General features: G+C 38.6%; 4 protein-coding genes across 4 annotated transcripts in view; 1 reads left to right on the top strand and 3 right to left on the bottom strand.

The window, feature by feature from the left end:
• Positions 1 to 28,138: 28,138 nt before the first annotated feature.
• On the bottom strand, positions 28,139 to 29,460 carry LOC122033702 (WRKY transcription factor WRKY51-like). The gene is made up of 3 exons (XM_042592829.1): positions 28,722 to 29,460; positions 28,495 to 28,620; positions 28,139 to 28,408 (listed from the first exon to the last, which is right to left on the bottom strand). Exons 1-3 carry the CDS (start codon positions 29,384 to 29,386, stop codon positions 28,252 to 28,254), a joined length of 948 nt encoding a protein of 315 aa, XP_042448763.1. The 5' UTR covers positions 29,387 to 29,460; the 3' UTR covers positions 28,139 to 28,251.
• A 1,110-nt stretch (positions 29,461 to 30,570) lies between these two features.
• Positions 30,571 to 36,862, bottom strand: LOC122033701 (DEAD-box ATP-dependent RNA helicase 16-like). The gene is made up of 15 exons (XM_042592828.1): positions 36,498 to 36,862; positions 36,233 to 36,388; positions 36,068 to 36,157; positions 35,844 to 35,972; positions 35,493 to 35,593; positions 34,851 to 34,965; positions 34,434 to 34,565; positions 33,922 to 33,987; positions 33,574 to 33,753; positions 32,538 to 32,633; positions 32,160 to 32,297; positions 31,815 to 31,897; positions 31,555 to 31,592; positions 31,251 to 31,465; positions 30,571 to 30,855 (listed from the first exon to the last, which is right to left on the bottom strand). Exons 1-15 carry the CDS (start codon positions 36,651 to 36,653, stop codon positions 30,763 to 30,765), a joined length of 1,788 nt encoding a protein of 595 aa, XP_042448762.1. The 5' UTR covers positions 36,654 to 36,862; the 3' UTR covers positions 30,571 to 30,762.
• A 23,577-nt stretch (positions 36,863 to 60,439) lies between these two features.
• LOC122034547 (protein ENHANCED DISEASE RESISTANCE 2-like) lies at positions 60,440 to 61,691 on the top strand. The gene has a single exon (XM_042593843.1). The coding sequence runs from the start codon at positions 60,496 to 60,498 to the stop codon at positions 61,468 to 61,470; it is 975 nt and encodes a 324-aa protein (XP_042449777.1). The 5' UTR covers positions 60,440 to 60,495; the 3' UTR covers positions 61,471 to 61,691.
• A 4,877-nt stretch (positions 61,692 to 66,568) lies between these two features.
• Positions 66,569 to 66,885, bottom strand: part of LOC122035246 — a 767-nt gene continuing 450 nt past the window's right edge. The window contains exon 1 of the mRNA XM_042594663.1: positions 66,569 to 66,885. This exon is cut by the window's right edge and continues 450 nt beyond it. Within this exon, the coding sequence (XP_042450597.1) occupies positions 66,763 to 66,885 (123 nt within the window). The 3' untranslated portion in view covers positions 66,569 to 66,762.

Genomic DNA, 66,885 nt, shown 5'->3' with positions numbered 1-66,885 from the left:
TTTGTATTATGTCAAACATCAGAATACAACTTTTCTACTCTCGTCAAACATCAAAATAGAACTTTTCTATTCTCGTCAAACATCAAAATAGAACTTTTCTATTCTCGTCAAACATCAAAATACAACTCGAGTCAGGTCAACCTTGACCAAAGGTTGCACCAACAGACACATCTTCTAAGATTAGAAATGAAACCATCTGGAAATTTCATTGATTTCAACCATTCACAAACAATACGTCTCTGATCCTTATTCAATGTATAAACTGCCTTTGGCTTTGGTCCCCTATTATTTTCATTGATATCAAGAGTGGGTCTTTTACAAAGGAGTTGCATATCTTTTCTTGCATTAAGATTGTCTTGATTTTCCCATTGATATCCATCACTGTACATTTATCAAATTATCAAAAATATTTTTCTCAATATGTATTACATCGAGATTATGATGTATTAAATGACTAACCCAATATGGCAAATCCCAAAAAATACTCCGTTTTATCCATATATGTGTACTTTCATAATCATATGTTGTACCATATGGGTCTTCAATAACAGATGAAGAGTGTAGCACTCTGTATCAAATATCTTGACCTGTCAATCTTAATGGAGGAGGTGTTCTTTCAATTTTATTCCTAGTGAATTCATCTTTATTCCTTTTGAAATTATGATTTAGTGGTAAAAATTATCTATGACAATGAAAATAACTCGGCTTCTTCCCATGTTTCAATCTGATTGATTTTGATCTCTCCATACATATTGGGCATCCTAAGATCCCAGCAATACTCTAACCTGATAGCATACCAGAAGCTGGAAAGTCATTTATGGTCCAAAAAAGAGCAGCTTTCATTACAAACATCCGATTAGTATGGACATCGTATGCAGGAAAATCTTCATCCCATAATTGTTTCAATTCTGCAATCAAAGGTTGCAAATAAACATCTATTAACTTCTTTGAATTTTGCGGCTCAAGTACAACCAATGTTAAAAACATATTGTTGGTGCGGTTAGCACTAACGATTTAACCCAGGTTTTGATGAATGACAAATCAGGTTAAGTTAGTCTGTTGTTGTCTGACACTTTGATAAAGTGTGCAGGAGAAGTCCAGACAGGTCGACGGGCCGACCAGATGTCTGGCACGAAGTCCAGCTAGGTCGACGAGCTGACCGGATAGCTGGCGAGAAGTCCAAGCGGGTCGACGGGCTGACCGGACGCTTGGCGAGAAGTCCAGCTAGGTCGACGGGCTGACCGGATAGCTGGCGAGAAGCCCAGGCGGGTCGACGGGCTGACTCCAGACGGGTCGACGGGCTGACCGGACGTCTGGCAGGTAAGTGAGGTAAGTCACTGGAGGGGAGTGACTGCGAGGACGCGTTCCCGGGAAGGGAACATTAGGCGTCGATCCGGCTTAGATCCATTTCGGATATCTAAGTCGAGATCGTGACTAGATTCCGGTCTCGGAAAGACGGAATCTAAGTCATACTCTTGTTGTTAATTTTTATTACTTAGCGTATCTATAAAAATGTGCTTACAATCTGTGCTGCAGGGTTTTTATTTGCCTCGGACTAACACTGTTTTGCAGGTAGGAAACAGTGAGGGTCCGGCGCCCGGATGGTTCGGGCGCCCGGAAGGTTTTATCCGTCACGACGTTGACACTTGGAGCATGCTGGTTGGGAGTGTTACGTCACATTCCAGCGCCGGAAGGGATCCAGCGCCGAGCAAAGATATAAAAAGCCCTGCGGGAGCTTCAACATATCATTTTCGAGAACTCGAGTTCAATCACTCGCTACTCTGGGCCCAACGACGCTCACAAAGCTCCAACGACTCACTCCGTTTTTCTTTTAATTCATTATTTGTCGGTATAGCTTTGTTTTTCTTTCATTAGCAATATTTGTACGTAAATTGTAATTATCCGAATTGCTAGTGAATTGCCCAACGAAAGTACTCAAGGAGTACGGGCCTTCGAGTAGGAGTCGTCACAGGCTCCGAACGAAGTAAAAATCAACCGTGTTCATCTCTTTACTTCCTTACTTTTCCGCTGCGTTTTAACTCGAGATTTTCGAATCGATATTCACCCCCCCTCTATCGAATCTAACGGTCTTACAAGTGGTATCAGAGCGAGGTTCCGCTCTGATTTGGTGCAACCACCAAACAGATAGGGGGTGAAATTTTTTTTAAAAACTGATATTATTATCTTTTTGGAAGATTTTTTTTGCATTTAAAATCTAAATTGGTGCAACACCAACTTAGAGTTTCTGTTTCTCCCGCACTGCTAATCCAAGACGAAGTCTTGGGATATTTTTACAGTTAATTTCGTGTGTGTAGGTTATGATGTCTCAACAAGAAGGCTTCAGCACAGTACGTCCTCCTCTATTCAACGGGGATGACTTTTCGTACTGGAAGAGGAAAATGGAGGTCTACATGAAGACAGACTACAACCAATGGATGAGCGTCACAAGGGCTTACAAAATTCCAGTAGACAACTCCGGGAACATACTAGACCCTGAAGACTGGACAAATGATGTGAAGAAAAAGGCATCAATTGAAAACAAAGCCATCAATACTCTACACTGCGAACTAACACGAGAAGAACTGAACCGGGTCGGACCGCATCAAAACGCTAAGGAGCTTTGGGATAAACTGATCGAGCTGCACGAAGGAACAAGCGACGCGAAGGTAACAAAGAGAGATTTGCTGTTAAATAGAATTTTTAATATAAAAATGCAGGAAGGAGAAACGGCAAGTCAGCTCCACGCGAGGGTCAAAGATATCCTCAACGGTCTCCACGTGATAGGCCACCAAATGGAGAACCGAGACTTAATCAGGTACGCGTTAAATGCTTTTCCGCGAAACAATTTGTGGGCATCAATCGTGGATGCCTACAAAATTTTAAAAAATTTATCTAAATTAAAATTGGACGAACTCTTTTGTGAATTAGAACTTCATGAGCAAACTAACGCCGGGGTCGAGAAAGGTGTAGCTTTATTTGCAGGTTCCTCTAAAGAAAAGAAGAACAAGCCCGAATCTGAAGAAGATTCCAATCAAGACTCTGAAGACGAAGAACACCTGGTGAACCTGGTAAGGAAAATGTTCACCAGGAAAAAGAGAAGCTTCAGCAAACAGGATCTTCAGAAGATCAGTTCGCCAGCCGACTCAAGAAATGTCACATGTTTCGGATGTAACAAAAAGGGGCACTACAAGAACGAATGCCCAAGATTGAAACTTGACAAACCAAAGTCAACAAAGAAGAAAGCCCTCAAAGCAACATGGGACGATTCCTCCTCAGACGAATCGGAGGGAGAAAGGCAAAAGCACCAAAGTCACCTCGCGCTGATGGCTCGCGAAGCTGAAACGGAAGACGAATCAGAGGAATCGGAAGATGGGTCCGAACCCGAATCGAGCCACGAGTCTGCACTCGTTTCCGAAGGTTCCAAAGAGGTATACCTAAACTTAAATCGTAAATTCTTTAGAATTATCTCGTGTTTGAATAAAAAATTAGTTAAATTGGAAAATAAAAATAAATCGCTTCTTGAGGAAAATCAAAACCTCAAGGAACAATTAAAAAATTCGAATCCAACTCAAGATCGAACACTTGAGGAGGAGAATTTATCATTAAAAAATGAACTTAATAAGTTAAAGGAAATGTTGGAAAAATTCACAACAAGATCTAAAAATTTAGATTTAATTCTAAATAACCAAAAGGCATGCTATAATAAAACCGGACTTGGATATAAGTCAAACTCAAACAAAACCTTTAAATCATTATTAACCCAACACAAAGCAACTAAACAAGCTTGGGTCCCGAAAGCGTGCTTAACCACGCAAGTAGGACTTAATCAATTCTATATACCTAAAGATAAAATACATTATATAAACTTGAATAAATCAGATCAAAAACTAAAATATAAATCTAGATTAAAATCAAAATTCAAAACTCAACAAAATTTAGATTATCACCAAGTTGAATATAACTATAAAAAGAATCGATACAAGCCTAAAATCAAAACTTAAATTAATGGCCAATAATTCAAGGGGAGGCTCCAGAATAGCTGGCACCTCCAAAACTAACTTACCCGACAGGGTAACCCAAAACTAACAAACCCGGCAGGGCAATTAGAATTAGAGACCAAGTTTAACTTGAATCATGGTATTGGTGAAATTTTTGGATGATAGTACGTTAGGGAAACTTGGGCATCGCATGTCTAGAAAGATATGGTTTCGATCTGGTGCATTTGGCCAAGTGGAACTGACCGAAGCTACCATTAAACGAATCCTAACCAGTTAGACCAAGATTTAGTACTAAGTTCCGTGGATAGGACTATTCGGAAAACCTCGAAAGGTTGGTTACTTCTAATGATGTCCTTGTGACTCACCAAGCTTAGAAGTTTATCCGAAGAATGCATATTTGTGGAAACCAAAGCTAAGTCTGAATCTAACACAAGTTAAACCAAAAGTCTGTAATCAAACCAATTTCATCTCACAAAATCATAGGATTCCCTGATTGATAATATAGTTCGGGTGAGATGAATAAGGCTTTAAAAATTAATTTCAAAATTTAAATTTTTAACTTAAAAATTAATTTCAAAATTTTAATTTTAACTTAAAAATTAATTTCAAAATTTTAACTTAAAAATTAATTTCAAAATTTTAACTTAAAAATTAATTTCAAAATTTTAACTTAAAAATTAATTTCAAAATTTTAATTTTAACTTAAAAATTAATTTCAAAATTTTAATTTTAACTTAAAAATTAATTTCAAATTTTTAATTTTAATTTAAAAATTAATTTCAAAATTTTAATTTTAACTTAAAAATTAATTTCAAAATTTTAATTTTAACTTAAAAATTAATTTCAAAATTTTAATTTTAACTTAAAAATTAATTTCAAAATTTTAATTTTAACTTAAAAATTAATTTCAAAATTTTAACTTAAAAATTAATTTCAAAATTTTAATTTTAACTTAAAAATTAATTTCAAAATTTTAATTTTAACTTAAAAATTAATTTCAAAATTTTAATTTTAATTTAAAAATTAATTTCAAAATTTTAATTTTAACTTAAAAATTAATTTCAAAATTTTAACTTAAAAATTAATTTCAAAATTTTACCTTTTGAAAAGTAAATGTTACTTAAAATCTAATTTGAAAAACCTGATTTGAAAAATTTTACACTTTTGAAATGTTAAACTTGATTAACTTTAAAGTTATATTTTTCAAAATTCAACTTGACTCCCCCAAGGCAACTTGCCTATCTTTTAATTTGGGCTTAAAGATTACACTTTTATCAGTATCTTTGAATTTTGAATCAAACGTAGATATTTTCCAAAATAAGCTGTTTCTTAAATTAATAACTTTCTACAGTAACTCCACACTATGCTTGTTTACTCTTGCTTATTTTTTTGATGTATGCCAAAGGGGGAGAGTTAGGTGGTTAAGTTAGCTAAACCAGAATTGAAAATACAAACTAACTTAAAAACCCTTTAAATGCTTGTTTTTTCTTGCATATGTTTTCACTGACTTAACCAGGTTGTCATTCCATCAAAAAGGGGAGATTGTTGGTGCGGTTAGCACTAACGATTTAACCCAGGTTTTGATGAATGACAAATCAGGTTAAGTTAGTCTGTTGTTGTCTGACACTTTGATAAAGTGTGCAGGAGAAGTCCAGGCAGGGCGACGGTGACCGGATGTCCGGCATGAAGTCCAACTAGGTCGACGGGCCGACATAGTTGGCGAGAAGTCCAAGCGGTCGACGGGTGGCCGGACGCTTGGCGAGAAGTCCACTAGGTCGACGGCTGACCGGATAGTGGCGAAAGCCCAGCGGGTCGGCAGGCTGACCGGACGCTTGGAGAAGTCCAGACGGGTCGACGGGCCGACCGGACGTCTGGCGGGTAAGTGAGGTAAGTCACCGGAGGGGAGGGACTGCGAGGACACGGGGAGGGAACATTAGGAGTCGATCAGGATTAGATCAATTTCGGATATCTAAGTCGAGATCGTGACTAGATTCCGGTCTCGGAAAGACGGAATCTAAGTCATACTCTTGTTGTTAATTTTTATTACTTAGCGTATCTATAAAAATGTGCTTACAATCTGTGCTGCAGGGTTTTTATTTGCCTCGGACTAACACTGTTTTGCAGGTAGGAAACAGTGAGGGTCCGGGCGCCCGGGATGGTTCTGGGCGCCCGGAAGTCCGGGCGCCTGGAAGGTATCCAGGCGCCCGGAGGCAAGTTTTATCCCCAGGACGACGTTGACACTTGGAGCATGCTGGTTGGGAGTGTTACGTCACATTCCAGGCGCCCGGAAGGGATCCAGGCGCCCGGAGCAGCATATAAAAGAAGCCCAGGCAGGAGCTTCAACATATCTGTTTTCTGAGAACTCTGAGTTCAATCACTCTGCTACTCTGCGCTCCAACGACGTTCACAAAGCTCCGACGACTCACTCCGGTTTTCTTTTAATTCATTAGTTGTCGGTATAGCTTTGTTTTTCTTTCATTAGCAATATTTGTACGTAAATTGTAATTATCCGAATTGCTAGTGAATTGCCCAACGAAAGTACTCAAGGAGTACGGGCCTTCGAGTAGGAGTCGTCACAGGCTCCGAACGAAGTAAAAATCAACCGTGTTCATCTCTTTACTTCCTTACTTTTCCGCTGCGTTTTAACTCGAGATTTTCGAATCGATATTCACCCCCCCCCCCTCTATCGAATCTAACGGTCTTACACATATAAAGTGTTTTCATGCACATCCTAGGTGGAAGATTATACGGAGTTAAAATAACTGGTCAACATGAATAATTTTTCCCTGATTTGTCAAACGGAGCAAATCCATCAGCACAAAGACCTAATCTAATATTTTGAGTCTCCTTTGCAAATTTCGGATATATTCTATCAAAATTTTTCCACGCCTCTGCATCTGATGGATGACACATTAGTCCATCTTCTGTTTGATTATTTGCATGCCACGTCATATGTTCAACAGTTGTCTTTGATGCATAAAGTCTTTATTGTTGGTCCCTCTGGAGGTCGACAAGAGGAGAGGAGTGAATTGCCCTACAAGATAAAACAACCCTTTCTCAAATTTTTCAACTAAATACAAGCACTTGTAATTAAAATAAAGAGACTAATAAAAAGTAAACCGACACAAAGAAGTTACTTGGTTTGTAATCAGGAGATTGCTAATCCAAAGAAAATATGGCACACTATCTGATGTCTCCTTCGGGCGGAGTAGCCTCTTACAGTGTTAATAGCACAGACAAAAAAGTAAAGCATAGAGAAATGGATTATAGATGAATTGAATAAACTGTGCAGATCAGTGCTATATTTATAGCACTGTTCGGGGCGCCCCGAAAGGTCCGGGTGCCTTGGGGGAATAAACTTTATCCCCTAACGTTCAAATCGAGTCAAAACTTGATCTGGCCAAAAAGTCCGGTCTGGGCGCCCAGAATGGTTTTGGGCGCCCGGACCAGGAAAGTCAATAGGGTTGACTTTTCTCGATCCGGGACCTCTGCTCCGGTTCAGCTCGTCTCGGTCTGGGTCTTTCGCTCCGGCTTCACTAGCTTGGGTGATCTCGGTCATCCGGAATAGGACTCACCCGAACCCAAGTTCCGACCTTCTCCTCGAGCAGCCTTCCTCCTCGGTTTCTCGTCCCTCGAACGTCGCGTAGTTTCTTCTCGCCCACCAGTGTACTCTTCCGCGGTCACCTCGTCCCTCGGACGCACCGAGCTCCGTCGACTATCTCCCGTGTCGTCTTTCTCGTTAGCTGCATCTTCTGCTCGACTTCCTGTACTCCTAAGCTCCTGCACACTTAGACACAAGGGTTAAAATAAATAAGACCTAACTTAACTTGTTTGATCACATCAACACACCTTGGGATTCCAACAATCTCCCTTTTTTTGATGTGAGCAACCCAAGTTAAGCTAGGGTAAAACAAACATAAAGTAAAAACAATTAAGTTAGCAAATAAGTGAAAATATGATTTTTCAATGAAATTATACCTCCCCCTAGACTTAACATTCTTCTTCCCCTTTGATCACATAAAAAATTGGGGTTCCTTAACAAGTCTAAGGTTTAACTTTTAAAAACAAGTCTAAGTTAAAAAAAAAATTAATTTTCAAAGTTAAAAATAAATTGTGTGCAATGGAATAAGTAACTTAAAAAAAATTCTAAGTTAAATTTCTAAATTAGAAACATATTTTCAACAGAAGAAATTTTCATAAGTGTTGAAGCAAAAGAAAATTTCTAAGTAAAAAAAAATTCTAAGGGAAGAGCATTTTCATAGAAACTCTTGAATTTTTAAAATTACATTGTTAAGCATTTGGAAGAGTTTCAATTAAAAAAATACCTTTAAATTAACAATAAAATTTGTTGTGCAACTTAACAATATTTTAAAATTAAATATTTTCCAAAACAGATTGAGTAACCCTTTTAAAATATTTTTTTATAAAAAAATTAATTTAATACTTTTTCAGTTAGTCGATTAAACTCTTATTTCGATACTTGGCTTCCAGACAGTGGCGAGGCACTAGACCTTCTTGGTTATTGGAGCAACAACCACTTTCTTAGACAAAGCCGAATAAAGAAATTAAATATTTAATTTTCTTGCTGAAAATGCTAAGTCTAATTTTAATTTTTAAATTAAACAAGTTTTTGGAACCCAATAGAGGTTCCTTCCTACAGGGTTAATTAAGTATTTTCTAGGCACATAGGCTTTTGATATTTTTCTTATTTGATTTTGGTGAAACCTATAGTACCAGTTTAATCCTCTATAATTTTTAAAAGTAGAAATATTTGAACAGGTAGCCTTTTTCAAATTTTCTATTTCTTCTTTTAATTTATCATTTTCAAATTTTACTTTATCAAAATCTTCTATTAGACAAGATTTTACCAAAATTCTTTTTATTTCTAAAATTTCATTTTTTTTTAAATTTGGTAATTTTATTTTATAATTTGTACATGGATTTTGTCATAGCCTTAATACCAAAATAAAGCTGATCAGGAGGTAAGAGACATACCTCACTTACTATATTAGACTTGAAGCCTGACTCTCCCCCTGTTTCGCTGCATTCGTCTGAAGTCGCTCCCGCTTCATTAATGCTGGGTTCCGATGTACTTTGCCCTTCATAGCTCGCCATCAGTGCTAGTCCGGCATATTCTTGTACTTCAGATTCATATGATGAAGTGTCGTCCCAAGTGACTTTTAGAGTCTTGTGCTTCCTAGATATCTTGATTTTGTCCTTCTTTAATTCTGGGTAATCTTCTTTAAAGTGTCATTTTTTTGACATTGGTAGCAACGAGCCCTTCTTCTATTTCTTGGATTTTCTTATTATGCATTTCTTTAAATTTATTAGATCGAAAGAATTTTTTAAAATTCCTTACCATATACGCTTCTTGATCTTCTTCTGAGTCTGACTCGGGTTCATCATTTTTTGTTGTGTTTAGCGCTATAATCTGACTTGATTCCTTTGTTGTCTCTGCACATCTGGTTTCATGTTATTCAAGAGTAAAAAATAACTCTTCTAAGGTACTTACCTCCAGGTCCTTTGAAATGTAGTAGGCGTCGATGATTGACGTCCATTCTGGAGTTCTAGGAAACGCGTTGAGTGCGTAGCGTATGGTGTCCCGGTTGGTTACCGTTTCACCGAGGTTCTCGAGATCGGTAATTAATTCCTTTACCTTCGCGTGTAGATCGGCTACCTTCTCACCTTTTTCAAGACAGATGTTCGTCAGTTTGTTCCGAAGGATGTCTCTTCTTGCTAGTTTGGCTTCGGACGTGAAGCTCCAGGAATTTTTCCTAGAGTTCTTTAGCCGACGAGTAGCTTCCGACGCGGTTGACTTCTTGAGGCAGTAGTATGCTCAACAGGTGATACTCCGCTCGTTTGTTCGCTACGGAATCATTTTGCTCCTTCTTCATCTAGAGACTCTCTTCTTTTTCTTCTCCATTTTGATTAGTAGGAGCTACAAAATCATATTTTATAATTAGACGAATTTCGAAATCGGTTTTCAGAAATACCTCCATACGACGCTTCCAGTGTACGAAGTCCCCCTCGAATTTTGGTGGAACGATGCTTGGTCTGGTCATCTCGTTGCTTCGATCGACGATTAGTCCTCCTGAAGCTTCCTTGCTCTGATACCACTTGTTGGTCCCTCTGGAGGTCGACAAGAGGGGAGGGGTAAATTGCCCTATAAGATAAAACAACCCTTTCTCGGATTTTCAACTAAATAAGAGCACTTGTAATTAAAATAAAGAGACTAATAAAAAGCAAACAGACACAAGGAAGTTACTTGGTTTGCAATAAGGGGATTGCTAATCCAAGGAAAATATGACGCACTATCTGATGTCTCCTTCGGGCGGAGTAGCCTCTTACAGCGTTAACAACATAGATAGAAAAGTAAAGCACAGAGAAATGGATTACAAATGAATTGAATAAACTGTACAGATCAGTGCTATATTTATATCACTGTTCGAGGTGCCCCGAAGGGTCCGGGCCCCCTAGGGGGGTAAACTTTAACCCTTAACGTTTAGATCGAGTCAAAACTCGATCTGGTCAAAAAGTTCGGTCTGAGCGCCCAGAATGGTTTCGGGCGCCCGGACCAGGAAAGTCAACAGGGTTGACTTTTCTCGATCCAGGACCTCTGCTCCGGTTCAGCTCGTCTCGGTCTGGGTATTTCGCTCCGGCTCCACTAGCTTGGGTGATCTTGGCCATCCAGAATAGGGCTCACCCAAACCCAAGTTCCGGCCTTCTCCTCGAGCAGCCTTCCTTCTCAGTTTCTCGTCCCTCGAACGTCACGTACGTTCTTCTCGTCCACCGATGTACTCTTCCGCAGTCACCTCGTCCCTCGGACGCACCGAGCCCGTCAGCTCTCTTCCGTGTCGTCCTTCTCGTTAGTCGCATTTTCCGCTCGACTTCCTGTGCTCCTAAGCTCCTGCACACTTAGACACAATGATTAAAACAAACAGGACCTAACTTAACTTGTCTGATCACATCAAAACATCTTGGGGTTCCAACATTTGTAACCTAGGAGTTAAAGGCAAACAAAACAACTGACTGTATGATTTACATCATTGTTGACTTCTTTTGGTGGTCTTGTACCTATCTTGATTACAGAATTTACAAACATCTGCATCTGCATCGTCTCCCCAATATAATATACAACCATCTCTGCATACATCAATTCTTTCCACTGGAACAACTAATTCTTTAATAATTTTTTCATATTGTAAAAATCATTGGGCAATATATTATCACGCGGCAATACCTCTTCAAAAGTTTGCACAAACTTATTAAAACAATCTTCCGACACATTAAACTCAGCCTTGACATTCAATAGTCTTGCTGTGAGAGAAATTTTGTGTGAGTGTTACAACCAACCCATAATGGTTCATCAGCAGCACTCAACACTTCTTGAAATTTAATATGTGTTTCATCAACACCTGGTACTTCTACCTCCTCTAAAGGTGATGTATAAGAGCATCCTCAATGGGGTGTTAAATGGGCATTATAATACTCATTTAACACCCCCTCTCCATTGTAAGTGGGCATTATAATGCCCACTCACAAGAAAGAGGAGAGAGGATGTTCAAAGGTTTGAATACCTTTGAATATCCTCTCTCTTAATTTTTTTAATATTTTCTTTTTCTTTTTTAAATTTATAAAACTTTTAATATTATTTTAAAAAAACTAATAAAAGGGATAAATAAGTGGATGATGGAGCCCATAAATAATGAGTGTTAATGTTAAAAGGGATGTGAGTGAAAGAGATATGTTGTTATAATGAGTATGTGAAAGTGAACCCCATACTTTTTGATGAGGTGGTGGATGTTATAACGAATTAGCGTTGCAGATGCTCTAAGTAGTAAACATTTGTTCAACTGGTGGAGGATAATTAGAACTTATACCATGCATATCGGAATTGAAATTCTGACCTGCTGCATCAATAATCACCCTCTAATATGGATTTAATTGATCATAATAACTTTGATCACCACTAACTGAGACTTGTATGTTTTGTGCATAATCATCATCAGATATGAATGGTTCATCATGAGATGTCCAATTATAGTACTTCGAGATAAATCCAAATCTACAAAGATGTTTTTCAACTTTATAGTAGAGTAAAAATTTGCCATTGTGACACTTTTTACAAGGACATTATCTTATTGTCATCCATATATTCAACTTGACTAGATGCAAAATTCAAAAATTACCTCAATCCAATGATAAACTCATCAGTTAAACCGCGACGATCAGGCAAGTTCTTGTTATACATCCAACTTCTTTCATTCTGTATTTTGTCTATTTCCAATAAACTATATTAATAAAAAATATAAGATAATATACTAATGATGAATATGTACTTAGTGCGCATACAAATAAAATAAAATATAACAAAGAAAACAATAACATCAGATAGCATAATAGACACATTTATTTCATTATTGCAATAAAGTTGGACAATAATAACAAAAATATATAACCTACATATCTAGATATAAATAAACTACACTTATGTTATCATTATAAATAAAAAATTAAATATCCTTACACTAATGCTATCATTATTAAAATAACATATCTAGATACATATACCTAACAACGGAGAATAAAGATGAGCGTCTCTCCAAGGCACGTCAAATACAAATTAACCTACATAAACAATAATACGAAGTTTACAATCATATATAAGAGTACACAAACAAATATACTATTGGACGCCCACAAGCATTACTACACTATGGGTCGGCAGTAGCCGTAGGGGCCAACAACGGCTGCTGGGGCTGGCAATAGCAATCGGCCCGCGGCTGCCAGCAACCAACTAGGGCCACGACCGCTAGCAGCCAGGTGAAGGTTCAAATCCAGCGGAGCGCGGCTGACAGCGACCAGTAAGGTCCAGATCCGGCGACGCGCGGCTGCCAGCGGCCAGTATGGTCTGGATCTGGCGGTCCGCGGCTGCCAGGAAGGGTCGGATCCAGCGGCCGGCGGCTACCAGCGGGCAGCAAGGGCCTGATTCGGCGGCTCCCAACAATTGCCAGTGGTGAGCAAGGCCCGGATCCGGCAGCTCGCGACTAGCGTGCAACGGTAGCCTCGACGAGGAGGCACCGCAGCTACCGTGCAAGGTTAGCCGCACGACAAGGCGACTCGACTGCCGTGCACGGGCAGTCGCACGACAAGGCGCGGCTGCTGTTGTGCAAGGGGAGGCGCGACGATACCCACCCAAGATGAGAGAGATGATAGAGGGAAAAAAATCTGAAGCTTACTTGCTGAAGATCATGGATTCGTGGCCGAAGATCGATACATCCACAACTGTCATGAAAAGAAGGAAGAAGAAAGAAATTAGGGATGTTGGGATGATATTAGGGTAAATTTAGGGACAATTAAAAATTCGTTTCCAAGTTCGTCCCAAATTTGGGACGAAATTTAGTTCATCCTAGATCCAGGACGAACATAAAAGTTCGTCCCAAATTTTTATTTTTTTTTTAATTGAGGAATATAGTGATAAAAATACGGATGCATAACCTAAACACCTCGGAATGACATGAAATAAGTTCCTATGCGTTCATATCGATCTCCTGATCATAATGATGACCTCAAACATTTTTTCACTCAAAATTTTGAAGTTCATAAATTTTTTTATCAACAATTAAAATTTTCATTTCCGAAAATTTTAAAACCTCAAAATATTAGGTGAAAAAATTATTTCATGCCATCATTGTGATCAAAAGATCGATACGAGTGCATAAAAATTTGTTCCATGTCATTTCAAGCTCTATAGGTCTAGTTTTAAGTTTTTGAAAGATTTTATTTATAATTTTTAAAGATTTAAATTTTGGGAAGAACTTTTTAGTTCGCCCCAGATCTGGGACGAACTTCAAAGTTCATCCCAAATCTCTATTTTTTTTTTAAATTAAGGAATAAAGTGATAAAAATATGGATGCATGATCTAAACATCCCGAAATAACACGAAACAAATTTTCATGTGCTCGTATTGATCTCATGACCACATTAGAGGCCTCAAACATTTTTCCCTCCTAACAAAATTAGATCCGTAATTTTCGAATATCAAAATGACTTTAACATTTTCAAATCAACTTTTATTTTTAATAAGTCATAGGTTCTATCAATTTGATATTTCCAATTTAATTATCGTAAACTATATTGTGTCTTTAAGTTCACTAATGTGGTTATGAGAACGATATGAGCGCATAGAAATTTGTTCCATGTCATTCCGAGCTCTATAGGTCTAGTTTTTATTTTTTGAAAGATTTTATTTAGATTTTTTAAAGATTTTAATTTTAGGATGAACTTTTTAGTTCGTCCCAGATCTGGGACGAACTTCAAAGTTCGTCCCAAATCTTTATTTTTTTTAACTGAGGAATAAAGCGATAAAAATACGGATGCATGACTTAAACACCTCGGAATGACACGAAACGAGTTTCTATGCGTTTGTATCGATCTCCTGATCGCAATGATGACCTCAAACATTTTTTTCACTCAATATTTTGAGGTTTGTAAATTTTTTATCAACAATTAAAAATTTTATTTTTGAAATTTTAAAAACCTCAAAATATCAAGTGAAAAAATTATTTCGTGTCATCATTATGATCAGAAGATCGATACGAACACATAGAAATTTTTTCCATATCATTCCGAGCTCTATAGGTCTAGTTTTTATTTTTGAAAGATTTTATTTAGAATTTTTAAAGATGTAAATTTTGGGACGAATATTTTACTTCGTCCCAGATCTGGGATGAACTTCAAAGTTCGTCCCAAATCTCTATTTTTTTTAATTGAGGAATAAAGCGATAAAAATACGGGTGCATGACCTAAACACCTCGGAATGACACGAAACGAGTTCCTATGCGTTCGTATCGATCTCCTGATCACAATGATGACCTCAAATATTTTTTTCACTCAATATTTTGAGGTTTATAAATGTTTTTATCAACAATTAAAATTTTTATTTTTGAAAATTGAAAAACCTCAAAATATTAGGTGAAAAAAATTATTTTGTGTAATCATTGTGATCAGAAGATCGATATGAACACATAGAAACTCGTTTCGTGTGATTCCGATGTCTTTAGCTCATGCATCCACATTTTTTTTCCTGATTTTAAAAAAAATAGAAATTTGGGACGAACTATGAAATTCGTCCCTAATCTGGGATGACATTTGAAGTTCGTCCTAGATCTGGTTTTCCTTAAACTAGGATAAAGAAAATTTATTCTATGTGATCCGGCGGTAAAAATCCGGAACCCCATAAGAAGGAGTCAACGCTGAGGGGAGGTCAAAGGGTCCAGTGGCTCGCCGGAAAAGGACGAGCCGACCGGACTCGGAAGAAAGGGAAATCTGATAGTAAAAGGCACCCTGGTAGGGACCAGGGTTCCGACGCTCAAATGAAGCAGTGCATAATGACCGAGCGGAAGGATGTGCCGCCCGGCCGGCGCAAAGAATTAAGGCCGTCCGGACGACGTTCTTCGCCCGCCCGGCAGGCCGGGCGTCCCGGTTAGGCGGTGGGTAAAAGACGGGGACATCTTCTGACAGCCGTCAAGTCGTATGGCTATGCCATACTTCTAGTCAGACAACGGGGAGTCCTGCTGTCCCATCGAAGAACATGCTCGGACTGTAGCAGTATGGTGTCAGGTAAGCTCTCTGACAAGTGCATACCGGGGTATGAGTTGCTGACACGTATGCACCTCGGTGAGCGTGCACTAGTTCCTTCTCCGTCCTATATAAAGAGGCTATTGCTTCGCCAAAGGTACGTAGGATACAAGCTTGACAGCTACTTTTTCCACCACTTACCTGACTTGAGCGTCGGAGGGTCGTCGCCGGGAACCCCTTCCCGGCTAGACTCTTGTGCAGGATCGCCGGAGCTTCGTTCGACCAGCCGGAGATTCACTCCATTGACTAGGAGCGTGCCACGTGCCCAGCGTCCTTTGGTTCAACGATTCGGACAGGATCAAATTGGCGCCGTCTGTGGGAACGCACCTGCATCCGAACAAGAACGATGGACGAGGCTGGACGACAACACACGGTGGCGCTTTCGACAGAAGAACTCGAAGCTCTAGTCGAGATAAGGGCCGCCAAACTTGTGGAACAAAAACAGAAAGCAGCGGCCGAACGGCCGGAGCAACAAGCAACATCTGCGTCGGGCGGCCGAGCGGAAGCACCTCCAGCCACCGTCGCATTTCACCGGGCCTTATTTCGCACCCCTGAAGCCGCACCAGCTCGGAGAGATAGAGGCTCTTCTTCAGACGAAATGCCAAGGCGGGATGACAGAAAAGGGAAAGCTCCCCGGGCGGACTCATCTCCCGAGCGGATCAATCGCCAATTCTCGGAGGCTATTCTACGAGACCCTCTACCCAAGCACTATGTGCCTCCGACGATCGGCGAGTACAACGGAACAACGGACCCGGATGATCATCTGGGTAAGTTTGATAACACAGCTACACTCCATCAATATACAGATGGAGTAAAGTGCCGCGTCTTCCTTACAACTCTCTCGGGATCGGCTCAACGGTGGTTTCGAAGGCTGCCGGACGGATCCATCACTAGCTTTAAGGACTTCCGAACGGCCTTCCTCCACCACTTCGCTAGCAGTCGGCGTTATCAGACGACAAGTGTCAGCTTATTTGCCATCAAGCAAGAGTCGAGAGAAGCGCTTCGAGCTTACATCCAGTGATTCAACCAAGTGGCGATGGATATCCCAACGGCCACATCAGAGATGATGATGAATGCCTTCACTCAGGGCCTTGTGGATGGGGACTTCTTCCGGCCGCTGATCCGAAAGCCGCCCCGAGATTATGATCATATGTTACATCGGGCCAACGAATACATAAACGTGGAAGAAGCGCAAGCTGCCCGGAAAAAGGAAATTCCTACCGAGCGGGCACTTATTCATGCCGAGCGGAAACAGCACGCCGCTCAGCAGCCGCCCAAAGGACCGAGGGCTGAAGCAATTCGATCCCTCCACGGCAGATCGCACGTACAAGAAGTGGCTGCCACTCGGCCCAAACCAAAGAAGAGGTGGACCCTTATGTTCTGCTCCTTCCACCAGACGGATACGCACAACACGAGGGATTGTCGAAGTCTTCCCTTCGTGGCTAATCTCGTTCCCAGGAAAGCCGAACGACGGTCTCCTCCCATCGACAGGAGACAAAGGACCCATGAAGCTGACCGGACCCGCACCGAGAGGCAACATCACCAGACGCCCGATCGGCACCGATCCCCAAGACAGGAGAATCGTCGGGCGTCTAGAGAACGGTCCCGACCGTCCACTCGGGAGGAGGAAAACAGGAGCAATACTTCCCGGGGCGAGATCAAAGAGGTCGAGCGGGCAAAGCGACCGAGCGGGTGAAGCGACTGAGCGGATGAAGCGATCCAGCGGGCGATGCGACCGAGCGGGCGAGTGGACCGGAAATCACTTTTGGACCCGGGGACTTAGAAGGCGTTGAAGTGCCCCACGACGACGCTCTGCTCGTTAAAGCGGTAATAGCAAATTACACTATTCACCGCATATTTGTTGACACAGGGAGCTCGGTCAACATTATATTCAAGAAGGCGTTCGATCAGCTGCAAATTGATCGAGAGCTGCCCATGACAACCCCGCTCTATGGGTTTACGGCAACGAGGTCCGGCCGGTTGGGCAAGATCCTAGGCTACTTGGGAGAGGAGCCGCTCGGGAGGACCAGACCATAAATTTCGTGGTGGTCGACTCCCCTTCATCCTAACGTCATTTTGGGACGGCCGGCGCTCAGGGCGGTCGTCTCAACCTTCCATCAGAAGATCAAGTTCCCGTGGAGGACAAAGTGGGAGAAGTACGAGGAGACCAGCTAGCATCTCGGCGATGTTACATCGAAATGGTCGGAGCAGAAGCTAATTCCGCTCGCCGAATCGAGGTACATGCCATAACCGAGAAACCTCCTGCTTTAATTTATGATGAAAAGGAGGAGGTTCAGATCCATCCGACCCGATCGGAGGCCACGACTTTTATCGCCTCGATCCGGAGAAGGAGCGAAGGAGGAACTGATCCAATGCCTCCAACGAAATCATGATGTCTTCATCTGGTCGACACATGAGTTGCCCGAAATTTCGCCGAACCTAGCGCAGCATGAGTTGCATGTCCTACGGATGCTCGGCAGTGAAGCAGAGAAAAAGGGATTTCAGTGCCGAGCGGAATGCCATCATCCGGGCGGAAGTAGAGAAACTTCTAGAGGCCGGCTGGCCAACGTGGTATTGGTCTCCAAGCCGGGCGGCAAGTGGAGAGTCTGCATCGACTTTCGGGACTTAAACAAAGCATGCCCCAAAGATTTTTATCCCCGCCTGGATAGATCGGTTGGTGGACTCTACGGTTGCGAATTAATTTGCATGCTTGACGCCTATCAAGGATATCATCAAGTGCCGCCCGCCCGGGAAGATCGTAACGGCCAACGGCACATATTGCTATAATGTGATGTCGTTCGGATTGAAGAATGCCGGGCCACCTATCAACGCTTGATGAACAAAGTGTTCAAGGAGCAGATTGGCACGTGAAGTCTATGTGACGACATTCTTATCAAATCCGTCCGAGCGGCGATCTTTTCAAGGACATGGAAGAAACCTTCCGAACGCCGCAAATATGGAGTCAAGCTAAATCCCCAGTGCCTGTTCGGAGCAAAAGGAGGCGTTTCTTGGGGTACATAGTGACCGAACGGGAAATCAAGCAAATCCTAGCAAAAGCTCTGCAAGACATGCCGCCCCAAGAAATACAAGAGAAGTGCAGAGGTTGACCGGTCGGATAACGCTGTCCAGATTCATCTCCAAAACTGCCGACCGGAGCCTTCCATTCTTCAAGATCCTGCCCAAGGCTACTAAGTTCTAGTGGGACGAAGAATGTGACCGAGCGTTCGGAGAATTGAAGACATATCTTAATTCTCTGCCAGTGCTAGCCAAGCCGATCGGGAGAGTCACTTTATATTTATTTGTCGTCAATCGAGCATGTTGAGGCTCGGCACTTGTGAGGGCAAGCGGTGAAGAGCAGGTGTATTTTCTAAGCCACATTTTAAAAGATGATGATACACCGGCTCGAGAAGTTGGCCTTTGCTTTGGTTCTAGCCTTTCGACCGTATTTCTTGGCTCACACCATCATTGTCCGGACGAACAGCCACTCGGAAGAGAATCCAGAAGCGTCCGGACGGCTTATCAAGTGGACGACAGAATTAAGTGAATTTGACATCCAATATCAGCCCCGCTCGGCGATCAAAGCTCAATCCTTGGCTGATTTTGTGACCGAAGTGCAAAGGCCAGAGCCGGAAGCTATGTGGAGAATATATGTGGATGGATCCTCCACTCGGCTCGGAAGTGGGATCGGAATATTACTATTCTCACCTCAGGAAGAAAAGATGCACATATCCGTCCGACTAGATTACAAAGCTACTAACAATGAAGCAGAGTATGAGGCCCTTATAGCCGGATTGCCGGCAGCACGGCATGTGGGAGCCGGTCGGGTGACACTTTATTCGGATTCACAGTTGGCCGCTCAGCAACTTTCCGGCACCTTTGAAATCAACTGCGTTCGGCTTAAACTCTACGCTGAGGCCTTTGAAAAACTCCAAGCTACTTTCCTAGAGGTGCTTATTCAGAAGATTCCCCGAACGGAGAACCAGGCTGCCGATGAGTTAGCCAAACTCGCAAGCTCAATAACGTCGGTCGCCATTCAGCAACCAATTGAAAAAATACTGCTGGTGGCGCATGTCGACCGGATGCAAGGCCTCACGTTTCAAAGTGACTGGAGGACGCCTATTATAGAATTCCTCCGTTCGGGCACCACACAATCCGATGAATATGCAGCCCGGCTCCTCAGAAGAAGAGCCGGTCGGTTTACACTCATCGGAGATCAGCTTTACAAGAAAGCTTTCTCGCGCCCTTTGCTGAAATGTGTAAGCTCGGAGGACTCAGCTTACATCCTCCAGGAAGTACATCAAGGATCATGCGGGGGTCATCCGGGCGGGCGCTCGTTGGCCAAGAAGATCCTCTTGGCCGGATACTTTTGGCTAACTTTACAAACAGATGCCGCTCGGACAGTAGCTACCTGCCTTTCGTGCCAGAAGTATCACAACTTCTCCCATCGACCGGCAGAGGAGATGAAGGCATCAATAGTCTCATGTCCGTTCGATCAATGGGGAATGGATATTGTGGGTCCATTTCCGATGGCGGCCGGACAGAGGAAATTCTTACTAGTGGCGGTAGACTATTTCTCCAAGTGGGTGGAGGCCGAGCCGCTGGCAAAGATCACTGAACAAATGGTTAAAAAATTCATCTGGCAACACATCATTTGTCGGTTCGGCATCCCTCGCCGACTAGTGTCCGACAACGGGCGGCAGTTCACAGGGAAGATGTTAGAGGATTGGTGCAAAAGCTACGGCATTGAGCAACATTTCACGTCCGTGGCCTATCCTCAGAGCAACGGTCAAGCTGAAGTCGCCAACCGGGAAATTCTTCGTATTCTGCGCGCTCGGCTCGACCATTTGGGAGGGAGTTGGCCGGATGAAGTGCCGAGCGTCTTGTGGGCCATCCGAACGACGCCAAAAGAAGGGACAGGAGTCACACCGTTCCATTTGGTATACGGAGGTGATGTCGTCATTCCGGTTGAAGTCGGCGTCGAGTCCGCTCGGATCCAGAGCTACGATGATGACAACGCCGAAAGGAGGAACATGGAGCTGGATTTGGTAGAAGAGGAGAGGGCAAAGGCGTCCGTTCGGCTGATGGCATACCGTCAGCGGATGAAGCAAAACTACAACCGGCGCGTCATTCCCAGATCATTCCAGGTCGGCGATCTTGTCTGGAAGAAAGTCAAGCCGGTCGGCGACGTCGGCAAGCTCGAAGCTCCGTGGGCAGGTCCCTTCAAAATCATCGAAAAGCTCCGCTCGGGCGCGTATTATTTGGAAGACGAGGACGGTCGGCAGCTAGATAAACCATGGAGCGCGAACCATCTCCAGCCTTACCGGGCGGGGTGAAAGGTGTATCACTGTAAATCACCCTGTGTACTTTTTTTTTTTCTTTTCGACTGAATACTGGAAATGCGGAAATGAAGAATCAAGAGAACAGATATAGGGCATTGTCAACAAGAATCGAAGGCCCCGTCCCGTTCGAACGGAGGTAAATTATCCGAGCCAAAATGCTCGACGAAGCAGACCCTGAGCCGTTCGGCCAGGAGTACGTTCTCCACGCTGGGTGAAAGAGGCATATGGATTATCCGAGCTGTGTGCCCGAATAGCGAAGGCCCCTTGAACCGATCGGCCAGGAGGGGCATGCATTTAGATGCGCAAGCAAAATGACCCGTGCTCAGGCATAAAACCTGTTCAAGCACGAGATAAGTTGTGAAGGCCAAGGTCGCCGACCGGTAAGGAGTTAGCCGAAGTCCGCTCAGCCAGACGTTAAACAGAGCCGCACCGGCTATAATATTCGCCGAGCTCCGACGCTAAATATCGAGGAGTCGCCTATAAATAATCCGAGGACGAATCGACGAGCCCGGTTAAAATCAAGAGCCGCTACCGACCGGCTATAATATCCGCGCCGAGCTCCGACGTTAAATATCGAGAGACGAGCCGGCGTCTATAAATAATCCGAGCGAAAGATCGACGAGCCCGTCGTTAAAAATCAAGAGCCGCGCCGACCGCTATAAATATCCGCTCGAGCTCCGACGTTAAATATCGAGACGAGCCGGCGCCTATAAATATCCAGCCGAAGATCGACGAGCCCCGTCGTTAAAATCGAGAGTCGCGCCGACCGCTATAAATATCCGCGCCGAGCTCGGCGTTAAATATCGAGAGGCGAGCGGGCGTCTATAAATCCGACGGACGAATCGACGAGCCCCGTCGTTAAAATCGAGAGCCGACCGGCTATAAATATCCGGCCGAGCTCCAACGTTAAATATCGAGACGAGCCGGCGTCTAAATAATCCGAGCGGACGAATCGACGAGCCCGTCGTTAAAAATCGAGAGCCGCCCCGACCGGAATATCCGCGCCGTCGAGCTCCGACGTTAAATATCGAGAGACGAGCGGCGTCTACCGAGCGAAGCCTTGCGAAAATCCAGCAAAAACCCCGAGGTGAGGCGCGAAGCAAAAGATGGTTAATCGAATTAAAAATGCGAGCAAGCGAACGAGTGACGTCGAACGACTACTCAGTTGCATTATGAAATACATTGAAGACAATTCGCTTGCCTGGTATAGCAAGGTACCGAGCGGGAGAGTTTTAAAGAACACTTAGTCGCGATGAAAAAAAAAAAAAAAATGCCTGGCCAACATAAAAGATGAGAGGAACAGAAAATTATCTATTATGCAAGCCAAAAAAGGTCACTACAGCGATAAGTAGGGCCGAACGGCGGGAATACAAAGAAGTTTATAAAAGCTCTCCTCACACGTCAAAATCAAAAAGAGCGTCGGGGATGGTGTCCATCACACCCGCTAGATCCTCGGGGGGGATGGACAGATCGGCAGGCAGATGACCTTTGGTCTTCAGATAGCCCACCGCCGCCTTGATTGCCTCCTCGAACGTGAGGGATATCTTGTCGGTAAACTTCTCTCCGAAGTCTTCCGAGCGGAGGAATGCCTTCCTCACTTCGTCCGAGCGGGCCGACTCCCCCTCTTGATATTCTTTGAGCGCGGCATGGGCAGAGTCGCTAGCAGCTTGGAGATCCTTCAAGTCTCCATCGAATCTTTGGAGATCAGCCGAGCGGCTCTCCTTCTCGGTGGCCAGCAAAGCATCCAGGTCCTTGATGCGTTGCTCCAACCCCCGGATCTCCACCTTCATGTGGTCCATATCGTTGATGGTCTGTTGCTTCCGAGTGGTCGTCGTCTTGATCTCCTTGTCTCGTTGTTTAATCATCGTTTCAAGCCGAACGACCTTGCTCGCCAAATCATTAGCTCGTTTCCAACGATTTTTTGGCTTTCTCTAGAGCGGCCGTTGACTGCCTGGTCTCCCCCGCTGCTTTTTGTTGCTCCAGTTCCTCCTCCAGTTCGGCCAACCGATCGCTAATGGCGATTTGCTCCACCCAGTTCTGCTAGCAAACGTAGACAGGTTAAAAAAACTTCAAATAGGAGAGAGAAGAAGAGGGGGGGAGGTATACCCCGGTGGCTGATTGAAGGTTGCTGTCGCCGAGCTGCCCGGGAGTCAACTTGGCTATCCGACTCCGAGCATCTATCCAAGCTTGTGCGAGAGGGCCCGTCAGGGTGATCATCTGCTCAAGAAACACTGGCCGATCAGCAGCAGCCATGTACGCCTCCGAAGGGAGGCGCAAAACGGTTTTAAGTAAATTCTGGCCGCTCGGCCCGCTCTGAGACGGCCCACCAGCAGAAGAGGAGGGTAGCTCGCCTAAACGTCTGATACGTCGTCGAGTCCTTGAAGGGCTGGACGGCGGCACCTCCAAGCTGGCCCTCGGAGAATCCTGAGGGGTCGGGGTACTCTCGAGGGAAACTGTTCCGGACAGCACCGGCGCATCTGCACCCCGCTCAGGTTGAGGCTCATCAATTGTAGAGGCAGGTGCGGATTCCGGTCGCCTCCGTTTCCTAGTGCGTAGCGGCACATCATCGGCCGAACGACCCTCCACTTCAGCTTCGGTCGTAGGTTCTATATTGCCCGCGGCCTCATCATGAGGTGCAGGGGCGTCCGAGGCTTCAGGGACCATTGGCGTCCCCTCACCTTCTTCGCCGGCCGGATCAGCCGAAGCAAGGCCCCGTTCGGCTGCCTCCTTGCTCGTCACCGCCTCAATCCGAGCGGCCTTCAATTTGACTTTCTCAGTAGCTCTGGCACGCCACATGACCTTAGCTGCAGAAGCATAAAATAAATCAGTTAGAACAAAATAAAGGGGAAGACACGGGAGCTTACTCATGCTACAGGGCAGATCGGCTCGGCTGCCTCCTTGCTCGTCACCGCCTCAATCCGAGCGGCCTTCAATTTGACTTTCTCAGTAGCTCTGGCACGCCACATGACCTTAGCTGCAGAAGCAGAAAATAAATCAGTTAGAACAAAATAAAGGGGAAGACACGGGAGCTTACTCATGCTACAGGGCAGATCGGCTGGAGTAGAAGACAAGCCGAATATATGCATTACTCCCGGGAGGAGCATCTTGTCAATATGATAGCGCTGACCGACTAGCTGTTCGGCTGCATGGAGATAGTCCGCGTCGCCTCTAAACTTGCCGAGCTCCGGTTGCGCGGGCATAGCCGTCTGCCACTTGGTGCGGAAAGTGGGCCGCTCGGGAAAGCGTATATAGAAAAAATGCTCCTTCCAATATTTGTTGGAGCTCGGCATATTATCGAAAAGGACGAAGCCTATCCTAGACTGGAAAACAAAGGTGCCCCACTCGGCTTGCTTGGGATAGTAGAAGTAGTGGAAGATTTTTGGGGTTAAGGGAATGCCGTTCAGTTTGAACAAAACTACCACTCCGCTCAGCAACCTAATAGAGTTGGGAACCACCTGGCCGAGCGGAATGCGGAAATAGTTGCAAACTTCTAAGAAAAACTTGTGAGGTGGAAAACTTAGTCCGGCCAGGAATTGGTCCCGGAAGAAAACAACAGTGTCGGGCGGAGGATCGTGAGGCCGATCGGAAGGTGTGGCTAACACTATTTGGTGGTCGATTGGTAGGTTATATGCTCGAGTAAGGCGCAAAGCGTCTTCCTCGTCGAACCGACTTTCCATATTCGAGTACCAAAGACCCGGAGTATCGCCGGTTGACTGCGAGGTACTGGTCATGATCGAAAGGCCAGAACGCGGGATAGAAGAGGGGGGTTCAAGCAATGGAGGAAACCCGACAGAAAAGGATGATTAACAGAAAGAAGAATGTGTCGGGAGCGAGAAAAAGGGTCTTACAAGCGAGGGAGATGATCGGAAGAAGCCGTGTGATCGTCGGAAAGCCTGAGCACAAGGTCGCCGGCGAAGGAGGAACGACAGGAGGCTGGAAACGAAGAAGACGAAATGCGGCGGAAACGGAGTCAAGGGTCTTATATCGCCGCCCGGGAGCGATCTCCACCGTCCGATCCAGGTCGTCGCTGTCGAGGTTGTCATCTGATCGTCCGTTTCAAACGGCGGCTGTCCCGTCGGAAGTGACGCAACCGCCATACTCTGACAAATACACGATCGCCACGTGTCAGCCGATTACTAGCCACATTTAATGAGCTCCCCTTACCGTGCGCAGAGCACGTGACGGGTAGTGTGGGAGAACAACGGACGTCGATTCCAAGAAAATACAAGGCATGGACAAAGTGTCGCCGAACGGACAGATATCGCCGCACGGATAAGCATCCTTATGCCTGGCTGAGCGGCCTAATGCAATGATCATTGTTCGGGCAGATCGGCGGTCCAGTCAGTCGGACTTTGCCTCCTTCGACTAGACTCGAGAGGAAGGCAAGTGATCCGGCGGTAAAAATCCGGAACCCCATAAGAAGGAGTCAACGCTGAGGGGAGGTCAAAGGGTCCAGTGGCTCGCCGGAAAAGGACGAGCCGACCGGACTCGGAAGAAAGGGAAATCTGATAGTAAAAGGCACCCTGGTAGGGACCAGGGTTCCGACGCTCAAATGAAGCAGTGCATAATGACCGAGCGGAAGGATGTGCCGCCCGGCCGGCGCAAAGAATTAAGGCCGTCCGGACGACGTTCTTCGCCCGCCCGGCAGGCCGGGCGTCCCGGTCAGGCGGTGGGTAAAAGACGGGGACATCTTCTGACTGTCGTCAAGTCGTATGGCTATGCCATACTTCTAGTCTGACAACGGGGAGTCCTGCTGTCCCATCGAAGAACATGCTCGGGACTGTAGCAGTATGGTGTCAGGTAAGCTCTCTGACAAGTGCATACCGGGGTATGGGTTGCTGACACGTATGCACCTCGGTGGGCGTGCACTAGTTCCTTCTCCGTCCTATATAAAGAGGCTATTGCTTCGCCAAAGGTACGTAGGATACAAGCTTGACAGCTACTTTTTCCACCACTTACCTGACTTGAGCGTCGGAGGGTCGTCGCCGGGAACCCCTTCCCGGCTAGACTCTTGTGCAGGATCGCTGGAGTTTCGTTCGACCAGCCGGAGATTCACTCCATCGACTAGGAGCGTGCCACGTGCCCAGCGTCCTTTGGTTCAACGATTCGGACAGGATCACTATGTTTGCGACAAAAATATTTTTTTGTTGTAAAATTTCCAACGAATTTCATATTTCGTCCCAAATTTGTAACAAAATTTACGACGAAAGAATGTGTTATGCTATTTTCCCACAATTATTTTTTTTTCATTGCTAATTAGCGACGATTTAGTTATTTGTTGCTAAATTCATGATAAATTTGCGACGAAAATTATTTGTTATAAATTTTCATCCCGACAAAAACTATTTTTTTTTGTAGTGTAATGAAGTAGGCCGACAAAACATTTTGGTGCTACAAGTAAAATATAGAATGGGAAGCGGAAGTGAGCAGGAGAAGAGATCAATAATAGAATGTTTTTCACCCAACTATGTAACTAAAACTCTAAAATATTCAAATCACATATCCTAAGTTTAAAATTATTAAATCATGTACCTAATTTTTTTTTCTCTATTATTACTCTGAGTAGACTGTTGCAATTATAATAGCCGAATCGATTACATCTTTGAAAAAAAATAATTGATTTATATTTTAAAAATTATTATTCTAAATATAGTGGGTCAAATTAATATTTAAAAATATTTATATAATAACTGGACAAATACATAAAATTTAATTTCATATCATTCCGATCTCTCTAGCTTCAACAATTGTTTTTTTTTTATCAGAATCAGCTGATGAACATAGATTATTCGGAATGATTCAAAATCGATTCGTCTATTTCTCTTGATTATATAAATGTCCTCAAAAATTAATTTGATTGACTTTATTCAAAACAGTGATTTTTTTAATATGAATATATCTAAAAATCAATTCATATTTAAAAAAATAATATTTGAGAATATGAATATAATCAGAAGAATTAGTTAAACTCATAGGACCTAGTTTGACGTCATTCTGAACTCTCTATTCATCAACTGATTTTGACCAAAACTCTTTAAATTCATTCGACGAAAAATTGGTTGATGAATTTAGAGAGCTTAGAATGACGTGAAATTAAGTCACATGAGTTCATCTAATTTTTATGATTATATCAATATCTTTAATATTAATTTGACCTAATATATTAAAATTAATTATTTTTTAAATATAAATTAGATTTTTTAGATATATTCATATTTAAATAATCATTACTTTAATATAAATATAATAGGTCAAATATTAATTTAAAAATATTTATATAATTAAAATAATTAAATAAATACATAAAATTTTATTTTATATCATTCTAAACTCTCTAGATCTATCAATTGATTTTAACTAAATTTTTAATCTATTTAATTAAACCCGATTGATAAATTTTAAAAACTTAAATAAATCTAAAATATTTATCCATTTATCTTAACAATCAGATAAAAAAGTTCTATTAGAGTCAAAGTAAGTCAGTATTATTAATTTAATATTATTTATTTATTTTCCTTAACTGACGAATAAATAAGTTGAGCAATCATCGTTAAAAAAAAAAAAAAAAAAAAAAAAAAAACACCACCAACTAAGGTAAGCCTTTAAATAGACCTGACCAGAAATCCGCAAAAGTCAACATTTTTCAAAGTGGATATCAAATCAAGGTACAATCCACGAAATGGACGCCGATTGGCTTCGATAAAAGCAAGGGAATCTAATCTTTAAAAAGAAAATATTTATCTAAATTAATTTAGGCCCAGAAAGGAAATCCGAGATCCGATCCGACTATTTCACGGTCAATATAAAATTGTTTCAGGTGCCCACCTTCGACTCCGTAACTCCGTTGAGTAAAGCGACCCTATCAGTTCACCAGTCAACCGGACCGCGGGGCCGCCTCTTTACCATCTTTTTGACTTCTGCTCGCACATCTTTTCATGCACGGCCCGCCGTTTGCGGTGTCCTACTCAAACTCTTACCCGTAAATGCTTCCGGTGGGACCCTATCTTTCGAACACTATACTGCTTGAGGTACAGACGACAATAACGTATGTTTTAATTTACGGATTCCAACGTAGTCTCCAATCCCACTCAATTTCGTTGCTGGTACACGACGAAAGCTACCACTTCAGACGCACCGCTCGTACCCCCGGTCAGTCGATAATTTTAGGAATATTTTTTTTTAAACCAGGAAAATATTTTACAGAAAAGAGCAAATAATAATAAATAAAGCCGAACAAGCGAAAGGGGATCGAGGAGGTCGGCGCTAGGACAGCGTCAGATTGCGGTGGCTCCGGCGATCGGGTTGCCGGTGGCCGGAGTATGGCGGTGCTCTCCTTCGTAGGTGACGATGAGCATCGAGGGGTCATCCGGCGCACGTTCGACGTGCTTCCTCGCAGGGCAGCCGCGCAGGGTGCTGCACTTGTAGTAACCCCTGCGATTGGAAGAGAGCGTGAGATTGATCTGAGGCGGCCTGATTGCGATCGGACGGAGTGGAGTGGAGTGGAGGGAGACGGTTACCTGGGGTATGGGGATCCCTTGATGGGCTTCTGGCCGTACTTGCGCCACGAGTAGTCGTCGGCCGGGATGTCCGCCACCTTCGAACCAGTCGCTGGCACGCGGATAGTGCGTTTAACACGCAGTTTCCTGCTTAAACGAGGAATTGTTAGAGGATAATTGATGTGTATGATAGAATAAGGCTTCTAAACTGCAATTTGATTAGGGGCTTTGAAGATGGATCTGTTTACCGTCGCTTGGAGCAGTGGCAACGAGCGCCGGGAACAGCGTATTTCCCGGCGACGTGCTCCGATTGGGTCTGGTCGTGCTCATGGCACCTCCGCTTACAGGCGGATGAGAGAGGCGGCTTCCCAGTGGGTGAGGGAGCGGGAGGGGGGAGAGAAGAAGGCCCGAGCGTGCCGTTCGACACGCTGCCGTCGACCGTGACGGACGACACGAAAGACGACGTGGCGGACGACATCGGCGTCCCCATGCTAAAGCACTTCCTACCGGCGGCGCTGGCAGAGGCGGCCGTCTTGGTGAAGTCGAACGTGAGCGACTGCGGCGGCGGCGGAGGCGGAAGCGAACGATCCGGAAGCTTGACGCGGAGCGGGATCGGAGCGAGAGTCACCGTCTTCGCAGCCGCGAGAAAAGACGGCTCCGCCACAGGGGGTTGCGGCGGCGAAGTTGGTCCGCGGCGAAAGCGGGCGTGTCCGGTGCGGTCGAGGATGGATATGACCTTCTTGAACTTGGAGACGGCGTGATCGGTGATCTCGCGGCAGTCGAGCGGCTGCTGCTGCTGCTGGAGCGAGAGCTTCCGGATCAGATGCTCCATGGAGCGGATGCCGGCGGTAGCTGCCTCTTGTATCGCGATCTGTTCGTCTGTCTTGGTATAACTCATCAGGTCGACGGCCATGGAGGAGCGCCGGCCGATCGGATCTCTAGCAAACGAGCATCACAGGAGAAATAATTGAGAGTGACGGTGGGAGGAAGATGGAATGTTTTATAAAGACGACGACTAAGATTCGAGTCAAAGGCAGCCTTACATCCAACGGCTCATACCGCTCACTTTCTCCTCGTGATGGCATCCAAATTGAGTTTTCGCTTTTCCCTTCTTTATTGCACCATATAAACACGCACCCATTTCCTACCATCTCTTCTATTCGCTTTAGGGTTGTCTCGCCCATCATGCTATGCCGAGGAGATAAATTCTGGTTGAAATGTGAGGCTTTCAGTCCAGAGAGTAGGCGGACAACAAGCAGGGTGGACTTCTGGTCCTTCATGTTCAATTAAGAAAGAGAAAATAACAAGAGCAGAATAATTCACGTATTCTTTTCTTACCCAATTTCAACGCCTTCAATCTTGAAGGTGAATGGCGCTTCTCCCTCTTTTGTGGGTATGTTATCGGGTAGCGTAAGTTTTCTATAGAAAAAAGACAGTAGCAGTGCTGCTGCGACATCTGTTCCTTTTGTTTTTGGTAATCACATGTTGGGAGATGATCTCAACCGTCCGATGAGTACTTTAGGCGATGCTGTTGGCTTTATTCAATGATTTAAATAAGTTGATGAGATAATAAAATATGGTGGTACGTACACTGAACTAAGCTGTAGCATTGACCATAATTGAGGGCTGAGTTTGACGTTTGATGAATGAAAATAATAAACAAAACCAATAAATAAATGTGTAGACGGAAGGTAGCGATGGATGAGAGAACGATGTCAAAATGCGGGACCAGGAAATGGCCGCGACAACGATGGCCACTAAAATTATGAACCTGTTTCGCGATGCCCGCTTCTGTACTTTCTGCGATTCACTAAGTCAGGCGTCTAAACAACGCAACTAAGTATTATAAATATACAAATCGCATATCCAAATGTTAGAATTAAAATACTCATTTATCGAAATACCTATTTTTCTCCGCTGGCCTCCTTCCTCATCCTGTCAGGTAGCAGAATTGGTCGAACAGCCCCTTGGCAGTACGTTTAACTGTAATTTTGATATATCGCAGCCGAGCTTGTTCGAAAGGTTGCTGGTCGGACAAAGGAAGAAAAACACATGCGACAGTAGCACTACTGCGACTGAGCAAACGTTTGAACAAAATTGGCACTATGCGAAGTGAATCTACTGACAAACTCCAACTTGAATGTGTCAGATTACAAGTAATAATTGGTTGAAGAATCAACAAGCTCGTTACATAATGGAATCTATGATCTCTTAACATTACAAAATTGAATAGGGTAATAAACTCCATAAATATTAGCATAGCACGAGCACTAAGATCTGGATGGGATCTCATGCTTCATGTTTGCCCTTCTTTCCACGATTAGAAGCTTCATCGAACTTCATTTTCCTCTTCTTGCCTTTGGGGTACCTCTTTCTCCCACGCTTAAGTTAAGAAGAAGAAAAAAGAGAGAAAAATAAATCAAACTAGAACTACAATTATACTCATTAGCCATATTATAACCATCACTTTGAAGAGCATCAAAACTTTATGATAGAAATAGACATTTCAAAAGGTGCCTTCTCACATAGAAAGTAATAAATTCAAATTCCTAACTGATAAAGGAGGTTATTATCTGAGTAAACAAAGAAAAATCTTGTTACCGCAAAGATATATTGGACATAAAATAGTGGGTCAAGGGCTATTATAGATGTTAAATTATGAAATTGATGACATCAGGAGAAACAGTTCCAATTTTAGGGAGAACAAACTTTTGTGGCCTTCAAAAACAGTTCTTTTCAGAAGAAATGTTCTATTACTATTATCAAGCAGAAGTTACCTCAGCTGATGAAGTTTTGAGGGGATCTCTGCTTATACCTAATCCCCTCTTCAACTTGGGTCGCTTCTTTACCGGTTGTATTCCCATGGCAGCCATAGAAAGTTTTAGAAGCTTGCTAGCTTCCTTTGTCGTTTTATCAACAAGATATTCAGGAACCTCACGTAGATGCGATGGAGGAGCCTTCTTGCTCAGCAATTTGTCATGCTTCAATAACTCTAAATCATATAAAAAAACAGGTGATAAATTGCTAAGAGTACAAACTTAAGATGCAAATACAAAAACTATTACGATTTTTTTATCTTACCCAAATCTTTTGGATTATGATCGAAATGAGCCTTCAACCTGAATGACAAATAACAAGAGTTACACTGGGAAACAACCATCATAAAAGAGTCAAAATGCAATTTTTACTACACCAGTAAATCATATATATATATATAGAAAGAGAAATGTTCATTAGTTCCTATCATATTCAGGTAAAAGATTGCTATTAGATCAGAACTCTTATATTCTAGGTATCAGCTTAAAAAATAGTGAGGTAAGAAGAACGAAGGTCATACTCACTTATCAGAGTTGATAATTTCATTCCTAATTTCTTGAGCACGTGACTCTCTAACTGCAATTTTCGTGACAATCTTAGCAACATCCTGAAGAGCAAATCATTCATATGAAGTTAAATAATGATTCAACATGCATCACACCAAATTTACATTTATTGAAACCCCAAACTTTTACTGAAACATAAAAGCTAAGGGCTTCAAGTCAGGGCACAGAATACCAGCAAAACCTTACTGTCCTTGTTCCAAATAAAATAACCAGAAAACAACTCATTTGGATTAATGACAAATTTATGGTGTTGTGTAACTCATAGGAGTTTACACTATTAATACAAATCCTATATAAGATTACCTCAGCTCTGTAGCGCAAAGATTCCACAGCACTCTTTGTAAGTAAAGGGAAAGGAATAATGGAATCAGATTGTTCTTGGTTATCATACCCCATCATACTTTTTATTTCCTCGATAATTTCATCCTCTCCTGGGGATACCTGTTAACGCCACAAGATATAACAGAGAATAAAATCATTCCTGACTATTTTCCTTTCAGATGCATTATCCTTCAATATCAAGGATCATAAAAAAAATGACAGACTCCATGAAGAAACAACCAAGGGATTGATGGTTTTCTAAACACGACTTGTCTCTCATTTCTGTGTGATAAGTAGAAGAACATTTCTAGGTGATTTTAGAATTTATTCTAGTATTTCACTGAAAGATCAGATGCTTACGAGGGACACAGACACACCAGTGTTAAATGCTCTTCCTGTGCGCCCAATCCTGTGAATGTATCCAGCAGCAGTTTCAGGCATGTCAAAATTAACTACCTGGATTTGGGCATAGACATACAGTGTTAGATGTATATAAAAAAAAGTTTATTTTGTTCTCAATAGGAGAGTGAATTTATTCTTCAAAGAGACAAATTAAGCAAGAACAATCAAGCATATGGATAGATACAGGCCACTATATGGAGTAATCATAGCAAGACAAGTCCAATGATCCAATGATGCCTATGAGGCTAAAAAGTTAAAGGCTATCCATGATTATGTTCCATGCTTATGTCTGTTCAATTGTGACACACAGCATGCTCCATCTTGCAATTTGCAAATTAGCTGAGTTTAAAAGAGTCAATGAAGATAATATTCGAAATCATGAAAATTTAATGTTCGAATCTCATGTTACACTTACATAATTCAATTATTTCTGGGATAATTCTGAAGAAATGAATCAGCACAATCAAATATATTCACAAGTTTGGCTTATCTGAATAAATGTACAGAACACAATCCTATGGGATGGGAGCAACCATCCTGCAAAAAGACATTGAGCATCGATCTGGCAGATAGACACATATAGAGCATCCATCCTGCAGATATAAACACAGAGACCACCCATCCTGCAGATAGACCCATATTACATGGAAATGTGGTGACCCATGCATTTCAGTCTTCATCAAACCTGTAACTAAAGCCTGGATATAGAATTGCACCATCCACACATAAACATCTTAAGCATCATGTAGAAACACAGAAATATCAAACATTAACTGTCTGCAGGAACCATGGTAATCATAACTCCTGATAACTAGAACAACTACGAGGTTTGGAAAAGAAAAAAAAAATCAAATCACTATTCAGTAATCTTATTTCCGAAGTGTGCACTTGCAGTATGTGGTAACATGTGCTTTACTTGCATGGAGAAAATCACTGAGAAATACCAAGAATGTGGAACAGTAAAATATAGTAACATATGTCGGCTGATGCATACCGTAAATACATTCTTGAAGTCAATTCCTCTCACAACTCCAAACTCCCCGTCAACTTTGTTCTTTATTTGTTTTTTTGATTTCTTTGATAAAATTCTATTTTCCTTGTCCTTTTGTTCCTTAATCTTTGTCTGGCTATCATCTGTTGCTATTAAATAATCAAATAGCCCTGCATTGAATTCCTGATGAAACCAACAGCAGGAAATAAAAATCAGGTATCATAACCACAACTATAAATCAACTAATCAAGTTCTTAAGAAATAAAATGAATAGAATATGAAGGAATAATCAAGAAAAAGGAAATTTTAAAATAGAAAATTTGGGACAAATGAAATTAAAATGTTACAAACCTCAAGGATATGCAGACGTGAGTTTTGTGGTAATTCAGCATTTAAAACAGCAGATCTTATGCCAAACTGTAACAACAGAATAATGGCATTGAGTATAAACCAAAAAATTGGTCTTGAAAAAAAAAGTTCACCAAAAAGTAGCATTGAAGTATTAAGTAAAAGGCATCAAATAGAGAATGTAAAGGGGAATACAGTGTAATCTCCTACTACTTCCTGGAAAACATATTATCAATTAGGAGAGATTATGAATGTAATTTCCAGTGTCAACTGAAAGCATTGACATTGCATCTGACATTACTAACATGAAATAAATTAATCAACATTGAGGGTCTAATTACTTGGATGGAAGATATAAGGGAGAGAAGGGAAAGCCTTATAAATTTGCATATGAAACTCCATCAAATCTTATGTACTCTGTTTTTCCCTCATCTCTCTCATACTTTCCATCCAAGTAATAGAACCTTAGAATCATAACCAGTCTTAGCAGGGAATGGATGTTCATGAATACATACCTGCTCAAGAAACAATCTAATTCTGAATCCCATGTCGATTGAGTTGACAAAAATTAACACTTTTTTCTGCACAAGCTCCAATTTCAATAGAGCTAGGAGATTGAGTAGCTTATCTTGAGGACTACATGAAATCTGGAAAATGAGACAAAAAAATCAGAAAGGTGTTTTAATGTCAATCTCAATCATGCTACCAGGTAAATTATCATCTAGTTAAGTGGCGAAGAGATATTAAACATGCATTAGAAAAAATGCTGAGCACCCTTCATCAAGCCAAAAGCCTAATATTGGAGCTCAAGCCAAAATAGAAAAAGGAATAAGAACTCACAGAAACAGATAGATCCGACTCTCAAACAAGCTTAAAGCATAATGCCAAAACATGGCATTTTTAATCCAAAGAAAATAAAAAGGACTCCTCACCAAGAATTGCTGGACATTCTTTGGGATAATTTCATCCTTTGAGTGGATACTTTCTGATAGTGTCAAGATTACAGGATTGTGCAGCACAAGTTTCTTCAGTTTATCAACATCAGTGCTGCAATGAGCTTAGTCAGCAGAAAAGCAGTAGATAGTACAGATGTCAAAACTACTACAGGAGAAACAATGACCTATCAAAGAAGATATTGTTCCAGATCCACAAAAATAATAATAATAAGTGCTTCAGTATCTACTTCATGATATGTATATCACTGGATGCAACTATTACAAGTGGATACGCATAAGCAACCACAGCTAGATACTAAACACATTGTTTAATTTACCAAAACAAACATATAAAACTATATTCAGTAAAAATATTATCATCTAGAGTACAGGCAAACTGAAACAAAGAAGCCTTCCCTCAACAAGTCCAAGTTTCTTATGGTCAATCTGATTGCTTTTTTGAGATATACAAGTAAATTTAGCTTCATAAACAGGCTAAAAAAAACACATATAAACTTGAATAAATTGATCGAGTAAGACCAGTGACAACAAAAAGAAAAAAGCAAACAAGAAAAGAGTGATCCAATCCACATGAAAGTGGCAAGTCTTAGACCTAAAAATTGAAAGAGGAAGCAAAACCTTGAAGTGGCAGACATCAGGAGGCACTGACAACGTCGTGGGACATGAGAAATGAGTGATTTAAGATCATCTTCATAGCCATATGAGAGTAGCAGATCAGCCTAAAAATAAGAATGAGTTACACAAAACCACTTTGCAACTACTGCATCCAATAAAAATGTAAAGAAATAAATAACAAAGCTGGTGATCAAAGTCAGATGACATTGAAAAGAACTTATTGATCACAATTATAATTTGCATAGTAAACAACGACTCCCACATCTTTCTATGATGCAGCATTTCATTTGTGCTTCTGTTTTACTAAAAAATTCAGGGGGGTAAGCAAAGTATGAGAAGGAAAAAAATCCACACCTCGTCTAGAATCAGCATTGAAAGTGAATCCTTTATAGACGATGCCTGAAGAACACCTTTTGAAATGCTTGTTGAAATACAAGCTGGAGTTGACACAACAATATCAGGCGGACCAGCCAAAGCAGTTTTCTGCAATAAAATTAACTCTATATGAGTGAAATAATAAAGCAAAAAATATAGTATCAGCACAGATATATAGTTTTTTTAAAGGGTAGTCCGTGGACCATATCTGTGAGTAGCATGCTGGCTGTCAATTGTATAACTCTCAACGACACTCTACAGAACTCCAGGAGAGATAATACCTCCGAACAGACCTGGACAAAGTAACTCATCATCTATACAATTCATACAGTAAGGAAAACACAAATATAAATGATTTTTCCAATAACCTGCTGACATAATTCCCTTGTTGGTACGAGAATGAAAGCACTCGGTGCAGGCTTTGTTGATTTTCCCTCTGAGAAGAGTTTCTGTAGCATGGGAAGAAGGTAAGCAAAGGTCTTGCCTGAACCTGTCTTCGCTCGGGCAACGATATCCTTCCCTTCCTATGGGACATGGATAGGAACCTCAGTTTCACAGGCCAAAATCAACTTATCTACGTTATCCCTAAAACATCCAAGGAACTGATTTTCCCGAAAACAGAGGGTCACACACCAGGATCAAGGGGATGGCTTCGCGCTGGATAGGGGTGGCTTTGGCGATGCCCTTCTTCGACAACGCTCGCGTCAGACGGGGGTCAAGGCCGAGTTCCTCGAAGCCGGCATCCTCTTCTTTCTCCTCATTCCCGTCCGTCGGGTTTTGATGCTTCATCTTATTGAAGCTCTAGGGCTACGCTCTCAATTTCAGGAAGCCAAATCAAGGGGTCGCTTTGGCGGCCGGCAGAGGAAAACAACCACCGTAGCAAGCTAGCCCCGGGTACACCGCTCGCCGTCAGTTCTCACAAATCGACGGATCCTCGCCGCTTGCCTTGCGAGCCCGATTCAGGCTACAGGGAAGAAGGCAGGTAGGGTTTTAGGCATAGCGATCCGATTGGAGAATTTGGCGGTCCAAATAAATGGACCGGGCTCAATTTTGTTGTTGTTTGTATGCACGGATTAATGAGGCCGTTTACGGATTAGGGCATCCACTCGTGCATTCTCTCCGAGGAGCTCCTTTAACACTATATTAGTGGCCTATCAAAATTTAAAAATTTTATATATTTTTTCATTATAAAAATAATCTGTCAATAATTTTTCCAAGTGTCCCATATTTTTTCATAAATTATTATTATTATTTTATATTTTATTATTTTCATTTTAAAAAACTAAAAATTAAAAATAAATAAATAGGAAAGAAGCGGCTCCCTGAATACCAACTGCTTCTAGTAGGACCATTATGGGAGATTTCAAGCGAATGTCTTTTTTGCTACTATCGGAAAATTTCAGATGGATGACATGATAAATCCTTATAATATTTTAAAAATAATAGACTAAATAGTTGTTTATTATTTTTAATTAATTTGTACATATTTTAAACACATTAATTTAAAAATGAATGGTTAAATTCAAGATGGATTAAACTGTCTATTGTTACAAATTAAAATTACAACTCGTGCATGAATGTCGTAATAAATAATTAGTATAACTTCGATTAGGTTACTTCTAATATTTTTATATCAATTATTTATTAAAGACCGCAATGGACAATACTCATAAGTCTAAGCGGCCAAATAACATTGAGAAGACATCCTGATGTGATCCGAGCAGTTGGACATAGAGAGTCACCCTCAGTGGGTGTGCATGGTAAAAAATTATATATATATAGTTGTTATACTACGAACCTTATTTTACGGATGGTTGCGGACTAAATTTCATATATTTTTTTAATGAAAATTTTTTCTCTTTCTTTGATTTTCCTTCATTCTCGTCGAACCGAAGCTCACCACGCCTCCTCGCCCCAGCCACCCTCGCGCCCCGCCGCTGGCCCGGCCGCCTCGCAGACGCGATCGCGCCGGAATCCGACCGCGATCTCGTCGGAATCTGGTCCGATCGCGGCCGGATTCCGGACGCTATCGCCATTGGACGCGATCGCGCCAGATTCCGACGAGATCGCGGCCGGATTCCGTTGCGATCGTGGCCTGAATCCGGCGCGACTATATCCCCTCGCCGTCGAGCGACTATATCCCCTCGCCGTCGAGACTTCCTCTCAGCTCGCCGGTGGACAGGTGGCAGCAGTCGGAATCCATGCCGCGATCCCCGACAGGTTCACCCCTAGGCTATAGTGTGGGTGGGTCCAGGCCGCCGGAGGCCGCCGGTCGACAGCGGGGCGCGAGGGTGGCTGGCGCGAGGAGGCGCGGTGAGCTTCGATTCGGCGAGAACGAAGGAAAATCAAAGAAGAGAAAAAGTTTTCATTAAAAAAAATGACGTGGACTTTAGTCCGCAACAATCCGTAAAATAGATCCGTAGCATAACAATTCTCTCTATATATATATATATATAATTTTTTATTTTCTTTTTCAAAATTCAACATTTTCTTGTGTTCGCCTTGCCACTGGTTGTCACCATACATCGACGAATCGCCTCGACCGAACCATAGGCAGACCCCAGCCGGATCACGGTCGGATTCCAATTGGATCGTGGCTGGATTCTAGACGGATCAAGGCCAGAATCCTGCCACGATCGCGGCAGCTAACGTCGCCTCGATCGTGGCCGTTTACGGTCATATTTTAGCTGCAATCTGATCGCAATTCGACTGCGAACCAGTCGGGGTTCGACTCCGGCCAAATGTTGGCTAGAATCCCAGCCAGAATCCCAACCAGAATCCGTCCGGAAGCAGACCGTGATCGCAACCTCTAGTGTTGCGGCTGGATCACGACCAATTGCAGTTTGATTACGACTATAATCCAGCCGCAATCCAACCACAAATCGGTCAAGCCTGGCACCGGTTCGACAGTAGCCGGGGTTCGACAACGGTCGAGGCCTGACAGTGGCCGAGGTCCGATAGCGACCGGATTTCGACCATAATTGCATTGGATCACTACCAAAATCCATCTAGAATTCAATTATGAACCCCCTGAGTTCACCTTCTGCTCATGCTACAATTTAGGTCGAGATAAGTGGCAAAAGGTTGCTGGTGGTGGGTGGACGGTTGAGCATCGAGTGGGTGGGCAACTGGCGATAGACAGGTGCAGCGATTATCTCCCTATATATAAACAGAGTTATCTCTTAAAATTCCTTATGATATATCATTGATATTATATTTTGCTTTTGAATGTTTGATTATTAAAAATTATTAATGTTTGATTGTAAAAAGTTTTAAATGTTTGATTATTAAAAATATACATATTATTAATAGTTTCTTTATAATTTATGTCAACAAAATAAATATTTATGTGTAACTATATAAAATCAAGTTTTTTCATTAAAAAAAATTATATAAAGTTTTAAATGTTTGATTATTAAAAATATATATATTATTAATATTTTTTATAAATTCTTTTCAATAAAGTAAATATTTTATTTGTAACTTCCTTTTTATATAGATAAACCTAATAATTTGGATGCATGTTTATATAGTAAAATAGAGTTCGGTTAAAATTCCTTTGGATATATCATGTTTGACTATAAAAAGCTTTAAATGTTTGAGTATTAAAAATCGATATATCATCAATATGATTTTTTAAATTCTTATCAACAAAGTAAATATTTATTTATCACTTCAATTTCTATAAATATGTGACTATATAAAAACAGAGTTGTTTACTAGAAGTAGAAATTTTATAGAAAATTTAATAGGAAATTGTCTTTAAATCCCCATGCAAGCTTAAATATTTGCATTCAGTCCCCGTACCAATATACATTTGTTTCTTATATCTAACCAAATCAATTTATTTATTTCAGCTCCCTAACCTTAGAAAAATTACCATATTGCCCCTCATTTTAAAAACACAGCTGCTCTTTTCTCTCCCAATGTCTGACACATCACTTCACGATTCCAAACCTCAACGACGCGCTCCTCCTTCGCAACTCCAAAACTCGGCGACGCACTTTACCTCCACGACTCCAAACCATCAGTGATGCACTTCTCGACTTCGTGCCCAAACCATCTCCATCGACGTTGAAAGCAAAACTCAGAGAGGCGGTAAACCCCGATTAAACCATCTAAAATTCTTAAATCATCGGTAAGTAAAATTTGTATGCCCTAGATTTCGACTAATTTGTTAATCCTCTGTGAAAAATCGAAGCTTTAGTTCATGGGTGTTTTCGATTTTATGAGGTTGAAGTTCAATGAAATTAGGTTTAGGTGTTTGCATTGCAATTTTATGAATGAGTTTGTATTGCATATTTTTCAATTCAAGGAATGTGAGATATGTGTAAATTTTGTAGTGATTATCAATAAATTGAGTAATGTACTCAATTTAAGCACTTTGATGCCAAAAATTTGTAGGGTTGTACTTTAGGATATGAATAGGTAAATTGTTATAATTATTGGTATTGTCCATTCTGATTTTGATGTTTGAATTGCATTTTATGAGTGTATTTGTGTTTTATCTTCTTCAATTGAAGAATTGAAAGATAGATAGTTTTGGGTATTGATTATCAATAAATTGAATAATATACTCAATTTAAGTACTTTAATGTCCAAAATGTTTAGGATTTGTAGTTTAGGGTATGAATGGATAAATAATTCAAAATTTTGAAGTTGTCCAATCTGCTAACTAGAATAAAATTAGTTTTGATATTCAAATTATAATTTTATGAGTCTGTTTGTGATTTATCTTCTTCAATTAAAGAATTGAAAGATATATCTTACTAATGTGTATTGATTAGCAAAAAACTGAATAATATACTCAATTTAAGCGTTTTGATGTCCATATTTTTCATGACTTGTACTTTATGGTATGAATTATAAATTGTTCTTGTTGTTTGAGTGTGGTTGATTTTGGCAGTTTGAATACTAATGTGTTCTGGATTGTTCTAATTGCAACATGTTTTATGAATGTGTTTGTGTTTTATCTTCTTCAATTGATTGATTGAATGAGATATGTAATTGTTGTGTAGTAATTATCAATAAACTGAATAATATACTTAATTTAAGCACTTTAATGCACATATTTTCCATGGATTATAGTTTATGGTATAAATTGTTAAGTAATTTATTTTTATGCAAAAATGGGAAAGAAAACTAGAGCTATTAAAATAAAAGAGGTTAAGGGGAAATATGTGGAGAAGAGCAAGAGCAAAAGTAGCAAACAATCATGTTCATATTGTTCACCAACATATTTCAAAGCTATGTTGGATGAAGTGTTACTCAATTTGGGTAATAAGCAAAAAAGAGAGGATCAAAGCACTCCACTCGCTCCATGGCTCGAGATGCTTGAGATGCCAATTAGTAGTACAAGAATATATTTAGTATTAAACATATTCCAGCAATCTTTGAATTCTTTCCTATTTGGTGACAACATGGTAGTTACATTTATATTGACCGAGTTTTGCATCATCCTTGGTTTGACCCATGTGGGGCAACCTATTGATTTGGATGCCAGCATGAAGTCCAAATTTATGACTTGACTATTTGGAGGAAAAGTCGGCAATGTAAATAGGACTACAATTCATGATAAAATGCTTGTATTAGCTGGATCAGAGAAGGATTCTGAAGTGGATGATTTTGTTAGGTTGTTTATTTGTCTTCTATTTAACTGTATTATTTTTCTTGTTGGTAACTATTCCACTCCTCGATTTATTATGTCCTACATTGATAACCTAGCGAGGTTCTTTGATTACTCGTGGGGAGATGCAGCATATATATTTTTGTATCACCAACTTATTTTACATACCGTCGATAATGGCAATAGACTGGAAGGAAGCAAAAAGTATGTAGATGGTTGTACTATTGGTCTCATGATGAGTTTTTAATTTTTAAAGTGTGATTGTGATATATTTCATATTATTTTAATAATATCTTTGTGTATTCAGGCCTGGTTATATGAAAGAATACCTTCATTTGGGCATGCACGGTCTTTATAGTGTTTTCCCTAGTTTTTTTATTGGGAAAGGAGTAAGATTTCCATCCAACGTGATGCTGCTGAGAGATTATTTATCGGCATTGATTTCAACAGGATAAGTTATTTTGTTTTTAGTATGTTTTTTTTAACTAAATATGATTGTAGAGATGATGTTTTGTTTATAATTATGAAAAGGTGTTGGATATAATATCATTTTCGGATGAGGAGATTTTGTTAAGCAGCAAACAAGGAAGTTTTTTGGTAAATATAGAAATAATGAAATTATTTATGTTAAATAATGATGATAAGATTTTTTTTTGACTACATTACTCTTATTTTGATGATAAAAGTATTGTGTGAGATGTCATGGATTAGTTAATAAGAAGATGATGACTGAACCAAGCAGTGAAGAAAAGAGTAATGATGATGTGGAGGCAGAACCAGTTAGTGAAAAATAGGTGGTGAGAAAGAAATTTTAATTTTGAAGAGAATAAGAATGTTGAAGTCGAAGTCGGTGGTGAAACTAAACTTGTTGGGTTATTTGAGATGAATGTAGAAGTGAATGAAGATCTAACTCCTAACTTGGATGATAATGTTGATTTGATGGTAAAAGATATTATTTCTCAATTGAATAAAGAAACCACTGATTGATATGATCTGATGGCGATGGATTGGAAGTAGAAAAGAATAGTGGTTCACGTGAAGAGCATATTTCAGGTAGTGGCGTTGCTATTTCAAAAACAGAGAAGATCAGTCTTTTTCATTCTTCTATTGTGAATACTGTAAGGAATAGGGTTGATCGTGTGGTGAAAAGAAAGGCGTCAATTTTTGTGACTCCCCCTAGCTCAACACCAAAATGTAAGAGGAAGGGAATAAAACAAGTAGATGGAGCATAACCTAGAATGATTATTTTGAAGTCTAATTGTTTTTGTGTGTTATTATATATTATTACTAAACATGTATGGATTTTAACTTATATTACTAAATATGTTGCCACAAATAAAATCCATCGTAGATGTTGAAAAGGATGGCAAGAGTCATGCCAAGAATAAAATGGATGCATATAAAGGGAGAGGTGATTTCTATGGCCATGAAGAATGATCAGAGAAAGAGAGAAAAGTGTTGACAGAATTTCTGTCTAGGGATGAATTAGAGTAAGTTTAATGTGAATATATTAAAGTTTATCTTAGCACTTCTTTCTCAATATTTGTAATGAAAATAATTTTTCTCTCCATCTAGTGTTGTCATTTGGCAAGATGCCTTCCTGAGCTTGACTAGACCTGTATTTTGTCCTTTTTTATTTGGTAAGTCTGTTGATAGTTATATCATAAACGTTTACATGAGGGTTATGAAAAAACAAAGTTTAGCTTATAGATTTGAGATATATTGTATGAACACTACTGTGCAAGTTTATAACACAGTTGATATTTGATTATACTTCTTATTAGATTAAGATGGATTAACATAACATTTGTACTCTTGTTTTAAATATCTAGTAAGAAGTGTTGTTGTATATGGCAAATACAGACAGTTACAGAACATGGAATACAAACCTTTTCTTGCCAGGTTGACATCGACTACCAGGAGAAGACTAAAGGATCTAAAAGAAGATATATTTACAAGATGCAGATATATAATTTTCCCTATTAATAACAGGTGGCATTGGTATTTGTTGGTTTTTAGAGTATCTGAAGGAAAATTCAAACTATGAAATTTAAACCATGATTCCTTTTCAACTGGGGTTGCCAGAGTATATGTGAGTTTGACAATATCCTACTCTAATAAGTCTTAAAATCGAGTATTAAAGCATTCCCTATTTTGTAGGCATGATTTTTGGCTGGTTGCATTGCTCATCTTTCAGGTTTCACCATAGGCAATAAGGAGGTGATCAGAGCAGATTGTCGTTATCAAGGTGTCACTCTTGATTGTGGTATCTATGCCTGCATGTGGGTTGAGTGTCTATCCCGTGACACTAATGATTTCTAGAGGTTTACCAATGACATGAAGATGAACAATTATCGGCCACGTGTTGCATCAATGATATTATCAGATGATAATGGATTGTTCAAAAAAATATTTGGCTCATTTTCCTCGTACACTGAGTTGTTTATGAAAAAATAGATGTGATGGCTAATTTTTTTCGTACTGTTGGTTTTTATGCTGTAATGATGATATACATATAGTTTTTATTTGGTAGAAATTCTGTTGAGTGATAACAACTTGAGCACACCTAGGTACAAAAGGTCAAAATTAGGTATACTTCCTCCAAAATTTAGGATAAATTATACTAAAATTTAGTATATTTTGTAGCCAATTTAGCACTATCTACAATAGGTCGATCAATAACCTGGGGCACTATTGCTCGAAATATTTTTAAAAGACATCATTGACCATAGTGGTATATAATGATCAATGATGCCACTATTAAATATCTACGAAAATATAGGTACAAAAAGTCTAAAATCAGGTATACTTCCCTCTAAATTCAGCACAATGTTTACTAAATCTAGTATAATTCCTATCAAAATGAGCATTGTCTATAATAGGATTGTCAAAACTTGTTAGAGTCGTGTGACAAAATATAAGTACAAAAAGTCTAAAATCAGGTACACTTCCCTTTAAATCTAGCACAATATTTACTAAATCTAGCATAATTCCTATCAAAATGAGCACTATCTATAATAGGACTATCAAAACTTATTAGAGCCGAGTGACAAAATGTAAGTACAAAAAGTCCAAAATCAGGTATACTTCTCTCTAAATCCAGTACAATGTTTACTAAATTTAGTATAATCCTATCAAAATGAGCATTATCTATAATAGGACTATCAAAACTTGTTAGAATAGTGTGTCAAAATATAAGTACAAAAATTCCAAAATCAAGTATACTTCCCTCTAAATCCAGCACAATGTTTACTAAATCTAGTATAATTCCTATCAAAATGAGCACAATCTATAATAGAACTATCAAAATTTGTTAGAGTTGTGTGACAAAATATAGGTACAAAAAGTCCAAAATCATGTATACTTCCATCTAAATTTAGCACAATATTTACTAAATCTAGTATAATTCCTATCAAAATGAGTACTATCTATAATAGCACTATCAAAACTTGTTACAGGCAATTTCTGGTAGAAATTCATGTATAAATTTATTTTATTAGTATAAGGTACATAATCCACTTTATTAGGTACAATTTAACCAAAATAATAACATAAATATGGACGAACTAATTTGATATTCACATGATGTGATATACACTCATAACCAAATTCTAAAAGAGGTTAATGTTTGTGAGTTGTTTTGGTCATATCACCTTGTGTACATACTTGATCATATAATATGAATTCAACTTATTTCTTGTAGAAATTCATGTATAAATCCACTTTATTAGTATAAGGTATATATAAATCCACAAAATATCCAAATTTATGTATAAATGTAGTATAAGGTACATAATCCACTTTATTAGATACAATTTAACTACAATAAAGTATATATGCACATAATTATAGTAGAATTTGTAAAATATCGGTTAAAATTGGACGCGCAATATAGACATTAATTAGAATGTCGTGGAACATACTACTTCGTATTTAGTGTGATCAAGATGATTATTTCCATCAGTAGGGCAAAAGTCAATACTTCATAAGTAGAAGAGGAAAATGTATGTGATATACACCCATAACCAAATTCTAGAAGAGGTTAATATTTGTGAGTTATTTTGGCTATATCATCTTGTGTACATACTTGATCATATAATGTGAATTAGGGTCAATGACACTATTACTCCATTTTATTAGGTACAAATTTTTTAAAATTAAGTATAATTAAATGTCTAAATTTATATGTTATTGATCATATAAATGCAGTTTAATTAGGTATAAAAGGTCTAAAAGTATGTATAATTCCACCTTAATTCAGCACAATTTAAACTAAATCAAGTACATTGTCTATCAAATTAAGCACTATCTACAATAGGTTGATCAATCATCAATATGTACAAATTAGATACAGTTAATTAGGTACAAATTATCCTAAACAAAGTATAAATATAGTTTAATGGTGTATAAAAGTAGTTTAATTGAGTATAATTATACAAGATTTGACTATCCAAGTATAAAGCTCCCTCATCTGAAATATGTCCTTACCTCGTTGTTAACAAAATACTTACTGGATGTTGTGCACGTGATCCTTAGGTGCGTGGGTAACGAATCTTAAAAATCGAAGTAGAGGCAGTAAAACTCTACCAAACCCTAATCATCTCTCATCTCCCACCCAACTCTCTAAAATCGATCCTCTCCCTCCCAACTTCCTCTTGCAAACTTCGATATGTATCCTAAAATCGGCAATGACGCCAATAGAGGCAACGACAGTAAGATAGGCGGCAACGACAAGAGAGATTTGAGTGCTAAAATAGTAAGCCCTAAGATTTTGTTTCAACATACTGTTGTAGAAGAGATTTATGGTTGAAATATTTGTTTATTGTAAACATAGGAAAAAACGTATGTTATTTTTATTGGAAGGAACCCCGATGTTTATGACAATTGAGAAGAAAGTCATGCTCAAGTTAACAAATATAGCGGCATGTTGCACAAATCGTATCTCAGTAAAGAGGAAGCATTGACAGCTTTTAATTCATACAAAGAGAGACAATGTGCTTCCTTCACCCCTAATTCCAAAAAAGGTTCGAGTTCAGCTTCGACATCAATTTCAACTGCCTCTTCAACTTCTAGTAAAAAAAGAAGCAAAATGAGGAACTATTAAAGTTAATCAATATTCAGCTAGAGTTAGCTGATGAGTACTGTAAAAATGCGTCTAAGATTGTTGACATGTATAAAGAGTTAATAAACAAATTGGATTCTCTATATGTTAGCGATTAATTAATAGACTTGTTTAAGTTAGATAAATATATCTCTTATAAAAAATAGTTGGATGAATGTACCCATAACTGTTTTCTGCATGAATTTGATTCTTGTTCCTTTCTTGCTTGTGGGAGCTAAATATGACATCTCATTTGCATATGAAGATTTTGTCATACTTAATAAGCTCATTTAAAATTCATTATACAAAAAAAATTAGGCACAATTGACTCTCATTTAGGTATATATTTACACGATGTCAATACAATTTGCAAACTATCAGGTATATTTGGACAAAGGTTGGCACTCTTGTAGCACTCAAATAAAAACACTACTTGATTCGATATAATATATCCAAATTCAAGTTGATTGAGGGATTATGCATTGTATACCACACATTCTTGGATGTTTATTGAAGGAACATCATTATATATCATATATCCAATTTGTCAATACTAAGCATGCCTACGGTATCATATTTCAATTAATTGGTTATTATCATCATATACCTAATTTCTCAATATTTGTACTCATCTTTGCACATCACATACCCAATTTATCAACATTTGTACTCAAGTTTGTACCGAAATTAGACATGGTCATTTCATAATCTCACAACTTGAACCAAAGTATACAAAATAATACATATCAAATATCAAAATACAAACACATATTATTCATGTTCCTAACATCGTCCACAAACACAATAGTAATTATTACATGATACAAAGTCAACATGAACCACAAGCACAACTCATACATGTTTACATATAAAACTATAATAGATCATAGTATATTACATAATCAGACAAACCAAATCTTGCACAAGGGTTTCAAAAATAGAACCATCATACAATGCGTAAATCACCAATGTTACTACTCGGTGTCGGCGTTATAGTATGTAAGACTATGCTTGATTCCCCTTCTAGCAATCTCTTTTTTCTGCAGAAGTGTAAAAAAAAGTATTAGTCAAGCTATCCACAAATAAACTAAGTGTCATATATTTACTAACAAATGACAAATTAAACACTTAAATACCATTTTAATGAAACAATAACTAGTTTATAGCTTCTTTGTAGCTGCGTCTGTTGTGGCCTTTTTGAAGACAATGACTATACTTTGACACACATGTTTCAACTTGAGATGGTATCCTCTTAGTCCTCCTATGACCTTGCTGACTGCGTACACCAGGAGCATTGATTACATTTCCTTCATCAAGATTTGACTCGCTAATGTCAAAAGTTAGGATTGGATTAATAATTCCTTTGTATGCTTGACGATACATTCCAGTCTTGAAATACTTGTCACAAAAATCATACAACGGCAATGACCTCGACTCAATAGCGGTGCAAGCGTGCTTGCATGAAAGCTTATTGATTTGCTAAGCTCTGCATGAACAATTCTTATCCATTAAATTAGCAGCAAAGAATTTTTCACCATCAACTACCTCAAATCTCCAATTACATGACCAATGCACCCTCAAATTTTGGGATTCAAGATATACTCTAGCAATAACCTTCTTCTTTCTCGGACTTAATTCCTTATGTTGGTTGGTCCTAGGAAGATCGTACCGGTTCCACTGTACAAAAATTTTATACAAGTGTCGAACCTTTCCTAAACAACCTATTGTGTTCTTTAGAAGTTAAATTAGGAATCGCAAACAAAACTTAACATTATTGATTCCAAATTTAACTTATTTGTTCTTAATGGTTTAGACTTGAATCGCAAGCAGAACTTAACACTATTGATCTAAATCCACCTATGTTATAAATTCAATTAAATATTAATTTCTAAAATTGGCTTCCAGGTTAAACATGGTGAGACACTAGGCCTTCTTGGATATGGGAGCAACCACCACTTCCTAGACAAAGTCTTTTAAGGAAAGCTAATATTTAATTTCCTTATATAAATCTAGGTTTAACCAAAAGGAACAATCGAATCACAAATTCGAAAAACAAAAAGAAACACAACTTCGAAACAAATCTGAAAAACTAGAATCTAATGCCTCTTGTGTTTGGAATTCATACAAAGAAAAATAACTAGCATGATGCGGAAGAAAATTACTAGTTATACCTTCTCTTTGTATGCTAATGACCTCGAGATCTTCTGCCGTATTCCTCACCTTACCTTGGACGTCATGTGGGCGATGATCTTCCAAGATGAACACCACCCAAAGAGCTTCTCCTCCTTCTCTAAGTTTCGGCCACCACCACCACCACCAAGGAGCAAAAGAGAGCAAAGGGAAAAGAGAGGGAGAGAGGGTCGGCCACAAGAGGATCACCAACAAGAGAATAAGAATTGTTATATCATGAGGCCTCTCCTCCCCTTCTTTTATATTACTTGCCCAAGGCAAATAAAGAAATACCTTTTACAAAATTAAAATCTTCCTCTTGTTTTTCCTTTTCCCCTTTTATTTTTCCTTTTCTTTCCTCTTGATTGAATCAATCATCAATCATAGATTGGATGATGATTTAATTTGGCAGGCCCCTTGCTTGGGCACCAAGCAAGGGTGGCCGACCCCTTAAAAAGGAAGGAAATAATTTTTATAAAATTTTATAAAAGAAGAAACCCTCTTATAAACTTTTACAAGCTCTCTTACCTATTGTGGATGTTAAAAAAAGAAAGTTTTAAAAATTAAAATCATATTTTAAAATTTTAAACTTCTCTTCTAAAATTTACTTTTTTAAACATGGTTACAAAATTAAAAGATTTAAAATTTAAAACTTATCTTCCTTTTTTCTAAAACCATTAGGATGGTTAAAAAGGGAAAGTTTTAAAACTTTTAAACTTTCTTTTAAACCATGTGGCCTAATTCAAATAAGGAAAGTTTTATATTTTAAAAACTCTCTTTTAAAACTTGTAGTTTTCTACAAAGAGAATATTTTAAAATTCAATGCACCCCTCCTAATTTGACATATCATGGCTGGCCCCTCTTTGCTTGGACACCAAGCAAAGGGCTGACCACTTTGTGAAGGAGATTGGCCGACCCCTTTGGCTTGGTCACCAAGCCATGGGTCGGCCTCTTCTTGGACACCAAGAAGGGCTTTATATGGGTGGACTTGAGGCTTTAATGAGGCTACGACAGGACCCTAGAGGAGAAATTGGTTTTGATCTTCTGATGAGCTTGAGTATCCCATGTTCGCCCTGAACACACAACTCAAGTACATCAATAATAACTCATTCCACTAGAGAGTTATTATTGCACTACCGCACCAATCTCAAATTACATTATGGGCTCCTTCTTATCATGAGTATGTTAGTCTCCATGTGTTTAAGATAACAAATGTCCACTAATTAAGTAAGTTACTGACAAATCACTTAATTAATATCTAGCTTCAAGAGTAGTACCACTCAACCTCATTGTCATGTCGGACTAAGTCCACCTGCAAGGTTTAACATGACAATCCTTATGAGCTCCTCTTGGGGACATTCTCAACCTAGATAACTAGGACACAGTTTCCTTCTATAATTAACAACACACATTATAAGTAATATCATTTCTCAACTTATCGGGCCTATTGATTTATCGAGCTAAATCTCACCCTTTGATAAGTTAAAGAAATAAATACTAAATATATGTGCTTGTTATTATATTAGGATTAAGAGCACACACTTTCATAATAACAAAGGTCTAGTTCTTTTATTAAGTCAGTATAAAAAGAACTTACTTATAATTGTCCTACTCAATATACTTAGAGTGTACTAGTATAATTTATTAGTCAAGATAAACTAATACCTAATTACACTACGACTATTCCAATGGTTTGTTCCTTTCTATCTTAGTCATGAGCAACTGTTTATAATTTATAAAAAATTGATAACATAATCTTCTGTGTGTGACACCACACACCATGTTATCTACAATATAAATTAATTGAACAACTACACTTAGCATATAAATGTAGGTATTTGACCATTGTGATTCTTTATTTCAAAAATAAATATTTACAAAAGCTAGGCTTTTAGTATACACTCTAACACCTTAACCATCGCCAACGTTGATTCACGTCGTCGGTGCATTATGTTCATGATTTGCATTGGTATGTGGTCCACTATAGCCACAATAGGGAGATAACGAGCTGGTTTAACCCAATTATTTCAACACTCAGCTATGTTATTATTCATAACATACCATCTATCATCAAGAAATAAAGCATTTGCCCAACTTTGAGGATGAGATTGTACAATAAACCCCCTGGCAAGTGACATGGAGTTGATGATATTATTTATATGTTGTTCATGCTCTTGCAAGGATGGAGTATACGTAGCTTTCTTGAATACCAAAGACCAGTACTTTTTGTTATATTTTGGATAACTTCGCAACACCTAGAATGAAACAAACAAATTATTTCGGATTCAAAACATGTATTTGGACAAAAGTAAATAATTATTTACCCGCTTCACAAAATTATCCACTAAATGCCTCAAACAATAGGAATGATGACTACCTACAAATAATTATTCAACTGCCTTCATAATCCCAGGATGTCTGTCGAAGAAAAAAGTGAACTTGTTGAATTAAATACTTTGACACGAAATTAGGGCACTTCTCAAATGATAACAAAATCATTCCCAATTAGCATCATTCTCCGCATCCACTACAGAATAACCAATTGTGAAAAGATCATCGTTGGCATCCTTTGACACAACAACTAAGATACAACCTTTATACTTATTCTTTATATGAGTCTCATCTAAAAAAATCAATGGCCTACAACCAATAAGAAAACCAACTGCACATGCATGGAAATAAATGAATAATCATTTGAATTTAGATGTTACGGGATCAATCTCGCACTCAGCAACACTGCCAGGATTTGTTTCTTGAATAGCATGACAATACCATCTTAACCTATCATAGCATCCCTTCTCTATGCCATGAATATCATGCATCGCTAACTTGTTGTCTTTCCATACTTTGTGGTAGTCTAACTCTACCCCATAATATCTTTGCAAGTATTTTTTAATTCTATAAGGGCGATAAGAGGGCTCTCCTCTCAATTTATCTTTCACTACATTAGCAATCCAAGTTACATCGGTTTTCGGATGCCCTCTACGACGTAAATTGTTCTCACCACATGTATGACGCAAGTTGCATTTTCGGATCGTAAATATAGTATCTGCTTTATATTTTGAAGCATAAATTCTCTATCCACAACTCCTTTCACTACAAATAGCAATTACCTTCTCGTGATCATTTTTTCTATAAATAAATGAACATCTTGTAGCAACAGCATAGTTTGTAACACATCTTCTAAAATTAGCAACATCCTTGAAATTTTGCCCTTCACCATGGATGCAGTTAATCCAAGAATCTATAGTATTCGACAACGGGGCTTGTTCGATCTCCTCATCACTCCTTGACTGTGTATGTTCCTCCTCAAGCCTTACCAGTATGATACAATTAATAGTGTTAACTTAACTATATCACATACACTTGTGCTAGATGTAACATATAATATTATCAAAACTACACTATGAAGAATGATATAATATATGTTATCTATCCAAATTTAGTTGTCATCGACATGTTCGTTTCTGCTCTCTACCCTCAAATCGATCATGCTTTGCTTCATACACATATGAAAATGTATCATATTGAGTACATCATCATTGTCATTCAAAGTCACATATATCTTATGTTGTGGAGCTAGGTATTGTAGAATCATATATTCGGGAGTAATCTCCACACATTTTTTACCAACACTCAATATATATCCATCAAACTACAACCACTGAAAATTGAAATCACAAACAACTGGTTCTTGCACTTACAACTACCCAAAAATATAAGATTGCAAGGCCCACTTCTAGAATCCATTTTCACCTAATTCATAAAAACATAACATTTGATTTAATCATATAAAAACTGAAGATCAAAGATTTATTCATGTACAATTCAAGAATGTTTTTTTTTTTGAGATTTTCTAATGATTTAAAAATGTTTATATTCAAGAACTAAACAATAAAAATTTGTCATCAATTTATCTCTAAATAATACAACCCCACTTAGAAAATTAAACCCTAAATCTTATCTTGTTTACAAATCTAGTTTTATTCAACCTCATAAATTTTGAGCATCATGCTGTTTAAATTGGGTACAATACTTTATTTATTGATAATCACTACAAAATGTTTATATATCTCAATCTTTCCTTGAATTAAAGAATATGCAATACAAATTCATTCATAAATTTATAATTACAAAACTGAAACTGAATTTTATTCAAGCTCAACCTCACAAAATAAAAAACACTCACGAACTAAAACATCCATGACCTAAATCTTCTATTTTTCGCACAAGAATAGCAAATTAGTCAAAATCTAGGGCAAAAAATTATAACTTACTGATGATTATTGGGTTGAAGGTGAAAATAGGGTTTGCTGGTTTTCCAATTTCTGCCTTCAAAGTCGATAGAGATGCATTAGAGTTGAAGTATGAGAGGTCAGGTCGTCACTGATGGTCTGAAGGGGAAGTCGGGGATTGCATCGCGAATGGTTTGGAGTCGCGGAGCCTCAAAGTAAAGGGAGGGAGTGCGTCGACAGTTGGGAAAGAAATAAGCAATATTTGAGGGGTTTAATTTAATACGAGGGTAGGTTGGTAATTTTGCATCAGTTAGGGAGTTGAAATAAATAAACTAGTTTGGTTAGGTATTAGGAAGAAAGAAAATTTGACATAGGGACTGAAAATAAATATTTAGATTTGTATGGGGTTTTTTAGAGCAACTTCTCCAAATTTTAAACGCTTGATTATTAAAAATAATTATATCATTAATACTTTGTAAATTCCTATCAACAAAGTAAATGCTTTTTTTAACTTTATTTTTTATAAATAGACCTAATAATCTGAAACATACTTATACAGTAAAACAAAGTTGTTTGCTAAAATTCCTTAGGATATATCATTAATATTTAATTATAGAAATCTTTAAATATTTGATTATTAAAAATTAATATATTATTAATATTTTTTTTGTAAATTCCTGTCAACAAAGTAAATATATATTCCACTACAAGAAAACATGGCTTTAGAGACAAAAAATTTTGTCTCTAAATAATGTTTGAAACAGAATATTCCGTCTAAAAATTCGTTAGTGAAAGCTCCGTAGTTAATTTTGAGACAGAAATTTTCCGTCTCTAATTTCAAAAATGAATTAAAAAATTATTTACGAATCTGTTTTAAATTTGACAAAATAAAAATTAATTTTAAGTACAAATTTTGTTTCTAATTTTGTTTTAAATCTCATTAGTATGTCTCAAATTACATGTTTATCAATCCATTTATAATTCTATTTATAAATCCACACATAAATTTATTTATAAATTTATCACTAATTTTATCTATATTTCATATCAACATATTATTTTGCAATAAACAATCACAAATTTCAAAAATATTAAAAATAACTAATTTCTAAATCCAAAATTACAATACAATTGTCTTTGAGATAAAGAAATATTCACATCGTCTTGAGATAAATGCAATCATGCATTGCGATTCCATTTTGCTTTTCCTTTTAATAATTTCTTCCTCCATCCTTTTGCTAGTAGCATGAGTCACCCACATCACATTAGTGTAGCTAATCTATCACCATCTAGCAAATTTGTCATCCACCATATCGCATCATGATTGAAGATTGAATGAATAATAAGTAGCGTGATCATCAACATTTTGTCCATCGTTATTGTTTCTGTTCATATTACAAAAACCTATATTAGTCTAATAAATATAAAACAAACAAATGAGATACACACATGAAATAGACAAAACTCTAGGATAGTTACCTGAGCTGCAGTTTGTTGTTGGTTAATATTACTAACATTGCCACTTTTTTTTTTCACCTTTGACATCAATACCAACACCAACATAATTTCCAATTTGCTACTAGTGCCAACACTAGCAACCTAATTTTACAACATAAACATAAAAATCAAAGTAATTAAGAAAAAAAATTCATGTTACTTAATTTCAAATACTTCTTATTTTTACAATGCTGCAAGAATATAAAATTACTTCACGTGTTTTGGCATAGTTCCTACCTTGTGCAAGAAATTTTGAAACTCCTTCTTCATACTGTGGTACAATCCATGAAGGCAAACACATTCATTCCTTATCCATTTTTGTAAATGATCAAAACCCTAATAGACATTACAATCCATTGCTAAAATTCATAAGAATCACTCTAATCAGTCCTAAACAGATAACTTCTTTAAGAGTGAAGTTGGAAGAATACTTTTTCAATGTAAAAGTATACGTACAACAAATGATAAAAATAAATAAATAAGGTGCATAGGACATTATTGTTATTACAGAATGATTATAAAGATTCATGAAGATGAATGGCCAAGCTAATCAGGTTATCAAGCCAAATGAGATAATTAAAACTTCCAGATAATACATTTTTCTCTACATTAGAACACGTACACACGAATCTACAGATCTTGTGAGAATAAATATGGAAATTCAGCGATGATGAACGCACCTTTTGATGTCCTTTTGCGCGAGAAGGCCCTCGAGGATGCACTCCTTACAGAAGAGGTGCCCCTTTTGGCAACAAAGAGGATCGATGAGGAGCTTGAGGCAGAGACAACATGCATCAAAAGGAGATTCATGTAACAATTGAAGAAAAGAGAAGAAGATTCATGGAACAAAAGAACAATTACCTCTTTAAACAGATTAGGGATTTTGGAGATGGAGTGAAGGAGGCACCTCATCGTCGACCGCGAAGGAGACGAAGGCTAGATGAGGATGATCTGTCGGAGTCTATCACCTGAGTGTCAACAATGAAGGAGATGAAGGATAGACGGGGAAGATCTATCGGAGTCGAATTGATTGCCTGAGGGCTGGAGGAGGGAAGTAGAGAAAGAAGGGGGTCGAGCTACTTCTTGGAGGAGAAGGAAGAGCTACATTTTTGTCGATCCCCGCAGCGCTGAAGGAGGGAAGCAGAGAAAGAAGAGGCCCAGCGACATCGGTGAAGATTTGTCGGTGTCAAATTGAAGTGCTCGAGGTCAAGGGCTTAGGGAAGGCGCAACTTCTGTTGAAGGGAAGAACTGCGTTTCTGTCGAAGGGATTAGGGCTCAGGGTTAATGGCTGATGCAGGCGCTATTTTACTAGCACCTTGTTTGAAAACAACTTAAGTGAAGGAATTGAATTGAATTCCATTAGGAATTGAATTCTGCCAGGAATTGAATTCAATTCCTATGTTTGGAATGGATTAGTGAATAATAGAATTGAATTGAATTCCTTAATTTGGAATCTATTTGAATTGAATTCCATTTTTATACATTTATCATTTTATCTTCATAACTAATCATTTAATAATCAAGTTAAGTATTAGAAAATAGGAAGAAGGGATGATGATGCAGCGGTGGCGACGGAGCACAAAATCAACGAAGCACAAAATCAAGTTAAGTATTAAAGAACAAAACAAAACAAGGGTCAAAACCAACGAAGCACAAAATCAACAACATCCATACCTCCGATTGATGATGCAGCGGTGGCGACGGGGAGAAGGTGGCGCACGGGAAGAAGGTGACCGACAATAGTATGAAGAAGGTGGCGCACGGGAGAAACGGTGCAAGGAGAAGTTTTCGGCGCAAGGAGAAATGGCGCACGGGAGAAAGACAGGAGAAAACAAGAGAGTCGACAGATGGAAAAAAAAGTTTTAAGTTAAAAGGGTAATTAAGTAATTTTAGTTGTTCATGGTAAATTCCCTATCCAAATCTGACCATTTGAGGTCTGATTTACTGTTCACATTTTGAATGGAATTAGAATTGAATTCCATATCAAATCCATCTCAAAAATTCATTCCAAACTATTGAATTGAATTCCAATTACCATAGGAATTCAATTCCATAGGATTTCAAACAGGGTGTAAAGGCATAAAAAAATCTCTTAAAAAAATTATGGATGGTTAGATTTTTATCGTATTGGCTAAAAACATACGCTATTAAATTTTAATTCTTAAACTTTGTTAATATTAAAGTAGACTATTAATATTTATTTTAACAATGCATGATTTTTTTACACACTATTATCTGTATAAGTATATTTTGATAAAAAAATATACAATTTCAAATTTTATTTATAATCTATATTTATTTTTTATTAAAATTTATTTATAGTTTTATCACAAATTCATTTTAATTTTTGTTAATTTTTTTCAAATATTATATTTTATAATCAGACTACTAATTCTATAGTAAATTCATCTCTAATTTACATAAATCTAAAATGGATTTTGTTTCCGTCAAACAAATTATCTCTAATTTATATAAATTTAAAACAAATTTTTGTCTATCTCAATTTTTCATTAAATTTAAAACAAATTTTTTGACAGAGTTTTAAATTTTGTTTGTAATCTATATTTATTTTTATTTATAAAAATTTATTTATAGTTCCATCTCAAATTCATTTCAATTTTTGTCTCAATTTATTTTTCAAATATTATATTTTATTAAATTGAAATAGAATAGTAATTTCGTAATAAATCCGTTTCTAATTGACCTAAATCTAAAACAGATTTTAATTTTGTTTTAAAAATATGTTTTTGAAGCTATGTTTTCTTGTAATGTTTGTGACTTCAATTTCTATAAATTGACCTAATAATAGAGAAATATGAAAATATAAATTGCATTTAAAGAGTCAACTCGGTATCATCAAAAGATTTAATACCAATGAAGGTGAGGGTTTTGTGTATTATATATAGTCCTGCACTCTTAAAAAAAAATAGTATCGATTATATTAAAACAATTATTATTATTTTAGGTAGAAAAATGGATCCTTTGTTTAGTGTCATCTGAGATATTAACTCTTCGAAAATACAGTGAGCTCTAAAACTTAGCATGATTTGTTGTTCAGCTGATATATCTACATATGGAAATAACGGAGACTTATAGCTTGGAATATGTCTTTTATGATAAAGAGATATGTTAATTATTATTAACTTTTTTATCTGATCTTTTTTTTTTACATTTTTATGAATATCTACTCTGTCTACATGTTTATAGGGTGAATACATATAACAATAAAACGTCTAGTCACGAAGAGAGTGAAACTTATTCTAAAAGAAGACGCTACAACAATAACATTAAAAGATAACAAATAAAATTTGTTGTCTTTGTCATTTAAAAATTATTGTAATTGATATTGTTGTTAAAAGTACGTTCAGCGACAACAGCTTCGTAACATTTAAAAACTATTATCTTTGAGCGTGATAAACAATAATTCTGTAACAATTATAAATTGTTGTCTTTTAATACCAAAGATAAATAAAAGATAAATGAATATCAAATTTATTTCAATCAACAACATATTATTAAATAAACAACAAAGATAGGCATACAAATTATTATCCTTATACTTTTATGACAAACATAATTATTCGAAGACAAAGAAATTTTAGTTAGAAGACACTTAAAATTATTTTTCTCAACTACATCTTATTGCATGAACTTGAAGGATTTTGGTAAATGCTACTTATCCTCTTGTCTTGAATGCTCTTTACTCATCGACTTTAACCATCTTCTTGTTTAATCCCAAAGCTTTCTTGCTAGTTCTTCATCCTTGGACTTCGATCGCCTGGAAGACATCATGGTGATTGGATTTTGCTGATGTGGACTCCATGCTGATCATCTTCGGCAACGATTGCTAATGTGGCCGTCCTTTCCTAGTGCCTGGATTAGATCCCGGGATGCTTGGAATGGTCAACTCCAAAGTTTGACCATTCTCCGGTCTGGTTGATTGGGTGATGCTCTGGCCTTCCAAAGTTGAGCTCAACCGAAGTCAACTTCGGTCTTTTCCTTGAACAAATTTCCTCCCCAGCTTCTCGTTCCTCAAACGCTCCATGTGTGTCCTTTACGCTCCACCGATATACTCTTTCATAACTCCTCGTCCCTCAAATGCACTGAACTCGTTGGCTCACTTTTCATATCATCATTCTCCCTCGTTGGGTCTTCTGCTTGATTTTTATGTTCCTAAGTCTCTACACACTCAGATACAAGATATTAAATATACAGACCCTAACTTAACTCAGTTGATCATATTAAAATTATTTTGGGATACTTATAGTTATTATTCTTCAAATGTATCAATCAAAACGCTTACGGGTGAAGTACACGTTTTAATTTCGTAATAGATAATTTCAATTATTCAATTCCATATTAATATTTAATTATAAATATATATATATACAACATTGGATTTAAGGGTTACTGCCCGATTCCAAGACCTAAAGTCAATTAATACTATTTAAGCACCATCTGTTCAAACAATTTGTAATAACTTTTGACTAAAAAAAAGAGAGACTATTTTAGGATTATAGAACAAGTTTATGAAAATAATGACGTCTAATTAATATGTTACTCTATGTTTAATTGTGATTTTACTCTATTTTTGTAATGGTGTCTAATTGATATTTTACTCTATGTTTAATTGGGATTTTACTCTATTTTAATTGAATAAATCTGATATATAATATATTATTATCTACAATTTAATAGTTACTAATTATATTAAATAACTACTAAAATAAAGTCTGTGCATCAGATGAAATACTAGTTGTATTAAAAAGGAAGTCAAGATTATAACTATTAATAATTTTTAAAAAAAATTAATATGGTACTAATATATATCAATAAATGCTCTCATAAAATGATATAAAACTATTATAATTATAATATTAAATAAGAACAAAATTAAAAAGATTTATTATCAATGATAAAAATAGAATAAAAATATTTAAATATAGATGATAATATAATAGAGGAGTAACATCTATAGATACAATATCACATATAAAAATTAATTGTTATTAATCAAATATTTTAATATAGTAATATTTAATGTTGTTTTTTGAAGATGAAGATTAAAGTATGATATTGTTTTAGTATATTTTTAAATGCCTTAACTAAAATAAAATTTTCCTTAAATTTTTACCTTAATAAAAATATTTAAATGAATGAAATATTGATTAAAAATAATAAATAAAAAAATAAATTTAATAAAAATTTTAATTTTACCTTCCAAGCTACGCCCGTCCAACCACATAAAAGCGTTATTGCCACGTTGGCATCTTGTTTTGTTCCTCTCACCGGGCCCACCGATTGGCCTCCCACCCACGTTATATAATTTTACGTTTTCTAAAGACTCCGTTGTCAGTGATTCGTTTGCCAACTCGATTCGATAATAATTTACGACTCCGCACCAAATCCACAGCAGCAACGGCAACTGAATGGGACGGTCCTTTGGAAATAACTCGAGTCGTCCTGCCCGCTCCGACCCCAGCCAGTGCCAGAGAGAGGACCATCGAAGTCACTTCGATCAATGACATCACGATACGACAAATAAACGACTAGTACGAATGATGTGACGTCGGCGCGACACGTATTCGAATACGGGAGGGCGAGGGCCTTGAGTCCTGCACTGCACGCGACACCGGATCTCCCCATACGATTGTAAAAGGCGATCGCCATGTGGCTCTGCTGCTTGGACTCGGCCAGGATCCTAATATATCGGTCTCACGTGGGGTCGTCCATTTTTTAACGAGTAACTCGTATTGCCTAACGCGTATTGGCTCCTTAGAGATCAAGGATTCAATTTCCTGTCCTGTGTGAGAGAGCAAATCCTAGGGCGCTTAGTAATGATGGCAATTATCGTAGTTATATGTAATCGTAGGGGTATCATTGGCAATATACGCCTTTTCTCTATGGGATGGGACGGCATATGTAACTCATATTAAAATGGCTTTGCCCTTCAAGACCGAGGCAGAGGCCGAATAGGTCACAAAGAAAGGGTAGTCGCCGGAGATGTGCCCGACCATGAAGAAGACGAAAAACACCGCCTCCGAGGACACCGACGGTGTCGCGAATAATACGGTTACAGCCGAGGCCGTGGTGGAGGATCCCCGCTATGACTGGCGGCGTGAGGCGATCGAGGGAGGCTCCCTTCGTCATGTTGACCTCCACAAGGGCGTCAATGGATGGGCCTCTCCTCCTGGGGATTTCTTCCAACTTCGTGGCCCCAACTACTTCTCCCGCCACCAGAAATGCCCTTCCGGCGATTGGCTTCTCCGACCAGCCGGCGTCGACTGGCTCCGCTCCGTCAACCGCCTTGATAACGTCCTCGGCCGCCAGGACAACCGCATCGCCACCGCTCTCCGTGGTGCCCACGCCCTCGGCCTCTCCCGCAAGGCTTTCCTTGTCGCGGTTAATCTTCAGATCCCCGGTCGTGAATGCCACTCCGCCGTATTCTACTATGCCTCCGAGGACCCGATCCCGCCCGGATCCCTCTTGTACCGCTTCATCCACGGGGACGACGCGTTCAGGAACGCGCGGTTCAAGATCGTGAACCGAATCGTGAAGGGCCCGTGGATCGTGAAGAGGGCCGTCGGGAATCACGCCGCATGCCTCCTGGGGAAGGCGCTCAGTTGCAACTATCACCGCGGGGAGAACTATCTCGAGATCGATGTCGACATCGGCAGCTCTGCCATTGCCAATGCCATTCTTCACATCGCTCTCGGTTGCGTCACGGCGGTGACAATCGACATGGGCTTCCTCGTGGAAGCGCAAGAGGAGGAGGAGCTGCCGGAGAGACTTATTGGGGCCGTTCGGGTGGCGCAAATGGAGATGTGCTCGGCCAGATACGTGGAGACCAGACACAAGGCGTCAGAGGTCGGAAAGGGAGGATTTTGGGCACCGGCAAAGGTCAACGACCTGCACCACCAACCGGATAGGAGTTTGGAAGCGAAATCATCGAGGCCAAGTGAGGGAGTGGACGGTTAGGGCATTCTTCTCTGCACTTAGTGGAAAGGTGCGAACTTATGCTGTTCGATATTGATTAGCCCTGCTATTTAGTCATTGTTGATAATAATCTGCCACTTGTGAGATAGGGATGCTGGAATACGTTTCATGTCGCTTCCTCATCTCTTCATTAATAGGGGCAAAAAATCAATCGAGTTGTATGAATTTTGCTTCATGGAATTTATCTTGGTAAATTACTGTTACATTGAGTTTGTCGGTGATTACTCACCACCAGCTTATTGATTATTTTTACGGTTATTACTTGGTTATAATTGCTCTGGTTGATTTCTGCCAGTGATTTCTACCATTACATGTTGAGTTATTGAGATCTTCTTTGCATCCTTGGGGCTATGTTTCTTTTCTTTATTTTGGAACTGAAATTTTACTTTATGATTCCGAGAGATTACGCCAGTTGCAACTAGTAAATTGCACAAATATAGAGACACAGGCGATACATCTAATGGTATTTTTTGTTAAAAGAAAAAAGCAATTGTAATATCTGAGATTTGAACAACTCACTGTTGGACCTTATGTTTATTTTGATTGAATAACTCAGTATGCAGCTCAGGGAATAATGTTTTGGAAAATGATTTACATAAGCAATTAATTGAATAGCAGCATGAATAGGTTATTTAGTGAGTAGATCAGTGTGCACTAATTTCTCAGATGAATGAGATTAATATCCAAAACTATTCAAATAATATAGCAAGCAGTGAGAATTGGTTTGGTCTAGCTTGTTTGAATGAGGCCATGAGCTTGTACAAAAGTGTAGTCTATGGGTGCGAATGCATAAATGCTAACTCGACTATATCTAAATCTCATGCAATCCAGTTTTGCTGAGGAGATTAGGTTTGTCAAATCTCAATTTTGACTATAGCTTAGACCAATCAAAGGTTGGATTTTATTGAGATTCAATTAGAGCCCAACTAAATTAAAAAATATTTATGTAGTCGTACAGTCAAACAATTGTATAACTAGCCAATTGAAATAATCAATATACTGCATAACCTAACGACAACGATAGAGTAGGGACACTCCTTTGCTTGCTCTCTGTGTGTGTGTACAAGTGTCAAACGGCATTGCATCTTTTGACACTGTTCAGTCCCAATAGGCAGGGGGCTAAATGAAAAAGGGTCACATTCTATGAATTTATGCTTTTTACCCTTTGGGAGCCACCTTCATCAGTATATAAGAGATCCTTTCTCTTCACTATTAATTCACTCAATTTTCTAGTTGTGATTTCTTCAATTGAGTCTTTCTTTTCCCCTTCTCTCTGAGAGTACAAAGCATTAAAAGTTCACATTGACTCAGTTTAATTTGGAGTATCTGATTGTTGATAAACAATAAGCACCTAACTGGAGCAATATGATTTTATCGCCCTTATATTACCTGAAAGAGTGTGTGACTTAAAAAGCTAACCAAAAGGGTGCCTCACTGATCACTAGTCGGGAGTCGTCACCGGCTTCACCATATTGATGATTTTGCCAAACGGAGTCATTAACAAGCACTCTCTAAGCAACAAAATGCACCACACTTTCTACACAACATAATGCACCATCCAGCAAGCATTCTCTACACAAAATAATACACATTATTTAGTCCTGTCATTTTGTTTATTAATTCTTTACCATTTACATTTTCCCCAAATCGTTGAGCTTATTTAATCGTTTTTCAAACCTGTATAGTACATAATGGTTGATTTAAGTAATGCAAAGACAAAGGAATCAAATCAATTTTGAATTTTAAATTAAATCTTTGGCAATTATTCATTTTCAGTATCATGTAGTTTGGTACTCTTTTTTTTTTTCTTTGGTAGGTGTATTCTTAAATTTGTTAGCAATTTAACTGTATTTCTTTGGTAGGAGTTTAATGCTGTAATTATTGCAATATTCGTTTGCTGGTTTGTTTAATATGGAATATATAAAAGTTGTGTCATAAATACATAATATTCGACATTAATAATATATTGATTATGACACCAATCTTGTATTATGCAGAAAACTCATACAGATTATAGATTGATTAATTTGTCAAGGATTCAGTACAATTTTCTGTTTACAGCAGTTGTATGGTTTAAGGACATAAATAAATCCTACAGCGAGTTATTTTCATTATATTGTAGATTCCAATACATCCCATTATCTAATTTACTATGACTTTCACGCAAAGAGAAAGCTAGCTATCACAGAGTCTTAATACTTGAGATCATGTACAATCGAAGTACAACATTAGGAGAGAGGTCTAGGCTAACTTTGCTCAAAAGGATGTATTTCCTTCCTTCCATTATAGTTAAGTGGCACACTGCCATTCGCCTGCGAATAGCTTTTAATATGTTAGCATTTATTTCTATTAAAAATCATTATTTGTTGTGCCTTTACTGAGAATCTTGCTGGCTAGATTTGCAATTATTTTGAGTGCGCTTCTGTTTGGAGAAGTTTTTCTTTTAACTTTTAACTTTTAACTTTTAACTACCATGTTAACCACTCTTCACACTAAACAGTAAAGATGTTTCTCTGAGAATTGGTTTTAAATGCAAACATTAAGCACCACTTTTAAGTTCCTGTGCTCCAATGCATGCATCTTGATCTGCAGGTTTTTGGTGTCATGCCATTCCATTTCTGTGTTTATTATTTCTTCTAACTGTAAATTGTACGCTTCATTTCAAAATCGCTCTTGGTGGAGTACATCAATTATTACTCTTTCTGTGAGCTGTTTTGTGGTCCCTCAATATGTTTGTTTTAGTGCATGGAGGATCGGATGGGGAATTTTATTACATGTTTCAGCAACCTGGTAATTGTAAAATACTAGTCTTGCAGTATTTATCTAGCAGTAACGGTCCACCTAACTTGAAATTAAGAACATATAAATCTGAAATAAATTCTTTTCCCAGTGGGTTTGAACAAATGCTGTGCCAGTTTGGCACAACTGCTTTCTGACCAGGTTTTAGATAAGCTGACAGCAAATTTGAACTCATAACTGAGCTGGAAAAGAAAGGAAGATGCTTCTGATAAACAACTGCACGCAGCTTGGTAGTCAGGTTGTATTTATGGTCCTTGATACCTAATTTTTCCCTTCTAATATGAACAAGGAACAAGTCAAATCATTTTTGTTTAACTATCATAAGATTATCTTCTCTGTATATTAGTTCATAAAATTGCTTGCATTTGTTGGATGATTTTTTTCATTAAATCTGAAATGATGTGGACTGTTAACTAAGTTTCAGTTTCGTATTGTTCTAGGTGGTGATGACTGGATTGGGAAGAGAGTTGGTTGGTCTGGGAAAAAAACGCCCAATGCCCTTGCATATATTACAATTTACAGAGCTACATTAATAGTGTCTGTCAGTACACATCATCTGAATGGACAAAACTTAAGGACAACAAACAAGAAGCCATCAACATTTTCTAATTTGAATTCGACAAGGTACCTCTTTTTTTACTATTCTGCAAGGCTTTTACTGCCATGCAAAACTGCTATTAATAATGAATCCCTGCAAAACTTTGCATAAAAAATAAATTTGATTCATGTAAAGAGCAATATTTGTGTTATGTTAAGCATGTGAAATTGCAAATAATAAAAAATCGTTCTATTATGTTTTGATCCATTCCAGGCTCTCGTTTATTTTGTTTGATCAGCATGTCATGCTCACTTCATTCGTCAGTACCTTTCTTGGTCCAGCACCTCTGAATCATTCACGTCATTCAACCAATCCCACTTGTTTAAGCCCGACCACTTTATATTTTGACTAAATCTTTTGGCCCGTCCACTTTATTTACTTTGCCTTGTTTAAATATTTATATTAGGCTACTTTGACTTGTTAATTTGGCTGGCAAGTATGTGTTATCTTCAGTATGTTTGGTTCACAATTTCATTTCCTTGATACTCGAGATATATTGGAATTATCATATAAATTACTTTCTACAACACAAGAACATGTATGCAAGAAATTGTACAATCTTAGTCACTAAGTTTTCCTACTTATTTGACCTACACGAGTTGCCTAGCCCACTTGATCCATAGTCATTAGACTCACTTCTCCAAATTTGATAATGCTTAGTTGTCCGCGGGCATAGGAAAGCAAGTCATTTGGATAGATCATTATGAGAGCCTTCCGATTTATTCTGATGGTCAATGAAAAATTTTCATAGGATCGGATCGGATCGGTCATTTCAGAATTAGTAGATTCAAAAAATTAAATATCTAATGTCAATTATAAAAAATAAATAAATAATGCTTAGTTGTTCAACTCGTCTAGCATAAAACATCTTCTATGCTACTAGAAGATCCAACTTGCTTGACTTGTCCCACTTATTCTTCGAGCACACCTTATTATGTTGTCTAAATATTCTATCAAAGGTCTGCTTTTTAAAAAATATCAAAGTCAATGCATGTTTACCACATATATTAGAGTTGAATGCGTGAGTGGGAAAATTGGCCCAAATATATTCTATTCTTTTTTAAAAAAATGCTCATGCTATGAAATTACAACGAACTGTATCTTAATCGATATTTTTTAACCAGGTAAAGAAAATGATTATTTTGTTAAAATTCATCAAAGGTAATTTATGTGAATTTATATTCTTTCGGATAAAGACAGCAAAATGCCTATATTTCATTCGTAAATTTTTCGAAATGCTAGTGATCGTTAAGGTCATTAAAATTGTTTCATATTTATTAACCCCTGTTCGTTAAGGTAATTTATGTGAATCTCCATTGACGAAGACCTACCTCTTCTCCAATTGTGGCTCCCTACATGTTCCATATTTTTACAAACACGTAGATTTCGAACTGCAGCACATTTAAGTCGCCTGGAAAAGTCTGCCAAGCTCTCATGTGCACTACTGACGGTCCTCTTCACTGCACCCTGTAGCTACTTGATCCCAACTTAATATCCAATCAATTAACAAACAAATGAGCTACTTGATGCAGCTCTCATGTTAAAATTAACTTCTAACAAGTACTGCAGAATGATACTGTGGAACTTCAAGTATTGTAGGATTCCTGAGTATCTCAGTTGAATATTGTATAGTTTATATCTGAATCAATATAATTTCAGAAGTGATGAAATTGGTGTGTAGGAAAATCTGAAACTGAAAGATATAATTATCCTCAAGCACAAAAACGAGCTCTCTTCAGTCAATCCTTCCATGCGCAAACAAAAAAAGAGAGAGGAAGTGAAAGATCTACAAGCAGGTCAATATGCACCGTTATCTCATTAATCTTCTTGATCTTTGATCAAATATTATGATCGTGAGATCTCCTCTATTTAGTCCTTCACCTGTTATGCAACGGATTTGAGCCGGTCGGCACGAGCCGCTTGTCGTCGTCGACCAGGCTCTCGCTCTTCTCCGCGGCCGGCGTCCTATACCCGCCGCCGCCAAGGCCGTGCCGGAGGAT

Source organism: Zingiber officinale, chromosome 11B, assembly GCF_018446385.1.
Source record: "Zingiber officinale cultivar Zhangliang chromosome 11B, Zo_v1.1, whole genome shotgun sequence".
In the NCBI taxonomy this organism is placed as follows: Eukaryota; Viridiplantae; Streptophyta; class Magnoliopsida; order Zingiberales; family Zingiberaceae; genus Zingiber; species Zingiber officinale.
This window is presented reverse-complemented; position numbering and strand designations above follow the sequence as displayed.

Coding starts and splice junctions, on each gene's coding strand:
- LOC122033701 (XM_042592828.1), bottom strand. CDS start 36,653: ATGAAGCATCAAAACCCGACGGACGGGAATGAGGAGAAAGAAGAGGAT. Junction 34,966..35,492: donor CTGATGTCTGCCACTTCAAG/GTTTTGCTTCCT, acceptor AGCTCATTGCAG/CACTGATGTTGATAAACTGA. Junction 31,898..32,159: donor CTTTGCGCTACAGAGCTGAG/GTAATCTTATAT, acceptor TTTGCTCTTCAG/GATGTTGCTAAGATTGTCAC.
- LOC122033702 (XM_042592829.1), bottom strand. CDS start 29,386: ATGGCCGTCGACCTGATGAGTTATACCAAGACAGACGAACAGATCGCG. Junction 28,621..28,721: donor TGCCACTGCTCCAAGCGACG/GTAAACAGATCC, acceptor TCGTTTAAGCAG/GAAACTGCGTGTTAAACGCA. Junction 28,409..28,494: donor AAGGGATCCCCATACCCCAG/GTAACCGTCTCC, acceptor TTCCAATCGCAG/GGGTTACTACAAGTGCAGCA.
- LOC122034547 (XM_042593843.1), top strand. CDS start 60,496: ATGTGCCCGACCATGAAGAAGACGAAAAACACCGCCTCCGAGGACACC.